The following is a 67168-nucleotide window of genomic DNA, read 5'->3' as shown; positions in this document are numbered from 1 at the left end:
CCACACGATGGTCATCCTTCTTGGTTTTCTTGTGTTTTGCAAAATGTATCTTGGGTATTCTAAGTTTCTGGGCTAATATCCACTTATTAGTGAGTGCATATCTAGTGACTTCTTTTGTGATTGGGTTATCTCACTAAGGAAGATTTTTTTATGCAGCAAAATCCTGGATTCTTTTTCCGTATGCAGTCTCTAAGTCTATGCCTTTTTATTTTGAGAAAGGAATCCATTGTGATTGAGAGATATTAGAGACCAATGATTGTTGATTACTGTTATTTTTGTTATTTATGGTGGAATTATGAGTGTTTCTCCTCTTTGGGGCTTGTTATGAAAAAATAATATTTTTTTGCTTTTTCTTGGGTGTAGTTTTCTTCCTTGTCTTGGATGTTTTCTTCTGTTATCTTCTTCTGTAGGGAAGGATTAGCAGAAAGATTCTGTTTAAATTTGGTTTTGTCTTAGAATATCTTGGTTTCTCCAACAATGGTAAATGTAAATTTTTTGGGTATAGTAGCCTGAGTTGGCATTTTGTTCTCATATTGTCTGTGTTACATCTGCCCAGGATTTTCTTGCTTTCAGAGTCTCTGTTGAGAAGTCTGGTGTAATTCTGATAGGTCTTCCTTCATATGTTACTTGACCCCCTTGCCTTACTGCTTTCAATATTCTTTCTTCGTTTCTTTGTTTTGTGCACTTGGTGTTTTAGTTATTATGTGATGAAAGAAATTCCTTTTCTAGTGCCATCTGTTTGGAGTTCTCTAGGATCCTTATATGTTCATGGGCATTTCTTTCTTTAGGCTAGGGAAGTTTTTTCCTATAATTTTGTTGAAGATATTTGCTGGCCCTTTGAGTTGGGAATCTTTATTCTCAGGTTTTGTCTTTTCATTATGTCCTGGTTTTCTTAAATGTTTTGAGATAGGAGCTTTTTGCTTTTTGTTTTTTTCCTTGACTGTTTTGTCGATGTCTTCTATGGTATGTCTACTGCTGAGATTCTTCCTTCCATCTCTTGTATTCAATTGGTGATGCTTGCATCTGTGACTCCTGTTCCCTTTTCTAGGTTTCCCATCTCGAGGGATGTCTCCCTTTGTGCATTCTTTAATGTTTCTATTTTCATTTTTAGATCCTGGATGGTTTTCTTCAATTCCTTCACCTGTTTAATTTTGTTCTCCTGTATTTCTTTAAGTGATTTTTTATTTCCTCTTTAAGGGCTTCTACCTGTTTACCTGTGTTCTCCTATATTTCTTTCTTTCTTCTTTCTTTCTTTCTTACTTTCTTTTTGTTATTGTTGGGTTTTTTGTTGTTGTTGTTGTTTTTGTTATTTGTTTTTCTCAAGACAGGGTTTCTCTGTATAGCTCTGGCTGTCCTTGAACTCACTTTTTAGACCAGGCTGGCCTCAAACTCAGAAATCTGCCTGACTCTGCCTCCCAAGTGCTGAGAATAAAGGCATGTGCCACCACCGTCCAGCCCGTATTTCTTTAATGGAGTTATTTTTGCCCTTTCTAAAATCCTCTATCATCCTTATGAAATGAGTGTTTAGATCTGATTCTTGCTTTATAGGTGTATTGGGGTATTCAAGACTTGCTGTGGTGGGAGGATTGGGTTCTGATGTTGCCAAGTCAAATTAGTTTCTGTTGCTTATGGTTTTATGTTTTCCTCTGGTCATCTTGTTATCTATGGTGTTATTTGGCCTCTCTGTCTCTGACTGGATCCTGTCCTTCATGTGAGTCTGTAATCCAGTGATCCTAGATGTGTCAGAATACCTGTGGAGTCGAGATGCAATGGGTAGAGCTGTGTGGTTTCAGTTCCAGTGCTGAGGCTCTGTTCCCAACACAGGTAGGAACCAGAAGGCACAACAGGTATCTTTTAATGATTTAAAGCTCACTAACAGATAACAATGTCTATGTGTAGCATGACATGCTTTGGAACTGGTTTTTGGGATCAATTTTGAAGAGTTTGGAGATGCTTCTTCAATTATATCTGAAATATTTGTACGGTGATTTGGGATAGATCTCAGAATAAATGAACTGATTCTTACTTAATGTAGACAGAAAATATTGTCCTCATGTGTTTTCTTAGGGAAACAATAACATTTATGATAAACCAGAAAGAATTTGTGTTATATTCTGACAATTTATTGATATTTTCTCAATTTATTAATAGTGAACTAATTAAATATACAGAGGAAATGTCACCCCAGCATTTCGTTGTAGCATGGACTGATGTCTGCTTGTGCTACAGTAAGTCTCCAACCTGAATAAGCCCATGTAATCTATTCCCCAGTTATGAGATCATTTTCTGCTTGAGGCTTGGCTTCTCCAGGCCGCATTGTTCTGCTCCCTCTCTTTTCTACCTCCTCATCTCTCAACATTTCATTCTTCCTCCTTATCTGAGACCTCCTGACTCACTTTCTCCTTCCCCTGCCCAATCAACAGCTCTCACCTTTTCCTGACAGGTCAGAATGGAGACAATGCTCAGTGAAATCACCTGAGTACATTATCTACTTCTCATTAGGGGCAGCCCCTCTTTCGGAAGCAGAAATAACGTCAAATTAGAAACAGCTCCAGGGCAACTCACAACATTCATTTTTCATATACAGTGTCAACTGTGAACACAAAAACGTGTTCAAAAAATTGAGGTCCATTTTTCAATTTTTGATCTTAGAGTTTTGTTTTGGAAATTTCTAATTCCCCTGTGCTAATGAATCCAAGGCTCTTTCAGACTTTCATTACATTCGATGTATCTTATTTTATGTTGAGGTTCTTGATCCAAATGGAATTGAGCTTTGTGCAAGTTGACAAATACACAATGGAATACTACTCAGCTATCAAGAACAAGGACATCCTGAGTTTTGCAGACAAATGGATTGAACTAGAAAATATCATCTGGAGTGAGGTAACACAGACCCCAAATGACATGCATTGTATGTACTCACTGTTATGTTGATATTAGCCAAAAAAGTACAGAATACCCAAGATACAGCCCACAGAACTCAAAAAGGCTAACAAGCCAATGGACCTGTGAAAAGATTCCCTAGTCCCAATTGGGAAGGAGAAGAAAGCAATCCCAGGAGGGGGAAGAGAGGGAAGGACCTGGGTGAGAAAGGGGACAGGAAGGAGAAGAGGAGAACATGGTTAGATATTGGATGGGGGGAAAGAACCGAAGCCCTGAGGGCCAGCAGAAAGAATGGAAACAGGCAACCTCAGAAGATAGGAGGTGAGAGGGGACCCTCCTGGACATATCAGATATCTGGGAGGTGAGAAACTCTCAAAGGGAGGGACCATAGATGAAATTTCCCTACAGTGGGGAGCAAAAACCTGTAGATCCCATCTCCAGCAGAAAGACAGGACATCAAGTGAGAGATGGGGTTGCCATCCCTCAGTCAAAAACTGAGCTATAATTGTTCCTGCCTGAAAGAAATGCAGGGGCAAAAATGGAAAAAAGCCTGAGGAAATCTTTTACTAACGCTATGGAGTGCACACAAAAAGGGACCTTTCATGGCTATCCTCTGAAAGACCCAACAAGCAACTGGAAGTGTCAGATACAGATATTGACACCTAATCAATGGACAGAAACTACTGACCACTGTGGTTGAATTAGGGAAAAGCTGAAAGAAGCTGAGGAGGAATACTACGCTGTAGGAGGACCAGCAGTCTCAATTAACCTGGCTACCCAAGACCTCTCAGACACTGTACCACCAACTAGGCAGCACAAACCAGCTGATAGGAGGCCTCCAAATCGCACATATATATATAGCAGAGGACTGCAGGGTCTTGGTTCAGTCAGAGAAGATACATCTAACCCTCAAGAAACTGGAGACCCCAGAGAATGGAGAGGTCTGGTTGGGTGGTAGGTTGGGGATGTGGGTAGGGATATGCTCATGGAGATGGTGTATGGGATGTGGCAGATTCAGAGGGTGGACTTGGAGGGGGATAAAATCCAGAGTGTAGAAAAATGAATAAAAATTAAAACAACAACAACAACAACAGCAGCAGCAACAACAACAAAAACGTCAGGCTAACATCCAGAATCAGAAAGCTAATATACAGAACATAAGATGATATGCCAATTATGCATTATCTTTTCTTTTTTCATTTTATTTTTGTTTGTTTCTTTTTTGTTTGTTATTCTTTTATTGGATATTTTCTATGTTTGCATTTCAAATGTTAGCTGCTTCTAAGTCTTCCATCTGGAAACCCCCTGTACCATTCTCTTCCCCCTGCCTGTATGGTGCTGCTCCCTACCCACCCTCCCACCCACTCCCACCTTCACACCCTGGCATTCCCCTATGAAACCCCACAGGACCAAGGGCAACTCCTTCCATTGACGACCAATAAGTCCACATACATAGCCAGAGCCATGGGTCCCACCATGTGTACTCTTTGGTTGACACTGTTGTTTATCCCATGAGGCTGCAAACCCCTTAAGCTCCTTTAGTCCCTTCTCCAACTCCTCTACCAGGGACCCAGATATATTCTTAAAAGCTAATTGCCTAGATGCAATTTTATGCCTACTACATTTTTTATATTACATTGAGAGAACTTCATTTTAAATCTGCTACACGTTACTTATGGGAGTTTGTTTCAGTAAGTAATTTATAATACTATAAACTTAATAAATTCCAAATGTATTTAAAAAACGCTATTTGTATGTAATATGCAATGCTGTCATATGCAAATGAGCACTATGTTTTTAATGGTTTGTAATGAATAGAACACTTATAAAGATGGGCAAATTACAACTGGAAACAAGCCTGATAAAATGCTTACAGGCTAGAGAGACAGATGGTAGAGTGAATAAAACAACTTGCTGGTTGTGTAGTAAAGTAGAATTCAGTTTCTAGTACCCCAGTAGGATATTTCACAACTGTTTGTGACACAAATTCCAGGGAATCTTAAATAAATCATGAGTACATACTTGCACTTATTATATATACATACCCTTAGACACACACACACACACACACACACACACACAAACATACACACACACACATACATAAACATACAACAAAGAAATGAAAATTTTCCAAAATTAATTTATTATCTTAAAATATTAACTTTACCAAATAAGTAAAATATATATCTAAATAAAAATGTTTGTGCTTAGCTAAGTTAAAGAACAGTAGTGATGGTGGGTTCTTTTGTGGACATCAAATGGGATAGGTTGAAGAATTTAAACTTTGGCTCAATAAACACAAGGTTGTCTTTAAATATATATTAACAAACTTACAATTGAATCTGTGAATTTCACTATCTTTTTGAAACACTCACCAGCATTCAGGATGCCATTTATTTAGAGTCATATATTTCCCAGCTTCCAGGAGCTACATAGGTCACATCAGTTCACTTCATGTTCTGCATGATTTTACCTGAGCCTAAAGATTGCTCCCAAAGAAAATCTGGAAGGTGTTTATTGCAGTCTCTGTAGTTTTATACTAACTTGCAATAGACAATTCTTGTCTTATTATTAAATGCTGTTGAAGAGAAGGAGGGGGAGGCCAGAGAAATTCAAGATCTTATCAAGCTTCTCCTTGTTTACTTATTCTTCTTCTTATACTACTCAATAAACATAGAAATCTTACTGGTTTTGAGTATGGGAAGGATTTTACATTTATTCACATCCTAACAGGAAACAAGTTAAATATATTTGTTTCCTGAGAATGAAACCTGAATGTTTTCTGATAATTGTGGAAAAATATGTGTGTCATTGTAATTTATAAAAATTAAATGGGTAAATGCAAACAATGATGAAGAACTATTAGTGGCTTATTTCTATTCAAACCTATAAATGAAATACAATGCAAATACAGTCATTTATACCATTCTAGATCTTAGAATTAAATAGTTTGACAATCAGAGGAGAGAGAGAGAGAGAGAGAGAGAGAGAGAGAGAGAGAGAGAGAGAGAAAGAGATCATAATTTTAGAAAAATCTCTTTTCTTCTCCTAGAATCTAACAATTTCCAATAACTAAAGGGATGAATCTTCACGTCCAATTCATATTCCTCGCTGAGTTTGATCTGGTTTAGGCTTGCACTGGTCTTTTGCATGCTGCTACAACTATTCTGAATTAATGTAGATAGCTTTACTATTGTACCATATATACAATTTTCTTATAGTTATTCTATGCCTCTGGTTCTTATATGCTTATTTTTACTGTTTTTTTTGTTTTGTTTTTGTTTTTGTTTTTGTTTTTAGCATTGAGAGGGGGTTGTAACATACATAACCCTTTAGGGTTGACCATTCTATAGTTGTTTATGGCCTGCACCTGGGTCAGTTGTCAGTCTCTGTATTAGTCGTTGTCTTCTGCATCATTGTCTTCTGCAAGTATGAGTTTCTCAGGTGAATATTCAGAGACACAGTGATCTGTAAGTATAATAACGAGTCATTAGTAATTTATTTAATGCTATGTTTATTTATCAGTATAACGATAGTACGATTTTTCTCCTTGCAGCATATATTCTGTTTAGTCATAATTTCTTTGCCTGACAATAGATCCAGGTATGGAATTCAGCTTGTGGATTAGAACTTAAATCCAATGAAAAAATGGTTTGTTAATCCTTTGGTGTCTATGCCACTATCACAGTATCAGGCTTGCAGAGTTCATATCTGGGTATACTTTATAATTTCTTTTCTCCTCTGGTAGCATACATAGCATCTTCTACAACTATGGAAGCTAGTTTAGTATGGATGAGGATTTCACAACTCAGTTGAAGAGATACCCCAGTCATTAAAGAGTAAGACTCACATTTAGTCAATTATTTTCTATTTATTTATATGGAAATGATTTTTATATTGTTTAAGCATATTTGCTAAATAATCAATACACCTATTTTTAATTTCATTTAGTGTTATTAGCATCATCTTGAGAAACAGATATTTCAGTCCATTTATATTTCATTACATTTCAAGGACGTTTTTTCATTTCAATTATATATATTTTTGTCTGTACGTGTGTGCATATGAGTGCATATGCAAAATGAAGCTGGAAAGGGTTTTGGATCCCTAGAAACAGAAGTTACAGATGGTTATGAGCCATTTATCAAGGGTACTGGAAGCCAAATTCCGGTCCTCTGGAAGAACAGCAAATACATTAATCATAGAAATGGCTATTTTTCCAGCCCTTTTCATGGACATAATTTAATTCTTTCAGGAAATATTTAGAGTTGTGATTCATTTTATGTTTACTAATTAACTTTGTTAAAATGTAGATAGTCTGATATCTGATAGCTATTATTTATGGAACTATTATTTTTCTTTTGATATCAGTTTATGAAAATTATAAAGATGGTGCAGAGGTAATATATTTTCAGAAAAAATCTTTAAATTCAAACACAATTTTATTAACAAATTTTATCAAACTTGAATACACCTTAAAATAAGTTGGGGGAAGTTTGAAAGTCCCAAAGCCCATAATACCTTAGTCTTGTTATGTCAGAATGATAGGAATGAAGCTCAGGATTCATGGCATTAATGACACCACATAGACACAATAACACCCGGAGTAACAAGCTTGTACAGTAAATTACCTGGAGTAACAAGCAGTTTGGAACCAAAACTGCAAGGATTTAAATAATTCTTCTCAACAAACGTAAATATGATATCACTATAATAAGTGAACAAAGTCTGAATGAGGGAAGCAACATATTTTTATCCTTGATTATTTTGTCAAACTAATTGCAACTTTACCAAAAGTTATATGATATTTGAAAAGAATAAAAAACGCTGAATTAAAAAATCTTGAAAAGTGCTGGAAAAATAGCTCACAGGTAAATAACACTTCTTGTTGTTGGTAGGACCTATATTCATTCCTCAATACCCACATATGACAGACAATATTCTATAATACAAGACTCAGGGGATACCATGCCCTTCCCAGCTCTGCAAGCACTAGGCAACACATGTTGCACATACCTAGACTTGAAAATATTTTAAAATCTTTTAAAATGTTTTACCATTAAAGAAAAAAATGTTTGTACCACAAAAACTAAAATGAAGTAGCAAACAAAGTTATGATTAAGGTATACATTCCATTCCAAAATTCAGAGGTGTTTAATAAAAATTTGGAAAAATTGTAACATTTAACAAAATCTTCTGCAGCTAAATATTGGCTTTATAAAAATGTGTATTATTTTGCCTCAAAACAGTTTCCCCTTAAGTTTTATATTGTTGCTTCCATTGCTTTCAATCATCCGTTCTTTCAAAAAACTCCTATGTAAACAACAAAACAGTGCTGCAGTTTGTATTTATATATTTCTTCACACATATGTGTGTATTTAACAATAATAAACAAAAGAAAGAGTATCAGTGTGAGCAGGGGCACATGGAAAGGGATAAAAGGAAGGTACCTGGAAGGAGCTGTAAAGAGGAAAGAGAAGGGGAGAGGAATTAAGTCTGTGCTATTAAAATGTTTTTTTTAAATTTAAACTTTTAGACAGAACACATTTAATCAAAAGACTCCCTTGGTTGTGTTTTATGGATATAAATTTCACAGTTCAGATTATTATTCTTTCCTGTCTTTCTTTACTGCTCAAGTTTCCCAGTTGAGAGTGTAATCTGAAATCCAGTCTTAAGGACTAAAGCTATCCTCTTCACAATTTTCTTGGTGCTGACTAAATATTACCTCTGCACAAGTTCACTGAAACATTTTCAATCTCTTCATTATTTTTCTCAGAAGATTTAGAACTATTTTGCTCAGAGTGATGTGTCGAAAGATCCATACTTGACGAACGTTCATAAGACTTTTGGCCATAACCTAGAAGAAAGCATTTTATTATTTGACACATTCACACACACACACACACACACACACACACACACACACACACACACACACACACACCATCTTATAGAAACATATTTATTCATAGCCTTCATATTAATGTTAAAAGAAAGGTCCTTTCCTACAAGAGTATACTCAAGAACCACAGTGCTAGAAACCCATTTGACTTAGGCAGAATTTGACATAGTTTAGAATATATAAATCTTGCAAGATGCAGATATTGTATCTAAATTGTTGGGTGTATATACAAAGGACTTTATTTTAATGAAGATATCATATTCCCTTGTAAGGCTATGAGACTATACAAGGACTTTCAGATCTCTTAAGATGGCTGTTCTTACCATCTCAACTTCTGAGTTTGGAAATGAGATCAGAATTTTCATCTTTATAGCTTTTCAAAGGCAAAAGTGACTGGAACAGTTCATTTTTCTAAATGAAAATGAAATATGTAATTTCTTTTTTAAATTTATTATCTCATAGAGTATATCCTGGCTGCAGTTTCTAATCCTCTCTCTCCTCCCATCCCCACTTTTACTTCCCTTCTCCTCCACATCCATTCATCCTCCATTTCCCTTTAGAAAAGAGCAAACCTCTCAGGGATAGCAATGAAACATGGAGTAATAAGATTTAATAAAACTAAGCAATAGATATGGGTCTATTTACATTCTTCTACATGCAGATATCCAGTTAGACCAGCACCATTTGTTGATGATTCTTTCCATTTTCCCCCCATTGTATAATGTTATTTTCTTTATCAAAAATCAGGTTTCCATAGTTGTATGAATTTATATTTGGGCCCTCAATTTTTTTTTTCACATTGATCAACTGTCTGCTTTTATGCCAACTGCATGCAATTTTTATTATTATAGCTCCATAATACAGACTTATATAGTAGATTGTGTTTCCACTACAAGTTTTTTTATTATACAAAATTGTTTTTAGTTATCAAGTGGTTTTGTCTATTGCTTTATTTTCCTTGAGAATTAAGTATTGTTCTTTCAAGGTCCACAAAGAATTGTGTTGGAGTTTTGATGGTAATTACAATGAATCTGTGGATTGCTTTTGGTGGGATGACTATTTTTACTGCTTTGATCATACTGATCCTTCAGCATGGGGGATCATTCCATCTTGTAATATCTTTTTAAAACTTCTTTCATCAAAGACTTGAAGTTTTTTCATATAAGTATTTTACTTTCTTGGATAGAGTTAACCCAAGATATTCTAAATTATATGTGACTATTGTGAAGAGTGCTGTTTTCATGGTTTTTTCTTGGTCCATTTGTTATTTGTATATTTATGTTTTTTAGTTAATCTTCTTTGTAGACATTTCTATGAAGGTATTTATCATATGTAGGAGTTCTCTGGTAGAATAAGGGAGGTGTAATTTATGTACACTAATATATCATCTGTGAATAACAAAACTTTGATTTTGTATATTTACTTTTCTAATTTATATCCCTTCTTTCAATTGTGCTATTGCTCTAGCTATAATTTCAAATACTATATTGAATAGGTATGGAGAAATTGAAGAGCCTTGGCTCCTTCCTGATTTTATTGGAATTGCTTTGATTTTCTCCCCATTTAATTTAATATTGGCTATAGGCTTGGTGTAAATTGTCTGTATTGCATTGAAGTATCCTACTTGTATCACTACTCTCTCTAATACTTAGCATCTACATCTCCAATTCAAGGGTACCCTCATTTATTTAAAAAAAATTACTGAAGTTTAAATTACACACTGACAATGGGAGGCTTTAGTACCCCAGTTCCAACAGGAACAGGTCATCCAGAAAAAACTAAACAGAGAAATACTGCACCTCACAGATGTTTTAAACTAAATATTCTAATATATATCTAAAGAGCATTCTAGCCAAACAAACAAACAAAAAGAATATTGTTGATGTTTGTTGCTTTTAAATTACTGTATCTATTTTGTATGTAGTCTACATTTTGCTCATAAGGTGAAATTAAGTTCAGGTTCTCAGACTCTATTTCCCAGGAGTAATTATTCATAGGTGACACTGAAAAATTCTCCTAAAAGGTCATAACACTAGGGTTATATTACTTATGCTCAGTTATCTCAATGTTACACTGCCCCCACCTCAGTTCACCACCCATCAATTCCCCTCTTAATTCACATCGGAACAATCAGCTTTAAAATTATCTGATAATACTTTGTCTAATTAGCCAAAATGTTGAACTGCCTCCACCCTTAACTTCTTAAGAACTTAAGAAAATGGGTTTTTTTCCCTCTATTTAAAAAAAAGCCTGTTCTAAGAACAGACTGGTAGCACAATATTGCTCTTGAGTCCTTTTCTCTGGTCTTTATCAATCAGTCTTGGGGTGTGCAATCAGTAAACTCTTCTTGCTTAACTGTGTTTGTATGATTTTTGTCTAGATTCCTGAACCCTAACTAATATACCTGTTTCTTATCACTTCATGGAATTTTCCCCCAAATTGGCAACATACTTGCTCACAAAGTATGCCTAAAATGATACAATAAATTTGAAATAGCCACCTGAATACTATTATGTTACCACAATTAAAGCTGGATATCATTAGAGAAACAACAGATAGTCTACTCACCCATGGGAATTCAGTAACTCACTACCGGTTAAAAACAGAAAGGAGGGCCGGGCGTGGTGGCACATGCCTTTAATCCCAGCACTAGGGAGGCAGAGGCAGGCGGATTTCTGAGTTCAAGGCCAGCCTGGTCTACAAAGTGAGTTCCAGGACAGCCAGGGCTATACAGAGAAACCCTGTCTCGAAAAACCAAAAAAAAAAAAAAAAAACCAGAAATGAGGAAAAATTTAAGGACTTTCAAGAATCCATGAAAATGAATATACAACATACCCAAACTTGTGGGACACAATGAAGGTGGTAATAAGAGAAAAGTTCATAGTAGTGAGGGTTTACATTTAAAAATAATAGGACAGATCTCATGCTAGCAACTTAACAGTAAAACTGAAAGCTATAAAATAAAAATGAAGATGGTAGGAAATAACCAAACTGACATCTGAAATCAATAAAGTAGAAGTAAAGAGAAAAATACAAAAACATCAATGAAACAATGAGTTGGTTATTTGAGAAAAATCAACAGGATAGATAAACCCTTATCTGAACCCTCACTTGGGCTCACTAGCTGGCAGCATCAAATTGGTATATCAACTTTCATTTAGTGCCTCTCCTCTTTCATTGAGTTATCTTTCTGCTCATGAGTTGCTCAAGCAAAACTGAGAAACAACAGTAATTTCATTGTCCCAATCCTGGGGCTGCAGAAGCAGCAAAGTCTCATAATTCAATCCCCTAAGTAGATTCATGAGAATGTGACGATCCCCTGAAGTAAGCATGTTCTGAACATCAAGTCATTCTTTCAAGGCAACAGGTTTATTTACATAATTACACAGATCCAGAACTGGGGAAATGATCAAGGTTGTCACAGTTTGACTTTGTGAAAATAATTTCTTTTTTTTCTTTCCTTTTTCTTTAACAAATATTTTCTTTATTTACATTTCAAATGTTATTCCTTTCCTAGTTTTACCTCCAAAGATACCCTATTCCCTTCTCCCTCTCCCTACTCCCCAACCCACCTAACACTATAAACTAACCAGTACCCCCAGAGCTCTCTGGGACTAAATCACCAATCAAAGAAAACAAATGGTGAAAACAGTTTCTTAAGCAGTGGAACTGACAATAACAAAAAGTACATCCTACTGAAATGTAACATCGTCTGATTAAGCCAATTTTTTTGCAAATATTTCTAGAAGCACATTATTTTTAAGAGATCCCTTTACATACACAGAAAAAGACCTCTGGTTTTGTGTTGTTATATTAATGTTTTCACCTTAGATAATTTATATTTTGAAACATCTTGAATACAAATGTGGAAATTGTATTAACTCCCTCAATTAGCCTTCTTACCAGGTGTACATGTTAGTTCTATTTAACTAGAGCTACCAGGTAACTTTTAACTCAAAGAGAAATTTAAATGTCTAATTTTATTTACAACATAACATAAGCAACAGAATATATAATGTGTAAAACTCTTTTCTTCAAATTTTTTCCTTTTAATATTGTGTGAAAACTATACTAATATGTTCAAGACATCTAATAGTTTTGAAATGTTAAAGCACTAATAAAACCCATGTAAATAACTGATTATTGTCAAACTAATTAGATATAAAATTTTATAAGATTTAATTGAATAAGCTTCTTACATTTATTTCTGAATAATACACAATTTATAGAAGATATTTATATATGTAATTATTGTATATTTATTAAAATAATCCTGAAAGTAATAAGAAATATATACATTATTGAATTAAATTTATTGTCTAAGACTTGAGAAACCTTTTATTGGATATATCATTTCTGAATATACATATTGAATCTAATAATACAATTAACAGTAATTGCATACTTAACATTGAAGTATCTCTTCTTATAAGCCAATTCCAAAAATTGATATTTTAAATTAGCATGCTAGATTACCTAACCAAAGACAGTCAAGGTTTTTTGAACATCTAATGAAACTATATTTTAAGAATATAGTTCTTAAATTACATTCGAGTCACCTGAAAATGTAAAATATATCATCCTTCCTTTGTGAAGACTTACAGTATATTCCTTTTAAAATTCCATACCAAGTCAATTTACCTAGGTCCTATATGTTACGGTTTATTCATTTGTGACTCCTGAAAAGAGGGAATTTACATAAAGTTACTTGACAAACCCATAAATATTTATTTATTTGTATCTATCAGAGCCTCAATAAATATCTTGCACATATCCATTGGGTATTAGTTTTTGTTTATCTTATTATACTTTATTTTTTTAAAGATTTATTTTATTTATTATATGTAAGTATACTGTAGCTGTCTTCAGACACTCCAGAAGAGGGAGTAAGATCTCATTAAGGATGGTTGTGAGCCACCATATGGTTGCTGGGATTTGAACTCTGCACCTTTGGAAGAACAGTTGGGTGCTCTGACCCGCTGAGCCATCTCACCAGCCCCCTTATTATACTTTATTTTATTATATTTTATTATTGTCCCTTAAAAGCTTTTTATTTTTTAAATGAGAAAAAACAGAGTGGATCTGGATGGGAGAGAATGTGGGCAGGAATTGAGAAGAGTAGAGGGAAGGTAACTTGCAATCAGGATATATTATGTGAGAAAAGAAAATTCTATTTTCAATTAAGGAAAAAGGAAAGATGGTATAAGGATGGGACTGGGTGTCCCAGCTCTAAATGGCACTGTACTTCCTTTTCTTTGACTAATGGAAAGGAAACAACAAAATAAATCAGTTTTTTGAATTCAATTTTTAAAAATCCTGAAAAAGAAATTAATATCAATAAAAAAGAAAGAATCTCAAATGTACTTTGTTACTTTTTAGAAAATATTTTGGAAGAAAATAGGTATTAAAATCTGTGTAGCCAATCTATGCCTGGGAGCAGCCATTTGTACACAGGTCCAGACAGAAGAGAGCTGCTATCCCAGGAGCGCTCTCACTCCTGGGCTCAGAGATGAGATGGCCACTTTATCTCCAATAACTGTCCAAAGCAGGACCAGACAGAAGTATACAGGGCACAGGAACAGTGGAGCAGCTCGGACAGGATTCTCCCAGTTGCCATCTGCACCCAGACCTAAGGTTGTTCCATAGATCTCTATACACATGTTCTGCCAGGAGAAAGCTAGTCTCCCCGGGATACTGACACAGTCTTACAGACCCACAGGAGTGACAAACTCCAGCCAGAGACAGGAAGACCAACTGACAACAGAGACAACCAGATGGTGAAAGGCAAGCACAGTAACTTTAACGACAGAAACCAAGGATACTTGACATCATCAGAACCCACTTTTCCTACCAGAACAAGTCCTGGATACCCCAACACACCAGAAAAATCAAGATTTGGATTTAAAATCACATCTCATGATACTGATAGAGGATTTTAAGAAGGACATAAATAACTCTCTTAAAGAAATACAGGAGAACACAGGTAAACAGGTAAAAACCCTTAAAGAGGAAACACAAAAATCCCTTAAAGAATTATAGGAAAACACAAGCAAACAGGGGACAGAGTTGAACAAAACCATCCAGGATATAAAAATGGAAGTAGGAACAGTACAGAATCACAAACGAAGACAAATCTAGAGATAGAAAACCTAGAAAAGATTTCAGGAGTCATAGATATAAGCATCATCAACAGAATACAAGAGATAGAATAGAGAATCTCAGGTGCAGAAGAAGCCATAGAAAACATTGACATAACAGTCAAAGAAAATGCAAAATGCTAAAAGCTCCTAATCCGAAAGATCCAGGAAATCCAGGACACAATGAGGAGAATAAACCTAAGGATAATGGGTATAAAAGAGAGCAAAGATTCCCAGCTAAAAGAGTCAGTAAATATCTTTAACAAAATTATAGAAGAAAACTTCCCTGAACTAAAGAAAGAGATGCCCATGAACATACAAGAATCCTAGAGAAAACCAATTAGATTAGACAAGAAAAGAAATATCTCCTGTCACATAATAATCAAAACACCAAAAGCAGAATAAAAGGAAGAATGTTAAACACAGTGAGTAAATGGTTATGTAACATATAAATTCAGACTCAGCAGAATTCTTGCCAGAGACTATAAAAACCAGAAGATCCTGAGCAGATGTCATGCAGACCCTAAGGGAACACAAATGCCACCCTAGGGAACTATATCCAGCGAAAGTCTCAATTGCCATAAATGCAGGAACCAAGATATTCCATGACAAAAACAAATTTACACAATATCTTTTCACAAATCCAGACCTTCAAAGGAAAATAAAGGGAAAACTCCAACACAAGGAGGGAAACTACACCCTAGAAAAAGCAAATAATAATAATAATAATAATAATAATAATAATAATAATAATAATAAATTTTCTTTTAACAAACCTAAAGGAAGATAGCCACATGTATATAATTCTGCCTATAACAACAAAACTACCAGGAAGTAACAATCACTTTTCCTTAATATCCTTAATATAAACGGACACAGTTTCCCAATTAAAAAAAATGCATAGACTAACAGACTGGATATGTAAAAAGGACCCAAGATTTTGTTGCATATAGGAAACCCTATGTAGTGACAAAGACAATCACTACCTCAGAGTAAAAGGCTGGAAAACAGTTCTTCAAGCAAATAGTCCCAAGAAAGAAGCTGGAATACACAAGTACTGAATAAAATGATAAGGAAGGACACTTCATACTCATAAAAGGAAAAATCTACCAAGAAGAACTCTAAAGTATGAACATATATGCTCCTAATGCAAGGGCACCCACATTCATAAAAGAAAATTTACTAAAGCTCAAAGCACACATTGCACCTCACACAATAATAGTGGTAGACTTCAGCACCCTACTCTCATAAATGGACAAATAGTGGAAACAGAAACTAAACAAAGACATAGTGAAACTAACATAAGTTATGAACCAAATAGATTTAACAGATAGAGAAAATTTTATCCTAAAACAAAAGAATATACTATCTTCTCAGCACCTCTTGGTACCTTCTCCAAAACTGACCATATAATCAGTCAAAAAACAGGCCCCAACAGATACAAGAAGTTTGAAATAATCTCATGCATCTATCACATCATCATGGACTAAGGCTGATCTTCAATAACAATATGAACAATAGAAAGCCCACATACACATGGAAGCTGAGAAACTCTCTACTCAATGAGAACTTTGTCAAGAAAGAAATAAAGAAAAAAATTAAAGACTTTTTGGAGTTTAATGAAAATGAAGCCATAACATACCCAAATATAAGGGACACAATAAAAGTAGTACTAAGAGGAAAGATCATAGCACTAAGTGCTCTGGTAAATAAACTGGAGATTACTTACACTAACAATTAATAGCACACCTGAGAGCTCTAGACAAAAAAGAAGAAAATTCACCCAAGAAGAGTAGAAGGCCGGAAATAGTCAAACTTGAGACCTGAGTCAATCAAATAGAAACAAAGAAAACAATACAAAGAATCAACCAAATCAGGATCTGGTTCTTTGGGAAAATAAAAAAGATAGATAAACCCTTAGCCAGACTTAGTAGAAGGCAAAAACACAGTATATAAATTATCAAAAATCAGAAATAAAAAGGGAGACATAACAGAAATGGAGGAAATAATAATAATAATAATAATAATAATAATAATAATAATAATAATAAAACATGTGATCCTATTACAAAATCCTATACTCAAAAAAAAAAAAAAACAACCTGGAAAATCTTAATGAAATGGATAATTTTATAGACAGATATCAGGTATCAAAGCTATATCAAGATCAGAAAAGTGATCTAAATAGTTCCATAACCGCTAAAGTAATAGAAGCAGCCATTAATAATCTCTCAACCAAATAAAAGGCCAGGTCCAGATGGAATAAGTGCAGAGTTCTATCAGACCATCAAAGAAGACCTAATACCAATACTCTTCAAAATAATCCACAAAATAGATAAAAAATGAATAATGCCCAATTCATTCTATGAAGCCACATTTACTCTGATCCCAAACCACATAAAGGGACAACAAAGAAAGGGAGCATCAGACCAACTTCCCATATGAATATCAATGCAAAAATACTTAATTTAATTCTCAATAACTGAATCCAAGAACACATAAAAACAATCATCCTTCATGATCACATAGGCTTCATCCCAGTGATGCAGGAATGGCTCAATATACAGAAATCCATGAAAGTAATCCACTCTAAAACAAACTCAATGAAAAAAAAAAAAACGCATGAATATTTTATTCTATGCTGAGAAAGCATTAAACAAAATCCATCACCTCTTCATGATAAAAGTCTTGGAAAGATCAGGAATTCAAGGCCCATACCTAAACATAGTAACAGTAATATACAGCATACCAGTAGCCAATATCCAACTAAATGGAGAGAAACTTGAAGCATTCCCAGTAAAATCAGGAACTAGACAAGACTGCCTATTCTATCCCTACATATTCAATATAGTACTCAATGTCCTAGCCAAAGCAATTAGACAACAAAAGTAGGTGAAAGGAATACAAATTGTAAAGAAAGAAGTCAAAATATCACTATTTGCAGATGATATGACAGTATAATTAAGTGACCCCAAAATATTCCACCAGGGAACTTCTAGACCTGATAAACAACTTCAGCAAAGTGGATGGAAATAAAATTAACTCAAGCAAATCTGTGACCTTCTTCTATTCAAAGGATAAACAGGATGAGAAAGAAATTAGGGAAACAACACCCTTCACAATAGTCACAAATAATATAAAATACCTTGGTTTGACTCTAACTAAGCAAAGGAAAGATCTATAGGACAAGAACTTCAAGTCTCTGAAGAAAGAATCTGAAGAAGGTATCAGAAAATGGAAAGATCTCCCATGCTCATGGGTTGGTAAGATTAATACAGTAAAAATGTTCATCTTAGCTGGGTGTGGTGGCACACACCTTTAATCCCAGCACTTGGGAGGCAGAGGCAGGCAGATTTCTGAGTTCGAGCCCAGCCTGATCTACAGAGTGAGTTCCAGGACAGCCAGGACTGCACAGAGAAACCCTGTCTCAAAAAACCTAAATAAATAAATAAATAAATAAATAAATAAATAAATAAATAAATAAAAGCACATCTTACCAAAAGCAATCTACAGATTCAATACAATCTCAATCAAAATTCCAACTCAATTCTTCATAGGGTTAAAAAGAAATTTGCATATATACAATCTCAATCAAAATTCCAACTCAATTCTTCATAGGGTTAAATAGAAATTTGCATATTCATCTGGAATAACAAAAAAAAAAAAAAAAAAAAAAAAAAAAAACAAAAACAGCATAGCAAAAACTGTTCTGAACAATAAAAGAACTACTGTTGGAATCACCAGCCTTGATCTCAGGCTGTACTACAGAACAACTGTGATTAAAAACTGCATGGTATTGGTACAGTGACTGGTAGGTAGATCAATGGAACATAAGTGAAGGCCCAAACTGAACCCAAACACCTAGGGTCACTTTGTCTTTGACAAAGGAGCTAGGAAAAAAAGATGGCATTTTCAACAAATGAGCTGGTTCAACTGGCAGTTAGTTTGTGGAAGAATACAAATCCTTATATTCTTATCTCCTTGCACAAAGATCAAGTCTAAGTGGATTAAGGACCTCCACATAAAAGAAGATGTACTGAAACTAATAGAATAGAAAGTGGGTAAGTGCCTTGAGTACATGGGCACAGGGGTAATTTTCCTGAACAAAATACCAATAGCTTATGCTCTAAGATCAACAATAGACAAGTGGGACCTCACAAAATTGTAAACCTTTTGTAAGGCAAAGGAAACTGTCAATAGAACAAAATAGCAACCAAAAAATTGGGATAAGAACTCTACCAACCTTATATCCAATAGAGGGCTAATATTCAATATATACAAAGAATTTTGACTCCTGAGAACCAAATAACCCTATTATAAAGGGGCACAGAGCAAAACAAAGTATTCTGAACTAAGGAAATGTTCAGCATCCTTTATCATCAGGGAAATGCAAATCAAAACAACCACCTCACACCAGTCAAAATGTCTAAGATCAAAAACTCAGTTAACAACAGAAGCTGGAGAAAATGTGAAGGAAGAAGAACACTATTGCTCCTCTATTGCTGATGGGATTGCAAGCCTGTACAAACACTCTGGAAATCATTTTGGTGGTTCCTCAGAAAATTGCACATAGTACTCTCTGAGAACCCAGCAATACTACTCCTGGGCATATACACAGAAATTGCTCCAAAATTTAGTAAGGACACAAGTAGCAGTATGTTCAGAGCAGCCTTATTTATAACAGCCAGAAGCTGGAAAGAACACAGATATGGAAGAAGAAACAATAAAGAAAATCCAAAGGGAGACAATTCTGGAGACAGAAGCCCTAGGAAGGAAATCAGGAGCCACAGATGTGTGCATCAGCAACAGAATACAGGAAATGGAAGAGAGAATCTCAGGTACAGAAGATTCCATAGAGAACATGGACACAACAATCAAAGAAAATGCAAAATGGAAAAAGATCCTAACTCAAAACATCCAGGAAAATTAGGACACAACGAGAAGACCAAACCTTCGGAAAATAGGTGTAGATGAGAAGGAAGATTTTCAACTTAAAGGGCCAGCAAATATCTTCAACAAAATTATAGAAGAAAATGTCCCATGCCTAAAGAAAGAGATGCCCATGAACATACAAGAAGCCTACAGAACTCCAAATAGACTGGACCAGAAAAGAAATTCCTCCGACACATAATAATCAGAACAACAAATGCACTAAATAAAGACAGAATATTAAAAGCAGTAAGGGAAAATGGTCAAATAACATATAAAGGCAGGCCTATTAGAATTAGACCAGACTTCTGACCAGAGACTATGAAATCCTGAAGATCCTGGACAGAGTTATACAGACCCTAAGGGAACACAAATGCCAGCCCAGGCTACTATACCCAGCAAAACTCTCAATTACCATAGATGGAGAAACCAAAGTATTCCATGACAAAACCAAATTCACACAATATTTTTCCACGAATCCAGCCCTTCAAAGGATAATAAATGGAAAACANCAACACAAATATGGAAATTACATCCTAGAAAAAGCAAGAAAGTAATCCTTCAACAAAACTAAGAAGACAGCTACAAGAACAGAATCCCATCTTTAACAACAAAAATGACAGGAAGCAACATTTACTTTTCTTTGATTTCTCTCAACATCAGTGGACTCAATTCCTAGTAAAAAGACATAGACTAATAGACTGGCTACACAAAGAGGACCCAATATTTTGCTGCTTACATGAAACTCACCTCAGGGACAAAGACAGACACTACCACAGAGTAAAAGGCTGGAAAACAATTCTCCGTGCAAACGGTCCGAAGAAACAAGCTGGAGTAGCCATTCTAATAAAGAATAAAATTGACTTTCAACCCTAAGTTATTAAAAAAGACAAGGAGTGATACTTCATACTCATCAAAGGTAAAATCTTCCAAGATGAACTCTCAATTCTAAATATCTATGTTCCAAATGCTAGTGCAGGGACATTCATTAAAGAAACTTTAGTAAAGCTCAAAGCACACATTGTACCTCACACAATAATAGTGGGAGATTTCAACACCCCACTTTCATCAATGGACAGATCTTGGAAACAGAAACTAAACGGGGACACAGTGAAACTAACAGAAGTTATGAACCAAACAGATTTAACTGATATCTACAGAACATTTTATCCTAAAACAAAAGGATATACCTTCGTTTTAGCACCTCATGGTACCTTCTCCAAAATTGACCATGTAATTGGTCACAAAACAGGCCTCAACAGATACAAAAATATTGAAATTGTCCCATGCATTCTATCAGACCACCATGGACTAAGGCTGATCTTCAATAACAACATAAATAATACAAAGCCAACATTCACATGGAAACTGAACAACACTTTCCTCAATGATACTCTGGTCAAGGAAGAAATAAAGAAATTAAAGACTTTTTAGAGTTTAATGAAAATGAAGCCACAACATACCCAAACTTATGGGACACAATGAAAGCATTCCTGAGAGGAAAACTCACAGCTCTGAGTGCCTCCAAAAAGAAACTAGATAGAGCATACACTAGCAGCTTGTGAACACACCTAAAAGCTCTAGAACAAAAGGAAGCAAATTCACCCAAGAGGAGTAGAAGGCAGGAAATAATCGAACTCAGGGGTGAAATCAACCAAGTGGAAACAAAAAGAACTATTCAAAGAATCAACCAAACCAGGAGCTGGTTCTTTGTGAAAATCAACAAGATAGATAAACCTTTAGCCAGACTCAGTAGAGGTCACAAGGACACCGCCCTAATTAACAAAATCAGAAGTGAAAATGGAGATGTTACAACAGATCCTGAGGAAATCCAAAACACCATCAGATCCTTCTACAAAAGGCTATACTCAACAAAACTGGAAAACCTGGATGACATAAGTCACTTTCGTAAAACATCATTCTTTAAGATTCCAGAATTAAAGATGCAAACTTAGACTTTCTCAAGGGGCAAAATTCACCACTGTCTATCTAGAAATGTGGAGGAGGGGCCTGCTAGGGCTCCCTGTGGTTGAGGATAGCACCTCAGAAAGTACTTAAAAGAAAAGCAGCAGTGAAACCCATATGGAAGCCTTCAGTCAAGGTGAATCTTCTGATTTCAACTAACCCACTAAAGACAGTTCCCCACAGGCAAGCCTATATGCTAACTTAATGCACACTTATAAATATAAAGGGACTGTATAAATCCTAAAATTCCTCTTATCTGTTTATGGAAGATAAAAAAAGATAGCAATGATCCACGCCTTTATTTCCTTCTAGTTTCACCAAGTGATGATTAATTACATATTAATAGATTCATAAAGATTCAGGTAGAGAAAAGGAGACCTGGAGTTCTTTGGAGTACCTTGGAGTTCCCATCCCCCTTCACTTACGGTTCAGGGTCCAAAGTAGAATCAAAATGAGTCCAGTGAAAAATATCATTATTACAATCAAGGCTATGCAAATGTCCCACAGCCATTTACTATAAAATGGGTATATATCATCCAAAATAGAAGCTGGGGGAGAAAGAAATAAATATTAGGCATATTTTAAAATAAGTAAAATATAGCCAAGGATTTGTGCAGTTTGGTCTAAGCCATACATGAAAATGATAAGAACTTGTTACTTTTTATCATTTATATACCAGTAGCTAAAATTATCCTTTTCTCTATTTTTAATCTCTTGTTCCAGATCTGCCAAACCCACATATTGCAGAAAGAGCACCGAGGAAATACATGGGTCTTATGAGCGCACACGTATACACAAACTCACACAGAATACATGCAAACACACCAAGAACAGCCTATGTGACATTGGATGTTTATCTATCACTGGAGGGCAGTCAACATATTAGAGGCCACAGATTTAAAGAAAATTGACTCTCCTTTACCCAGCAGTTATCAAGTGCCAATACCTCTAACAGGTAGTGATGCAACTTCATGCCCAATCTGCCTCTCCATGCTGGAATTTTGAGTGGCCCAAGTCTCCACAGTTATATGCATACTGTCTCAATTGCTATGAGTTCATATGTATAACTGCCCTGCTGTACACAGAAAACACAGATGCCTTGCAGTCATCTACCACCTATAACTCTTACAACCTTTCTTTCTCTTCTTCTGTACTGACTCATGAGACTTGGGAGGAAGTGTGCTATAAATGTCATGCTTAGGAATTATCATTCAGACATACTTTATGCTCTGCACCTTGATATCTGTGCTGTTATGTACTGAATATAGAAGTTTCTCTTATGAGAGATGACTGATGAATAATCTGGGTTCATACTATACTTGGTAGGTGTGTAAGTACACACTGCATCTTACCTAATATCTGAAGTCCACTTCTTTTTTATTATATTGGATATCCTATTTAATGTTTCCACTGGCTTATGATTTTTATTTCAATTAGTAAAATTGAATCTATATAGAAATTCTACTTTGGCTTTTAAGATATTCTTAAATTTTAATTATATTTTTATTGTATGTTAGTATTAAGTCCATTTTTAATACACACAAGAAGTTCAGACCATGGATGCTAAACTTGAAATCTAAGCCTATTTCACAATTGTCCCTTAATATAGAATGGGAAAGTCCATCAGTTGTCTTTGGCTTCAAAGTTTTATGTCAGTTAATAACTGTAATCTTGATAAGGGAGAATAATTTCTAAATAATTTTCCTTTTGAAAACATATATTCATTTTTTTATTTTATGTACATGAGTGTTAGCAGCCAGAAGAGGTTTGTAGAACCACTAAAACTGTAGATATAGTGAGTTGTGAACTTCCATATAGATGCTGGAACAGAATCCAGACCCTCTGACAGAGCAGCAAGTGATTTAACTACTGAACCCTCTTCCCAGTCCCTAAATTCTATTCTTTATAGTATTCCAGTATATGTACAATTTTACTTACTAAAATATTTCACAGATCATGTCTGTTTTTGATACTTTGGGCCTCACAGAGAATGTTGATACTTCTGTTAGAATCCTGCTTAAGAGGGATTTTACAATTAGAATTAGCCCATTTAATTATGATATGGACTTTAAAAGCAGGATATCACGCTCCCAACAAAAATATGAAAATGGAGGGAAAGGGGAAGATGGGGGAGAAAGTACTCATATACACTAATATTTTCTCTTACTCAAAATATTGTTTTTGATTTCTTGGTGGGCAAAATAACTTTAAAATTACATAGCTGTTATTAGTGTTACATTGATAGAAAGATTTATTGTAATTAGAAAGACTGGTTTAGGATATTTTGTTTATTTCATAGTGCTAAAAGTCAATTATATTTTCCATATCCTTATACAGTGTTGCTAATTTTCAATTTCCTTTTAGTTCATTTATTTGAGATTTGAGGCTTATTTTAATGATTTGCAATAAAATAGATGGCATTAGTTTCATTGTCAGCCATTCTGAATTACATGTTAAACTAGAAAGGAAAATCTCTGTATCTAACATCTGATAAATTTTATCTTTTGGGCGAGTGCAAATTCCTTATGATAATTACTAGATCTGTTGACTTCCTTTGATGGTTGCTTTTTAATAAAATAATTCCTAATATCCATAATGAAATGAAATATATTTCTAAATCCTCAGATAATATCCTATACATGGTATATTTTGCAGTATGACAACACTTTAAATTGGCTATACATATATAACTAAGAAGATCAAATATCAGCTTTTAGTAGTCTTAGAAAATGAAAATGAAAATGAAAAATCAAATGAAAAAAATGTTCCTGACTTTTTTTTTCTTTCAAGACAAGGTTTCTCTTTATAGCCCTGGCTGTTCTGGAACTCACTTTGTAGACCAGGCTGGTCTCGAACTCAGAAATCTGCCTGCCTCTGCCTTGCGAGTGCTGGGATTAAAGGCATGCACCACCACACTGGGCTCTGTACCTGACTTTTTCCTCATTAATTTTCAAAAGGAATCTCTAAACTAAGGGGATTTTAATGTTTATAAATTATTGGTTTCATGTAAATAATAGGTGACATCAGAAAATTGTGCTACTTGGCTAAATAGTCCAAGATGAGAAGGCACTAGAAAGAGCAAAGGGAAAATACCAGATTCCATTCTAGTTCCACTTACTTCTGCTCCTGAACTTCAAGTAGAGAGGGAGGAAGCCAATATACAAAAGTAACAGAAGACACTCACAGATAAGCTCATAGCCAGTTCCCATTTTATTATTCAAATCTGAAAGAAAATTAGTAAAAATATTTAGGAAGCTAAGTGTTTGGGAATGCTTTGGAACAGCAAGAGAAATGTTGAATACAGGCATTGTATTGAAGTTCCTGGTGCTATATCAACTTGTTTGTTTAAGTTATGTCATGGCAAAAGCCTCATAAGCAAAATGTTTAGGGTTAGAGTTAGGAACTTTTAGAGAAGATAGGACTTAAAATTTGGTGAAATAAGACTGTTGCCATTTAGACTGAAGACAGAACAGACTTAAAAACTGACTTGGAAACAAAGATGTGAGCAGTTATAATGACCTTTATTCACCCAGTTATTAGTCCTCTGAAAAAATTCTGAGACCTTGAGGGAAATATCAACTATAGCTGTACTGTATCCCTGAATGGTACAAGGAGGAAGGGGAAAATAGTACCATAACCTGAGGATCTCTGAAAATTCTGGGACCACCTTTGATAAAGAGTTAAAATACACCAAAAATTTTTATGCATACTATCTGAATACTGTGCGTCAAGAAGAAATGGTTTCAGACCTCTTTACCTTTCTTTAGTTTATTCATTAGTTTTCTGAAATAAAGAGGTTTTCCTTTGAAACAACAAAAATCAAGTATTCCTCTAAGAACATTAAGAAAAAGTATAATGATTAAATATATTACAGGAGATGAAAATTTGTTTGACATCAATGACATATATTCCGGTTTGAACAGGACATCTGAAAGAAAGAAAAAATGGGACCTGGTGTTATGAATTGGATATACATTTCCTAGAAAAGATTCACATTACAGGCTAAGTCTCCAGATCTAACCACTGAGAAATATGTGAGACAGTAAAGCTCTGATTTTTTTCAGTGGATTAACTATTGATGAACTTATAATTTCGTAGTGTTTTTGGAAAATGGCAAATATCTTAGGAAATGAAGTTGGTTGGATAAAGCAAGTAACTGGGGGCATGGTTCTAAAGGATATATCTTGCTCCTGTCCCACTTTCAATTGCACTTTCCTGGACATCTTTATAGTAGGTTATTACATGAAACTGGGATTATCTAGGCACCTGAAAAGAATGAAGACCAAAGACTCAGAGAGTCTAGGGACTCCTACCGCAATGCCTGGAAGATGGAAGTTTGGGGTAGCTGTGAAGATGAGGCAAGACAATCACTTTTATCTTTTAAGTAGTCTGATATTCTAGAGGCATTTTCCCTTAATCTGATTATTAAACTATTGAAAAAATGCACTCCCCCCCAAAAATGAGGATATCCCTCCCCAGAATATCATATTCAGAAAAGGAAAAGGTTTCAGTTCAAGGGAAAGCTTATCTCTCCCAAATAGATATTTTACACAGATCTAGCACCTCTTCAGACTACCTTGTAGGATGAAAATGAATCCCACACAATGATGGGCCAAGTGTAGTAGTAGGGTAATACAGCTTTGCCAGGACATCTGATATTACACATCCTTGGCTACATACTTAAATTTTAATCTTAGTTCATGTTCCTGAAAGTGTACTTTCTTTATCTTTCTTTTCTTTATCCCTCTTCCCAGAGTAGCCACCTAGACTTAGTCTCTTTTTTCTGCTTTTCTCTATTAGCTATTTTAAATGATTCTTTGGCACAGTCTATATCTCTCAATTTTAATATCAGGTTTTTGCCTTTGACCATCTGAGTTCCAAGAATTGAACTAAGGTTAAAAGGATTTCTATTCTAACTGCTTAGCCATCTTGGAAACCCTTAATAATAAGGTAAAATATTATAGCTATTCCTTCATCCAATTCTGTCCTATTCTGGGACTAATAACTTAAATCTTGGTTTTTCCTCTGAGTCCATTTCTGTTAATTAAGAGCCCTCATCTACATCTATATATAGTACAATGTAGAGAGAATATCTTATGTATTGTTAGGATGCATTACCTGTTAATTAAAAAGCCTATGACTTATTGTTTAGACAGGAAATAGAAGGTATAACTAACATCCAGGAGGCAGAAAGAATTCTTGATAGTCCCAGTTGAGGCAAGATTTTCCTGGGAAGATGTGAGGAGATGGACTCATGGTACCTGAGCACAGGTAACTAACTAGCCATGTAGCAGAATTTAGGTTAAAATAATTGGGTTATTGTAGCTATGATCTAGTCATAGTAAAGCCATGTAGCCAAGGTATTTGCAGATAATTTTGAGTCTGAACACTATTTCCAGAAGCATGGGGCTGGCACCCAAATTACAGCAAGGAGAACCTAAGCTTACAACCTATAAAGGCATACATTAAAAAGGGAAGTCAGGCTAGCCAGGAGCAAAAGTCTAGTAGCTGGGAAGATTTCCTAGCTAAGGATCAGGTTGTGCAAGAGATAACATGGAACAAAACTTTTTAAAGAATCTCCTACTAAATTTAAAAGCAGAACACAGAAGTTCTCCCAAGGGTAGTGTACAGTTGCTGATGAGGAACTTGTCTTCCACTTATACTCAGGCCAAATGCAGTGATGGAACAGCAGATAGCAAAACTGGGAGAGACTTCCTGGAGAACACAGCTGCAGGATAAGCCACTTCAGGTTCTCCTAAGCTTGTCTCAACCTTTCGGTCTTAGCCTATCCTATGAGAATTAATGATTAATAATGTGTGGAAATGCAGTCCTATGTTGGATGCTTTGGCCAAAGTCAGGTGAAAAGTCTCAAGTCCTCTTTCTGTAAACAAAGGGACAGGGACATATCCAGGCATAGCAGTCTCTGAATTAAAACACATCAGACACAAGAGACAGAGGCAGGCAGATCTCTATGAACTCTAGACCAGCCATTCTGCACAATGAAATCAGGGTGAAAGTCTGCTAATAGATACAGTCACTTAGAAAAGACAGTCTAAAATTAAAAATTACACATTTTTTTCTTAAAGAACTACATAGGGTTTTGCTTATTAATGAGTAGGAATGTTCTTAGTAATTTAAAAAATATATATGTAGCAATCATAAATTCATATAAAGAAAAGTGGGATGTAGATATATTTATCCACGTAAGGTATATTTGTAATTTCCAATTGAAAGATAATGCTTTTTTCTGTTGCCAAAACTTATTTTGCCCTAGGAAAGATAGATAATGCTAGTCAATGTAAAGACCCAGTGTCTGGGTTGGAGCAGGGTTGTTTACATTTATTTTTTCAGGAGAAGAAAGCATCCAATTAATGAATCCAGAGACCACTGTACAAGAGAAACAATCTAAAGAATAATTCTATTAAGCTTAATAAATGTTAATTATCATCTTGGCATTACAGAACACAAATGCCTTTTGTCACTGTAGATAAATAAGTAAAATAAGCATATATGTCATAGAAACAATATGATTGTGTTTTAAATTTAAAAAGACAAGGGATTAATGCCAATTGTGGTCTAAATGCAATATGCCATCATAATATATAGCTGGATACACTGGAAGACAATGGTCTAATTAATAGTGGCATGGATTGGAGACTTGCTACCCACAGTAAAATAGTATGTCACACTACTCTGAATGTTAGTCAATCTCCTTTGAAAGTGGGGCTTACATGGGAGAACTGATAATGGTTCAGCCTATTGTATGGCACATGGCCCAAGCCAAAACCTCTGAGAAAATTCAGTGTTGCTTTTGAATATGGTTATACACTAGATGGAACAGAATTTAAATAAAGTTGAATACGGAAAGGGGTATCAAATACAGAGAAAATATGGTAAGATAAATAAACACACATAGTAATCTCCAAAGAAGGGAGAGGAAAATAAAATTGATATAAATATTTTCAAGGGTATATAGATACTAAATAAATAAATCTTTGCCATTGATCTCAGTACTTTGGAAACAAAGGTAGGGACAGAACAATTTCTAGGGTAGACTAATCTACAGAGCAAATCCAAGTCAGCCCAAGCTACATAGAGAAACTTTGTCTCAATTAATAATAATAATAATAATAATTGTTTTAATTGTTTTAAATTATTAAAATGAAGAGAGTTATAGGTTCAATTGCTATAGTGAAATGGTATATCCTCTTTAAGAGAAGTCAGAATAGCGCAGCCTTAAATAAAGAATGGACTGCTTAATTGAATCAGTCTACACTTTTAATAACTTCAGACTACTGGACAAAGGATATATATATATATATATATATATATATATATATATATATATATAATTTTTTTTACTTGTGTCAATGAGGAAGAAGAAACAGCTTTGGATTCCTTCCAAAGTAATAAATATCAGATCTGATAGAGGGATATCCTCTAAAGATCTTCACTGCAGACAGGAAAAAGGAAATCAAGATGATTAAACAGGACACATAACACTATTTGGTGATCCCTCTACATGTTAACAGTCTTGAAACTGGCTGTGATATAAAAATGTCTCTAGCTAGAACTTTAGCTAAATAGACCCACTAGATCTTGTTGGCTTCAGAGTCCTTCACAATAGCTAAAAATAATGTAAATATCTTTCAATAACTCTACCCAAGCACACAAAAGACCTTCATAGCAAGAAAAGCAAGCCTTCGATGAAAAAAATTGAATAACATATCATAATTTGTAAAGATCTCCCACACTTTTGGATCAATAGGTAGGATTAGTATAGTAAAAAATGACCATATTACCAAAAGCAGTCTACATATTTAATTTGGTTCCCATCAAAATCCCAACATATTTCCCTACAGACCTGGAAACAACAGTACTCAAGTTTATATGGAAAAACAAAACCCCAGGATTTCTACAACAATCCTGTACAACTAAAACACACACACACACACACACACACACACACACACACACACACACACACACACCTCTGGAGGTATGGAATCCCTGATTTCAACCTGTACCACAGAGCAATAGTCATAAAAACCACATGGAATTGGCATAACAACAGACATTATGTTCAATGGAATTGAATCAAAGACCCAGAAATGAACCCATCCACCTCCATACCTATGTTCACTTGATTTTTGACAAAGAAGCTAAAAGTGTACAATGGAAATAGGAAAATATCTCCAACAAATGGTATTGTGCTAGCTGGATATCTGCTTATAGAATAATGCAAATAGATCTATCTTTTATCACCCTAGACAAAACTCAAGTTCAAGCAGATCAAAGACCTCAATATAAAAGCAGATACACTGAACCTGATAGAAGAGAAAATGGAGAATATTTTTGAATGCATTGGCACAGGAGAAAACTTCCTGAAATGATACTAATCAACAATTAATAAATGGGACCACATAAAATTGAAAACCTTCTGTAAGGCAAAGGACACTGTCAAAAGAACAAAATAGCAGCCCACAGAATGGGAAATGATATTACACAATCCTCCATTCAACATGGGGCTAATATTCAAAATATATAAAGAAGTTAAAAAAATTAGACATCAATAAACCAAATAATCCAATTAAAATAGGGTACAAATCTAAAGAGATTCTTGAAAGAGGAATCTCTAATGGCCAAGAAACACTTAAATATTCAATATCCTTAGTCATTTGGGAAAATGTAAATCAAAACCATCATGAGATTCCATCTTACAAAATCAGAACATAAAACTCACCTGAAACCTTATACTGGCAAGAATGTAAAACAAGGGGAACATTCCTCAATTGTTGGGAGTGCAAAATTGTACTGTCACATTGGAAATCAATTTAGCTGTTTACAAATCTACCTCAAGACCTGGCTTTATAACTACTGGACATATTCCCAAAGGACACTCCATTCTACCACAAGAACACTACCTCAACTATATCCGTAGCAGCTTTATTCATAATTGCCAGAATCTGGAAACAACTTAGATGTCACCCAACTGAAGAATAGATAAAGGTGGATAAACATGGTACATTTATATAATGAAGTATTACTCAGTTACAAAAAACAATGACATCACACAATTTGCAGGCAAATGGATGGACTTAGAAAAGATCATCCCGGGTAAGGTTATCCCAGACCCAGAAACCAAACATGGCATGAATTCACTTATAAGATGATATTAGCTGTAATGTACAGGTTAGCCATAATATAAACTACAGAGCTAAAGATATTATGTAACAAAGAGGGCTCAAGGTGGGATGCATGAATCTTACTGAGAAGGTTAAGTAAAAGGGATATTGTGGGTGAATGAGGAGAGGGGAGTAAATGGGGTGTAAGTGGATATTGAAACAGGAGGGATCTGGTAGGTGGAAGATAGTAGAAAAGAGTACTGAAATTGGGAAGGAGTATCTCTGGGACAAACTAGAAACCTAGTGCAAACCAAACTCCTGGGAACCTATTAGAGTTCCTCTAGCTAAGACTTCTGTCAATAGGAAATATGGATCCTGAAATGGCTATCTCCTATAACTAGACAAGACATCCAGTGGAGATATCAGGACACCAATTCAGTCACAAAATCTTCAACGTACAATTTGTACTGCCTACAAGATGTGCAGAAGTAAAGATAAAGCAGAAAATAAGGAATTGGCCATCCAATTGCTAGCTAGTCCAGCTTGAAACCCATGTGATGAGAGGTAAGCAATCCAATATAATTAATGATTTTCTGTTTTACTTGCAGACAGTAACCTAGCACAACCAGCATTAGAGAGGGTTCATTCACCAACTCATGAAAATAGATCCACAGATGTGTGATGTGCATTCAAACATTAGGCAGAGCTTTGGAAAGAGGGAGGAATGATTATTGGAGCCAGAGGGGTCAAGCACACCACAAGAGAACCTACAGAATCAACTATCTTGGGCTAGTATGGACCCACATAATCTGAACCAACTACTAGGGAGCATCCATGTAATAAAAATAGGCCCATTGAATATATAACAGTTGTGTAACTTGGTTTTCATATGGAACTCCTAATGGTGGGAGCAGGAGCTATCTCTGACTCTGCTTCTTGGCCCTTACAGAGCTGCCACTTCTGGCCTCAATATGAATAGATGAGCCTAGTCTTACTGAAACTTGATATGATGAGGCAGGTTGATATCCATGGGAGGCGTCCCATTTTCTGAAGAGAAAGGGAGGAGTGTATTGGAGGGGTTCTAGAGTGGAAGGTCTTGGAAGAGAGGAGAGAGGGGAAACTGTCATTGGGACATAAAGTAAATTAGGTAACTAAATTAAAAATGTTAAGAGGAATGCCTTATTTCCAGTCATGACTTTAGATAGTTTATTCTAAATTTGCCTTGTTCATTTGTTTCTGGGAAACTGAAGAGTCAAACACTAGGGAAGGTAAAACAGGATGTATCAGACTGCTTATTCAGAGCTTGTGTATATTGCTCTGAAATATAGAGAACAGCAAAATGGAATTTTGTTTTTTTGATACTGGCCAGTCATGCAAGAAGGTTGACTATCACATCAAATTCCCCACTTCCTCAATACCCATTGAATTTAAGGCTTATGTGAAATCTTTGCATACAGTATGATAAGGATCACCAGTCTATCACAGGCTGCCAGGCTTTTTTGTGATTGAAACTATTTTTCCAACTCCTTCTATTAACTGCTTCAGTACTAGAGGCTGTTTCCTGCTTCTCTCTATGTGTAATTGTCCTACTTCTATGCCTTTAAGTTGCCCTGTTATAACTTCCATGCTTCCTTCTATTTTTGTATTTAGAATTTGAACGACCCTTCCTTCCTTCCTTCCTTCCTTCCTTCCTTCCTTCCTTCCTTCCTTCCTTCCTTCCTTCGTTTCTTTCTTTCTTTCTTTCTTTCTTTCTTTCTTTCTTTCTTTCTTTCTTTCTTTCTTTCTTTCTTTCTTTCTTTCTTTCTTTTTTCTTTTTGTCTTTTTTGAGACATGGTTTCTCTATATAGTCTTGGCTGTCCTGGAACTCACTCTGTACACCAGCCTGGCCTCGAACTCAGAAATCTGCTATGTCTGCCTCCCAAGTGCTGGAATTAAAGGCATGTGTCACCACCACCTGTCTGACCTTTCCTTTCTTAACTTGACTCCTTTTATCCACAAAGCCCATACAGAAAAAAATCTATTCTTCTTTTTACCCCAGAAGTCATATATGCTATTTTCCAGATGAGACAAAACAATCATTTTAAAGGAAAAATAATATTCAAGGTTCCAACTCTAGAAATAGTTTATGTGGAAGTTACATAACTATTGATTCCTTAACCTAAAACACAGATTGAGAGCTTATTGTCCCATCATTTCAATATCTTCTTTAAGAATTGTTTTCTATGTATGTGTACAAGTGTGGAGGTGATTGTCTGTGAGTTTATATGAACAAAAACATGCAGGAGCATTTGGACTCCAGAAGAGAGCTTTGGATGCCTCAGAGCTGGAGTAACAGATGGCTGTGAGCTATCTAGTATCAGTGCTGGGAACAAAACTGATCATCAAAGAAAACAAGTGTTCTTAACTTCTGAGCCTTCTCTCCAGTCAGAATGCCTTTCTTTAAAATATTTTCCATATCATCCAGCATTTTTCTGATTTTTAGCAACTCAAATCATGAAGCTTTATAGCAATTTGTAGGATGTAACATAACTTCACATTTATTATTTTAGTCAATTCTCTCCTTCATTTGTCTCCTGACTGAAATAATTGATCTTTGATAAAACCAAGTCATAAAAGCTTACCTGGTAGGACAATACTTCTCTTTTTCTCCTGATCAGTAGTTTCACTGTAAATGTAGCAAGTAATAGGACCTTGGGTTCTGTTCTTCAGAAGAATTCTGCTCTTCAAATACAACAATCCAGTTCTATTCTGAGACTCAAATTTGGTTGAGTGTGGTATTATATTACCCTTGCTGTCTCTCCATGCCATCTCAGCAGGTGGGATAAAATTTCCTGAAGTACACTCCAACAGCACCCCGTCTGTATCGGAAACCTGAATGTTAATCTGTATATCCAAGCTCATAGCTAGAAAGAGGAGAAAGATGGCATTGTGATTCAGTGTGAATTCAAGAGTTGAGAAGTTTGTGAAAGTGTTCATTCCCAATGGACTGCTACCTGTGTCCCATTGGGTATGAGGACAGTCACAATTAGGGCAAAAGCAATATTCCAAGTCAAACCCAGGCTGGGAAGACACAAAAATATAATCAGAGAAAAACAATAAATCAGACTTCATATAATTTAGTAATTTATGCAAAGCAGAATATGAGTAAAAAAGAGAAAGTCACAGACTAGAAGCTATTCATATTATATCTGAGAAAGGAATTGTGTTCAAAATAGATGACAGACACTACAAATCACATTTATTTTCTAAAATGTGAAAACACTAGAAGGTATATTTAATTTAAAGAGATATATTGATACCATTAAGAATATCCAAAGATGTTCAACATCATCCCCTACCAGGCAAATGCAAAATAAAACCTCATTGAAACATACTTGACCTCCATTACAATGTTGAAGAAGCAGAACTGACATTGTCATAGATTAAGAGAGAGAGAATTCTTCATATGAGAAAGCATCAGTATTTGCTAATATATATATTAGTATTTACTAATATAAATGTATTATATATATATATATATATATATTTATACACACATACAAACAAGCACACACACACACACACACACATATATATATATATATATATATATATATATATATATATATATTCACAACCCAGAAATTTTTAGCAGATGTTTATACATTTTAAAACTATTAGTGGCAGTAATAGTCATAATAGCTCCCAAACTCAAAGTAATAAAAATAATTCAAACATATTCAAATAATAAATCTGAAAAATGTCCAGAAGAGTAAACAAACTCATTTCATATAATAAGTGAATAATGGTGATTAATGTTGCCCATTATTGTGATTGTTATTAATGGAATAATACAATCATATTTGTGATTAATCTATGGTAATGGATGTTAGAATTTTGGTCACTTTAGCAATAAGAGAATGACATTGACTAGGAAAGATTAAAACAACATTTTGAGTTGCTGAAAATATGCAGTATCTAGAGCTGAAAAATAAATTAATGAATGTTTCTCTAAGCAAAAATTCACTAAGTTGTACACTTTATGTATTTTACTGTGTGTTATATATATCTCAATTAAAAAACAAAAACAACAATTTAAAGACAGAACCAAATTTCAATCTCTGCACTGTGTATTTTGGCATTTATATCACCATATCTTGAGTGTAGTCACTAAAGCAAGTTCTTTTGAAGGTTAGACAAATATGGAAGTAGCAAATACAGTTTTTAAAACAAGTTAGTTTATTAACACATACATTTAAAGTTCTTGTTTCCAAAACTCTACATGATATAGTAATGAAAAATTATATGAAAACTGAAACAACTTCCCTGCTGGGGACAAAAATCAAACAGTGGATAAATTATAAAGTTACTGCCCAAAATTAATTAAAACTCCAAGAAAATAACCAGGTGAAGGATCAAAACATGGAAACAATTAGGTACAGAGAGATGCCCAGTGTATTGCTTCTGTAACATTTTCGTGGAAAGGAACTAATTATTTTCATTCCTTTGAATAATTTAAGATAATGTTTGATAATCAGAATTATCAGCCCAAGTGGGTGAAGATGAAAGTAGATCAACCCCATCTCATATTTTGGTTAATACAATTGCAGATAAAAGGAACTAGTGCGCAGTTTGGAGGCCTGTAAGAGCTCAGAGAGCGCTTCACTAAGGGAGTTTAGGACCTGCCAGTGCAGAAACCTCACTACAGAAAGTGCTTCTTTTGAGGTCCACACCAAATTACAGGGAAGTATTCTAAGTATAGACAAAGGTGTCAATACTTTCTAAAAAGCTCAACCAAGTAAATAAAATATAATTAAGTTACTAGGGATTTTTGTAGAAGTGCATGTGGCCTGATAGATCAATACTAAAATTTTTATATATACAATCTTAGAAATGTGAAATTTCATATGTAATAATTCAAAATACAATCACTGAATTAGCAAATAATTTGAAATAATAATAAATCTTTCATTTTAATTAAAATGGTATATTTTAACACTTCTTTCATTATTATGTAATGTGTAGAGCATAATAGTCCAGTATATTTATATAATAGAAGACAGGTAAATTGATGTTGAGTGATCACATGATGGAATTCTCCACAACCAAAAAAACAATAGCAAAATATTCATATAAAATTATTTAAAACTCATATTTTAAAAGAAATTTGTAAAACATGCAAAGAATATATTTGGATTTATCAAAAAGTATACTGCCTTTATCATTAAGTGAATTACACATGGGACCCTAACCCATAATGCTGAACTATTGTGGATTTTCAGGCAGAGATAATCATTGTCTCCTGTTTTATAAGTCCGTCATGCACCAGCAGATATTCTGAAACATGTGACCACACAGGTGGTCTGGGTTAAAAAGCAACGGGTTACATAACAAAGGAAACGGCATAAATGTGAGATGGGGACACACCAGGAGGAGATGGAATGACAAAGGTGAAAGGGGAATAAGAGTATGGGAGGTAAGTATGCAAAATGCCTTGTAAGCATATATGAAATTGTCCAAGGACAAAATTCATCAATAAAAGTGGAAGAATGTCTCTACCTTGGGTGAGTACTGTTATCTGCAAGACAAGGAAGGTCATGAAGAATATAGGTAAACAGGAAGAGGAAGGCTCCATCACACCTGAAAATTTAAAATGAAAATGTGGCATCAAAATCATGGAAGTAAGAACAATGAAAACATGGAGAAAAGCAACAAGAAGCCATTCTGAAATCATACCTTTTGGGAAAATTTCCCTTGCAATGAAAAGTATTATTGACTAGTGCCATTCCCCTGAAGTGATCTCTTCTAGAGTCCTGTCTTTCACTGCACTTGGCTCTGTGCTTTCAAGAGATTAACTTTATTGAAGAACCCATTATTCATCCATTAAGAAGAATGAAATTATGTCATTTTCAGCAAAACAAACAGAACCAGAGGACATTATATTTAGTAAAACAAGTCAGACACAGAAAATATAGTTTCATTAGCATTGTGGAACCAAATAATATAAACCTAGACAATTACTTCAGAAAAAAATCAACCTGAATAATTCCTTCAGAAGATCAGAGAAAGAGAGTTACCACTTCACACTATACATATATACAAATAGTGTAAATAAAAAATATTAATGTGAATGATTAAGAATCCTAGATTGTTTTATGATTCATTTAATGAAATTAAAACATGAACAAATTTATTAAATAAATAAAATAGCAAAATGAAATTTTCAGTACAGTTTTATTGTTGTATAAATTTTATTTTTCTATATTGGTGATATATATGAATATGTATATATGTTTATATATATAAATGGTATTGATATTCAATGCAATTTTTGATAAATTCTGACATCTTGAAGTCATTTCTATAGCCCAATTATTAACATATAAGCTACATATTAAGATATATATTAAGATATATAAGCTACATATTAAGATATATATTACCACCTTGTGTAGGTGATAAGAACATTTAAAATCTACTGTCTTAGAAATTGTCAAATACCTTATACACTATTAAGTATAGTGACCATGCTATGTAAAACTTATTCATCTTGTCTATCTGAAACTTTGTTCTTGTACTTTGCCTAGTATTGACCATACCATACACCTACCACTTAGGAAGCACTATTTTACATTCTGCCTATATGAGTTAAAATTTTATATATTATGTGTATAAGGAAGATCTTGTCAGCCATATTCATGTGTGTCATCACAAATGATGAGATTCTCTTCTTTTGAAAGGCTGAAATTTACTTCAGTATTTAATATATTTATTATATATATGCATATATATATATATATATATATATATTTATAAATGTATATGGTATGTCTGTGCGTGCCATTTAACTGGCATCAATGGATGTATGAGTTGTGTTGTTTCCATTTCTTCAGTGTATTGATTTTACTTCCTGTAGATCATATAATTTCTTGATTTTCAAACACACACATAACAATAAAAGAAAAAAAAATCTTGACAGAACAAAATGACCCTCAAGTCAAGGATAAAGAATAGCATACTGTGCAGAGCATATGGCCAATCAAATGAGCGATGATTATGATGGACCTCTTAGAAAATGCTTTAAAATTTCCCACTTTAAAGTTTAATTGTTCCCCAAAGAAAGGAGAAGATGGAAATGAAGGAGAAAACCAATGTAGAAAGAACAATGTCTGAATACATTGGGGATCTGAGATCCAGTGTACTGTGTCCCTGTTATTGAAACAAACACTATCAGATATACAATAAATATATCACCATCAATAGGGTTTTCTGTGAGAACTCTGGGGAATGAACATGTCTAGTAGCTTTATTTCCCACTCTGCATATATATCTTGTCTCATGAGAAACCTGAAGGTGGCACCCTACCCATATGTAGGATTGTTTATTCAAACTTGTCTGTAATACTTGAGTTCCAGCAATAATGCTCAAGCAAGCATGAGTTGTAGATCAACTTGTCTCTCCATGAAAATAAAACATGAAGTAACATTGTTATTTGTTATATGTTCTGGGTCATTTTAAGTGGTTATGATGAAGAAATCTCCACAAGGTATCATAATAATATGACACAGGGAAATGTTGTGGACTATGGTCCAAGTCTTTCATAGTGGAAACTAAAGGTCCTTCCTTATATTGGTAAAGTTTTTAAAACTTGTATTAAAATTTTCTTATAAACATTATTTATTTATTTATTTATTTATTTTTGACTTTTTGAGACAGGGTTTCTCTGTACAGCCCTGGCTGTCCTGGAACCCACTTGATAGACCAGGCTGGCCTTGAACACAGAAGTCCACCTGCCTCTNCCTCCTGAATACTGGGATTAAAGGTGTGCGCCAGCACTGCCTGGCTATAAACATCATTTTTAACAAGAAAAATTGCTTGAAGGTTTTCTCTTTAATTCTGAAGAACTAAATATTTTACCTAGTACAATGAGAAAATAAAGGCACTACTGGCATGAACTGTGATCCATAATTGTTCCTGTCTCGAAGAACTACAGTGATGGAAATAGAGAGGATCCTGAGGAAAACAAGGTCCAGCAACAGGCCCAAAGTGGGATCCAGATCACAGGGAGGTTCTAAGCCCTGACACTATTACTGACGTTTTGGGGTGCTCACAAAAAGGACCTATCAAGACAACCCCCTAAAAAGCCTAGCAAGCAGCTGAAAGAGTTACATTCAGGTATTTGCACCCAACCAATGGACAGAGGTTGAATTAGGGAAATGATGGAAGAAGCTGAGGAGGAAGGCAATCCTGTAGGAGGACCAGCAGTCTTAGTTAACTTAGACCCCGAGATCTCTCAAACACTGGACCATCAAGCAGTCAGCATACACCAGCTGATATAAAGCCCTGGGTCTGGTTTCAGTCAGAAAAGAGGCAACTATCCCTCAAGGGACTGGAGGCCCCAGGGAATTTAGAGGGCTCGTTGGGTAGAAATTGGGTGTTGGAGACAGAGGGCCAGGGAGGAGATATGGGATGTGGAACAGTTGGAGGGTTAAACAGTGTTGGGGGTCAGGGACTAAAATGTGGAGTGTAAAAATCTAAAGAAGTAAATAAAAGACAAAAAATTTAAAAGTTGAAAAAAAAGGAAATTGAATAAATATAAATAATATGATAATGAGTATGATTTGTAATGAAATGAGCAAACTGCTTAATATAAATTGGCATAAAATAGTATTTTTCCAGCTTCAATATGATTAGAAACGCATTAGATCTTTTCAGAGATTAAAGATATTTTACATCTGAATAGCTGAGTAAATATATAATATTCATAGATAGTATGATATTTATGATTCAATTCACAGATACATATCACCTTCATTTAAATTATATATTCAATAAAATTATTACATAATTATATCAAATTATTTTAAACTTTATTTTTATTTTAGGTGTATGAGGGGTTTGCCTGCACTTATATCTGCATATATCCATAGGGCTGCAGTGCCTTCAGAGACCAAAAGGAATGTTATGTTCACTGGGACCGAAGTGACAGTTTGTGAGCTGCCCATGTGGGTGCTGGGAATTGAATCCGAGTCCTCTGGAAGAGCACCAAGTGCTCTTAATCATTAAGCCATCTCTACACTCCTTTCTGTCAGAATATTAATGTCATTAGAGCAGCTTAACCTCAAAATTATTTGAAAGAGAAGTATATTTTGACACATGCAACACAGATGATATTTTGGTATATTCTTCTAGAAAGAAAGATGGTATGTTAGAGGGAAACTATAGTCCAACCAAATAATCACTTAGAAACCAACCAACAGTGACTAATAAGAGGAGGAAAAAGAGCAGCAGGAGGATGAAGAAGAGCAGCAGAATTAGGAGGAACAGGAGAAGGAGGAAGAGAGGGAGGAAGATGAGGAGGAAGAGGAGGAGGGGAGAACTACCTCTACCTCTAATTCCCCACCTAATAAAGAAAAAATAGAATCTTATCAGGAAGTTGCTAATGGAAAACACCATATTAACTATTCAAATAAATTGAAAGTGATAAAAAGAAAAACTCAACAGATCGCTAACTTTTGTACTGTGGGAGACTTTGGGGCTCTATATCCCCCTGTTGGGAACTAAAAAGGGGGGGCCCAGGGGATGCCCTGGGGAAGGGGAAGACCCACACCCCGCCAGAGTTTTACCTATTCTCTGGTCTGTCAGGCATGGGAGGGCTGCTGTCTATCTTCCACTCATCCCCAGGTGGGCATTTCTCTGACCCACTCTTCAGGGGGTGTCTAGGGGCAGCCCTACCTGGGATTTCCAGAGCTACTTTGCTAAAGGCACTGGAGTTATGGGAGAGAGGGATGAGGGAAGAGGTTTCCAACACCTGTGAGAGTGAGCGCAGCCTTGATGAGCAGAGACTATAGTTTTAGAGCTTTATTATAGAAAGGTAGGAGAAAGAGAGAAGGTAGAAAGAGAGAGAGAGGGAGGTAGAGAAAGTGAGAGATAAGGCTAGACAGAAAGAGAGTAAGAGGGAGAGAGGAGAGGAGAGAAGAGAGGAGAGGAGAGAAGACAAAGAGATGAGAGAGGGTGTGAGAGTGAGGGGTAAAAGGGAGACAAGTAAGAGAGTGAGAAGTAAGAGAGACAAGTAAGAGAGCAAGCAGGAGCTGAACAGCCCTATTTTGATCTTTACTGTTGCTAGGTAACTGGGGAGGAGTTTAGCCTGAAGGTCAGAAGCTTGGGCCATTGCCTACATGACTTCTAGCTGTGCTTCTCTTGTGGGGGTTGTGGGGAGCGGTAACTTATGCAGAAGCCAGAGTTCCAGGAACATAAGGGAACACCTACCATGTCATATAGGTGAATTATCACTATTTTCAGGGTTCAGACCTCAGCTCAACTGGAGACCAGCTTCTCTGTACATAGCCCAATTCCCCAAATCCCCCATCCAGTTATCTAGTTATTAAATGCCAGATTCTGATTAATCACTTCTTAAGAATATTGTGTGAAAGGAAGAGAGACAGACAGCAGAGATGAAGTGACCCCAATCATACTTTATTGTCATATTAAAGAATCTTGTGTTAACTGAATTGATGATAATGTGTGAAGCTATTGTTAATGTTAGATCCAAGAGTTTTCAGATATCAACATGGAGTAATGAATGTGAAAGTAGAGGAAGAGTCACAGACAGAAAGGTTAAGACTTGCTCCAAAGATAGTGTTCTTATTCTTTGTAATGTGATTAGCTGCCTAAAGGAAGGTAGATAATAGAGATGCACATGATGTATAAAAGTAAAAAAGTATCTTTACAGTTACTTCAAGAATGTGGTAGAAATATTACTATACACAACACCTTATATATTATGAATAAATCATATAGTTTTAAGGTAGAAATTGACAATTAATATTAAATATTTTAAATATTTAGATCCCTATTAAAATAAATACATGGGGCCAGTGGCCAGTGAGATGGCTTACTGTGTGAGATTCAATCAAGGCTAATAACCCAAATTCAATCATAGGAATCCACCTGGTAGAAGGAGAAGACTGACTCTCTCAAGTTTATCCCTGACCTCTACTGATACACCATGGCATGAACATTTTGTATGTGAAAGCACACACACACACACACACACACACACACACACACACACACACACAAATAAATAAATAAATAAACAAACAGAAAAAGTATACAGTGAATACACTATTAAAATGAAATAGAATACTAAGATACTTAGCATAAAATCAAGCACAGAGTAAAACACCAAGACAAAAGATATAAACTAAGCCTGGTGTGGTGAGGCATATCTGTGATTTCAGCACTCAAAAGACTGGTGGAAAAGTCTAGAGATTTTCATCACAGTCAGAGACAAATTTTAAGCCACAGACTAGCCTGAGCTGCATAGTTTAACCCTGTCAATAAGAGAGATGAAAACTAAAACTTCATTGAGATTTCACCTCACATCTGTCCGAATGCCAGTCAATTAGAAAATAAGTATCAACAAATGCTGGTTAGGGCATGGTAGTAACAATGCTGTTCACTACTGGTGGGGATGTAAAACATTCTGACCACTATAGAATAAATATGAAGGCTTTTCATAAACCTAAAAGTAGCTCTATCATATGACCCAACTATACCATTCATATGTATTTTCTGGTGTGACTCCACCTCAATATAACACAAAGGTAACTATACATTAACACTTATTATAATATTATTCATTATGCCTAAGTTGAGGAAATGGCCTACAGTGTCCAACAGCAGAGTACTTGATAAACAAATGGTGTGTTGTACATATAGAATAAGATTTTTTTCAGCTACAAACAAGTACAAAAACGGAGAAGAGCCTGAAGAAAGTGAGGTTCAGTGAAAGGCCCAAATTGGGTTCCAAATCAGGGGAAGGCCACATGGCTTGACACTATTACTGATGCTATGGTGTGATTGCAAATAGGACCTATCATGACTGCCCTCTGAAAGATCCAAGAAGCAGCTGTCCATTGGTTGAATTAGGGAAAAACTGGAAGAAGCTGTGGAGGAGGGCAACCCTGAAGGAAGCCTATCAATCTCAACTAACCTGTACCCACGGGATCTTTCAGACACTGAACCACCAAACAGGCAGCATACACCAACTGAAATGAAGCTCCCAACACATATATAGCAGAAAACTGCAGGGTCTGGACTCAGTCAGAGAAGATGCACCTAACCATTGAGAGACTTGGAACCCCAGGGAATTGGGAGGTCTGGTGGAGTGTGGGTGGAGTGTGGACATCTTCTTGGAGATGTGGGGGAGGGGGGAGGTGTGAGATGTGGAAATGTCAGAAGGTGAACAGGGAGGGGGATAACTTCTGGACTGTAAAAAAAAAAGTTAAAGAATTTTTTGTTTAAAGAAAAAGAAAAGAAAACTGCTCTTGTTGAATAATATGCAGTAGAAGCCAACGCAGTAGAAAAGTCGTGATTAAAAAATAATTTACAATCTATACCCTACAATAAGCAACCATCACATTGTAAGCAAAATATTAGATTACTTACCCAAATGTGATTTAATCAATGCAAATTGTCAGCATGACCTTGCCCCCTCCATGTTCTCAGAAATAATACTGTGGAAGCCAATGTTGCTGTGTGAAAAGAAAGGGCAGAGCTAAGCTAGCAACCAGGTCATTCACACTGTATAATTCAAATTAGTAAGCCTGAGCCAAGGCAAGGCAAGTCAGCACAAGAAACAGAAAGTCATTATGAAAGTCAGTCCTGCAGCTCTGTTCCTGAATGAAGGAAAACCCCTCATTTAACATTGCACAAAACCAATTTTTTTCTTTCTCTTTCAGCTTTATTGAAGTGTAGATAGTAAACTAAAACTGTTTATTTAAGGTATGCAAATACAAGATAGTATTTTGAGATATAAAACCTGAATTGCCACAATCAAGCTAATTTGCATATTCCTAACCTCATACATGATCTTTTTGTGGTAGATACTCATGAAAACGACCTAGTAGGCACAAATTTATATAGCCACCTTGCACAAAACTTAGTCATCTTGCACAGCTAACATGTTGAATATAGTTACCACCTTATTTTTTCCTTTCCCTAGTTTATTGCAAATATGGCAGATACTGATGTTCTATTCTCTAATTTTTATATATTTGAGTGAATTACTTTGCTTATGGAGTGAAATTAAGTATCCATCTTTTTACTGGTGGTCATATCACATCAGGTACACTAGATGCCAGCTAAAGAACTATAAGATTTAATTTTCCCCCCTGTGTTTTGTTGTTCTTCAGTCCCATGACGCTTTGTTATTCTGGTATTTCTCTAAGAATGAGAATGTTTATTTTGTGCTGTATGTGCACAATCACAGCTAAAAATATCTTTGAGCCTGAGAAAAAGACTTTGAACTCAGAATTTTTTAAAGAATATTATTACTGGTAAGACTTGGAGTCTCTAGAAATGGACTAAATGTGTACTGCATTATGGGGTGATCTTGAATCTTTGGGAGCCAGGGTTTGAATATACAATACCTCTCACATAATCATATGCTGAACACATGATCAGAAAGTGAGAGCTCTATCTTCGAAGTCTCTGGAAATTTTAGTATCTGAAGGAAATATAACACAGGAGCTTCTTAGCCACATTCCTTCCTGTTCTACACACAATTGCCCAGAAACAGAGACCTGAAACCACAGTCAGACTCCTCAGAAACCGTAAAAGAAAAGAAACATTTTTATTCTTTAGTATGTACAGTTAAGTATTTTAGTCATATCAATAAAATATAACTAGGAATAATTAAAGGCAATATGTGCAGAATACTTCCTAACATTACAAATTAAAATCAAGTCATTATCTTGAATGATTCAAAGATAACTTGACAAAATTCAGCCATCTATTACTGAGTAAGAATACTATCAGAAATATTATACAAGGAACTTATCATGAAAATGCCATATGCAAAGTTATTGTTTTGTTTGTCACAAAAGATAAGGTTACTTCTGCGATAGGAAATTTATAGACCCAGCTATAACTCCTAAGATATATTTATCCTTTAGTTTCCATATGGTATTAGACCTAGGGCTCTCAGGTCTTCACATAGACAACCAAGTTCCCTTTATAAAATAATGTATTATTCCAGACTAACTTATTAAACATTTCTCAGTATTTTAACTTATTGTTAGATGAGTTGCAGTAGCAAAGACAATGTAAATCTATGCAATAGTTGCTATACTTCATTATAAGAATGAATATATTTTTAATTAATTAATAATTTGCAATTATGAAAGTGTAGTATACATTTATTATGGAAAAGTAGTATGCATTTTATACTTTATATATAATAAATACGTATTACACATAAAAATATGCAGTGTATGAATTATTTGTATATGTACCATAAAACATATATGTAATATAAGACATATGAGAAAGGATATTAGATATGTAATATATAATATATGAATATATAAAATATGTAAGATATGATAATACAGATATGTTATATAACAAATATATATGATATGAGATATATAATTTATAATATAAAATATGTAACATAGAATATGTAAACTGTGATATGTGATATATTACATATTATATATATATATAATATATGATATATGATGTATGACATAAAACACAAGACATGATGTGCAATACGAAATATGTACTGTGTAATGTGTAATATTCAATATCTATATTTCAATATCCATACATAAAACATATGACATATAATACATTATCTATGTTATATTATATATATAATATATACTATATGGTATATAATATAATATATATTATATTATAAATATATCACACAAATATATGTGATATAAAATTTACAAGATATAATATTGTATCACATACAATATGATATATACTGTGTGATATTTGGTGTGTGATGTTTGAAATATGATATATAAGTTATAAGATGTACAAATATTATGATATCTGATATATTTCATAATATTCATTTCATGATATATAGTATTAAATATATAATATATAAAATATAATCTATAATAGATAATACATGCTATGTTATTTATATTATATATGATGTGTGATTTGTGATGAGAGGTATATGTTATGTGATCTGTGATATATGATATATGATAAAATATTATATATAATAAAAGGTGTAATGTAGAATATATTATATAATATAACAGGTAAAATTCATAATATATAATATATGCTCTACCATGTATAATGTACATGTAACATATAATATATTTGTAGTATGTAATATATAATGTATAATATATAACATATATTTTACAATCTATATTATGTAATATGTAACATATGATGTGTAATGTGTACTCTGTAGTATGTAATCTATAATATTTAGAGGTTGAAGAAAATATGTGTTTTAAGAATAGATAGTAGTTAAAAGAAAATGTTTAATTCATATATTATATAGCACATATACTATATAACATAGAATGATATGTCAATACAATAATTCTATAAATAATTAATTTGAAATGCTGTTCTCAATATGTTAGCTTCCCTTAAGTGTAGCTTGTCATGAAAAATTAGAAGATTGGCTCCATTCTAATATGTCCTGCCACATTCTGTTTTCTACAGACAAGAAATAATATTGGTACAAGTTTAGTGCAGGCACCACAGTTTTATAATAATTTTCAGTTAAATGCTGTTTTCACCCACAGATGCACAAGAATAAAGCTCATGGGTTTAAAGAGCTGCCTTTATTTATGGGGTTAACACTGCCTTTGTAGTTTATATAAAGAGGACATATTTAGAGTATAAGCAGTCTCTGACTCCCCATCCATTATTGTGAAAAGGAGTGGAGAGATTATGAGTGTTATAAATTAGATTCAGGGTGAGGATTCAATTTCTCATCAACCATTGAGAATTGGTACTGTATCAGCAGATACTCACAGGACTAATGCTTAGATAGTATCTCAGTTAATAATGCAGGCACACCCAAAGTGAGAGCTTACTCATTTATCCATTTGTAGTGTGGTCAAATATCTTGTGCATGCTTCTCAGGAACCTCCCTGACTAACAGGTGTCAATGTGCTGCAGGGTCCTCAATGGAGGAGCTAGAGAAAGGAATGAAGGAGCTGAACTGGATTGCAGCTCCATATGATGAACAACAATATCAACCAACCAGATCCCCTAGAGCTCCCAGCGACTAAACCACCTCCCAAAGAGTACACATGGAAGGACCCATGGCTCTATACACATATATAGCATAGGATAGCCTTGTCAGACATCAATGGGAGGAGAGGCCCTTGATTCTGTAAAGGCTCAATATCCCAGTATAGGGGAATGCCAGGACAGGGAAGTAAGAGTGAGTGGGTTGGTGAGCAGGCAGAGGAGGGATGGGACAGGGGATTTTCAGAGTGGAAACTAGGAAAGGGAATAATGTAGGGGGTTGCCCCAGTGTGAGGTGTTTCTTCTTTCCTGTTGGTTCTTCTTGAGGCAGCTGAGGGGGAAGAGCATAGGTGGAGGGTATGACTTTGTCTTACAAGATTCTGGGGTAAGACTTTGCCTTACGAGAAATTTAAGGTTGCTGTATAATAAAAAAGTTTACTTATCTAAGTCTAAATTACTATGCTATTGTAGCTGACCTGCCTTCAGTGACCCTCTGAAGCCAGAAACTGCAGTCTCTGACACAAGCACCTCATCCTATAACAGTAGGAGATTAAGTAAAGGATTAGTTGTTGGACCCCATTCCCTATTTTCCAGATGCCTCTTGCTTGTCAGTCTAAGGAGAAGTTTAGAGCAATAAACTTCTATTGAACCAGGAGAAGAGAATAACACTCACAGAAGGAAAAATTTTACATAATCAAATATGCATAATCTCACATAAATTCATATTTAGCTTCATTCATGCTCATTTATTCATTTTCATTCAAACCCAGCTGGAACCAGCTTCCATGCATTCTCACAATTACATACTTATACACACACACACACACACACACACACACACACACACACACACATACACGTATACATTCTCACAATTACATACATACACACTTATCCATACTTACATATGCATGTGGAACAAAAGATCAAGCATAGATACAGAAAGAACTCACTCATTATGGATGAAAAATGTGCTCCAAACTTTAATACATAGAGAAAAAAGACTTCTACCTTTTTAATGCTAAATGAAATAACCCATGTTTGTAAGAAAAAAAGCTTTGTTTCTTTTAATTAGACTAAACCTCTCTTGTTCTTACCATGGGACCTGTTCTGTCCCATAGTAAGGAGAAGCCTGCCTGCTTCTTCTGCTCTGTGACATCTTTTTTCTTTCCCTCTGCATTCTGCAAGTTGCTCTCTTAGCATTTTATGTTACCTATAATTTCTAAGTTACTCCATTCTGCATTCTCCTTCCTATCTAAAATGTGATTTATCTAAAAACTTGTCCTTAGCTCAGTTCCACTCTCAGCTCAGCTCTTCTCACCTCCGTTCCTCTCACACCAGTCCCTCAGTTCTGACTCTTCTCTTTGTCCTCAGCTCTTAAACATCCTTCAGAATATTTGATCCCATGTTAAAATGTTCATCAAAAGCTCACACAGAAAATCAAATCATAAATTGAAATAAAAGTTTACAACAGAAAATGTTTACATGCATATCCATTAGGAGTGATTAGCTAAACATTCATCACTTGTCTCAGCTCAACCAGTTCACTGAAGGTTTGAAACCATAAGTAAGTTATAAGTGAAGTTTGGTAAAGATAAACCCAGTCAATGTTTTATCTTCTGTCCTAGCACCTATCATAAATCATTAGTTACCATTTTATGATCTTTGGTTAATTGTTCTACAATCTCTTGGAATGTGATCTGAGTAGGAGAAAGTCTGGTTATCATCTAAGAGCAACTAACTGGTGACACTTGAGAAACTGGCAGAGTTCTCATTGTAGCTTTGACTATCAGAAAAGAACCTAATAGCAGTCACATTAATAAAAGAGCTTAATAATCACAGATGTAAATTTAGGAATTCTTATAGGATCATCATTAAGACTTAAGTCATCTATTTGTCTATATAGCATCACTACAAGATAGTACATCTTCGTGGATCTTCATAGATCTTCTCCAGAGGTGAGTGTTCCTACTTAGTGATTGTTATATATGTTTAATAATAACAGGAAAAGCATATTAATAGCAGGAGTCCTTCCTAAAATTAGTCCCTCACAACCTTGCTTAATGAGGGCTTACCTGTTACAGATTATATAATAATCTGTGTCAGACCACTTCAGGATGATCACCTGCTAGTTATTAGCTTGTCCCATGATGGCTAATGACAGGATAGCATTTGAAATGTAAATACAGAAAATATCTAATTTAAAAAAAGACAAAAAAGTAAATTTCATCACCCCCCCCCAAAAAAAAATTCTATGTGCTGGAGATGGCTGAGGTAGTAGAATCTTATGGGTTGCTGCATGGTAGAAGAAAATTAGGTCATTCAGCAAACTGCCTATAGGAAGGTTTGATTACCGTGGAAGTGAGTTGTGAAAAGCAAACTGGCCTCATCCCAATCTCAGTACTCGATCATTCACAAATCCTCCCTTTATGGTGATGACATGCCCCATACATAGAGCCCTTGCCAGAAGAGAACAGATAGCAATACAGATTTCTGATTTATAATTACCAGCTTCCAAAGCTGTGAATTAAATAAGCCCCTCTGAAATATCTAGATACATACATATATTCTGCTATATCAACAGAAAATAGACTAGGAATAACAGGAAAAGCACAGTGGTATATCAAGAGGTCTGTAGTATTGGGGGAAACTTTCCTTTTAGCAACAAAAGGGATTTTCTTAAGTAACACATTTATTTCTCTACCTGAAACATATGAAGTAGTTACTGGTAAGTATGGTTTTAAGAAGAGTATACCACTCTTAAAATAATAACTTGGAAACTATTGCTGTATCAATGGATGGCCAAAAAGGAGATCACATAAACATTTTGGGGTTTGGGTGTGTCTTTCAATCATTAAAGTTTCATATAATTAAACAGTAAATGTATGGCATAGAACCATAGGGATCACCAAGAAATATTGTGGACTTATTTTCAGTCATCTAACAGTGCTACACACTCTATATGCATTGGTTCTGATTTTGATTTTTGGGTATATTACACTGTCCTAACAGCATAAGCTAAGGCCAGACACTATTATAGAAGAACAGGAGGATCAGGGGTGTTTGTAGATAACAAAAGCAACAATTATAAAAATAATGTTTTGCTAGCTGAGGAGCTTCAATAACAAAGAAAGATAAAGTTTTTCTTAGTCTGATTTCTGAGAAAACATATGAGTTTCAAAGTGCTGACCCTATTTCCTGACTTGTTCCAGTGCAGGGAAGGAAAGTCTTAGCACTTACTGGTGCCTACAGAGTTGGTGATTTCCAACTGTGTCAATTCACTTTAAGAGAGTGTGTCAGAGAAAAGTTCCCAGAGAAATTAAATCATCTTTGTGGCCCAAGGTACCTGAGGAATAATTAGAACAAAGGAAAAGCCCAGCTCAGAGAAAATAGAATTTCATTCTAAAGGTAGGTACTTACACTGAAAAGAATGTACATAGGACCTAGGAAAGAATTAGGGCCAGATTTAGATTGTTACTGGGAGGTAAACAGAAGAGATCATTGATAATAATTCTCTTATGTTTTAGATCTTAAACGTCACCCCAAGGACAAATATGTTAAACATTTGATCACTAATCTGTGATGCTGTTGAGAAGTGGTGAAACCTGTAAGGCTGGTGTCAAATTGATGAAAATTAGTTATTGAAATCATGCCCTTAGAGAGGAAAGAGTGATAACAGCTCACTTTTATCTCCCTTCTTCTCTCCCTGAAGGTCTCCCCCAGTCCTCTCTTCTTTTCCTTTCTTTATCCCTTTCATCCTATCTTCTTCCCAATGGCCATAAAGTCATGGGTTTTACTCTGTATTATATAGCCTATTCACAAATCCCACTCACCATCCTGTACCTCAACACAAGAACTAAATCAATGGAATTAACCAATCACAAACTAAAACCTCTGAAACTTTGAACCAAAATAAATCTTACATTCCTGTTAGTTGATTTTCTCAAGTCTTGAATTCTTTTATAAACAGAAAGCTATCCCATGCCTTAATGGCATGTTTAAATATTTAACCTGATTCTTTCCATTTGCACCCCTACCTCATCCTGCCATTCTTCATGGACTGGTCACTGCCTACTTCTAATTCGTCCTGATGAGACCTGGAAGGCAGGAAGGGAAAGTGACTGGATAAAATATAGGGAAGTCTGTATTATTCATCCAGATTAACTTTGCTTCTCCAGAGAAGAAGCACTAAGCATGATTCCCAGTAAGTTTCTTGTACTTTCTAAATATCAATTTACTCTTTAATTTGCTGAAAATATTTAAAATATCACAGACTCTCTTGTTATCACCACAACAGTTCACCAAATATGCTATCCCAGGAAGTGCTAAAAAAAAATCAATGAAACAATGGATGCATGATGAGTTACTAAACAGGTGGAGCTATAGCACAAAATTCCAGAGAGTCCCTTCATCCCAGAGACTGAGATACTTCATAGAATCTGCCAGAGTTTCTAAGATCTCAGTAACTGACAGAAATGTATATCCTGTCATGATTCTGTTTCATGAAATGATAGACTGTGTGTTAATTACTTTTCATATTTCTGAAGCAAAACTTTACAACAGGCAACTTCAGGAGGGAAAAGAATATTACTTTACCTCATGGTTGGATACAATCCATCATGGTTGGAAGACATGGCAGTGGGAGTGAGTATGTATCTGGTTCTCCTCACCTTCACACACTTTGGAAGAGGATGAGGCAGAGATGAGGTGGGCAAACTTACTTCCTCCAAATGCAGCTGCCACCAGCTGAGAACTAAGGCAAGAGCCTAGGTGGGAATGGTTTACACAATACTGATGAAGCTTACATTCATCAATTTTCAAATATTGGTGTAATCTCAAATGAAAGAAGAAATATATATTTTGATTTTTTAAAAAAAAATAATACTTCAGTAAATAAAGGTTACCCAAAGAGAACATGCTCATTGATCACTTGGATGGATGATCCCCAATAAGACATGGTGCTAAAGATAAGTATTATTGTTGATAGAAAGGAAAATTCTGTTCTATAGGATTCAAGTGAGTATCCTCACTTATGAAGACTTGAGAGCATGGAACCAACTATATGCAGAATATATGTTCAGTCATCAACTGAGAGACCAGACAGAGATGAGCCTCAAAATGAGAATTATATTCAGGACAAATTAGAATCACACAGGATTGTAATCATGGTCGCAGGAGGCATTAAAACTAATGACATCTGGACAGCAAATTGGCTCCATAAGTAAAGGTGGCTGCCACCAAACCTAAAAACCTGAGTTCAATCCCAGGGAACCACAGTCTGGAAGAATAAATACAACTTCTGCAGGTTTTCCTCTTGCCTCCATAGGCATGGTCATATATGTACAAATATATATGCTTACACACAAGTAAATAATTTAGTAAATGTAAAAATTCAAAAATTTTACCAATAAGGAAGTAAATTATTTTTAGAAAAAAATAGATTAACTCTACAGAAAAGTAGATGTCATTGCCAGTCTTCCCTTTTACTGATGTAGCTTTATTGCTAAAGTCAGAGAACTAATCAGCAAGTCCATAAAATAATCTTAAACTAGGAAAAATAATCCCCAAGAAGGAGTAATCATGTGCAAATTAAAATGGTAAAGTTCCTCACATCATACTTAAATACTTAAATTTGCAAGATATGATGTCACACTGGAGTTATGAAGTAAGGCGGACAGATAGTGCACTCTTTTCAAGCACTAGGAAGTATCTGCTTTCGATCTCAACTGTTCTTTGATCCCCTTCACATGGCTGAAATGCCATCAGCCAAAAGCAGTATCTCAAGAGATAGCAAGTATGGGGACTGTAGTAACGGGTTAGTGGTTAAACACACTAGCTACTCTTGGAGAGAAGCAAAGGTCAATTCTAAGCCCCTCAGTTTACAGCCACTCCTAACTCCAGCTCCAGGGTATTTAGTACACACCACACCACACACACACACACACACACACACACACACACACACACACAAACAGTAGTTTTAAGTAAGTTAAAGAGATATCAGGTATGATGGGGAAAGTTTATACTTTGATACTTTGAATTGAAATCTAAACTATGAACCAAAAGTTTCAAGATAATTTTTTCTCCAGGAACCTGTTTTTTTGTTTGTTTGTTTTTTGTTGGTTTTTTTTTTTTTTTTTTTTTTTTTTTAGCACAAAGCAGGGTGCATGAGATCATCTCCCATAGTAAACTTAGAGCACTATTAATTTGGGAGCTCTTGAAATCTTTTAAATTAGAAACTTGGAACATAAAATAAACATCAAATTTATAACAGCTCTCAGTATGAGAGGTGAGCATTACAAAATGGCACATGAAACTGAACACTGATATGTTTATCTGTGGTGTAGATGTTACCTCGTCCACATTGTCCTTCATGGATGTTCTGAATCCTATCTCTATTTGAAGATGTATAAAAACCTTCAAATTTCTCTGCAGGCTACAAAAAGCAGAACAAGGATACCAACACAACTACAAAACCCTTGACCTACCATCTATTCTATCTGCAAGATGTGCTAATGGTGATGGAGGTGCAGAACTTCAGGGCTTAGCCAAAAAATGTCTGGTTTAACTTAGGGCTATGCCACAAGAGGGAACCCATGGTCTACCTACACTGCCTGGATGTCCAGGAAACAGAGACAGAATAGTCTAGAGACCCAGGGAAAAACCACACAAGATTGGCCAAAATAAAATAAAATAATTGATGATGATGATAACAACAACAATGGGAATGATGATGACAAAGATGATGATAAAATGATTCCTAATGTTGAGAAAATTAACAAAATAGATAAACCCTTAGCCAGACTAACTAGAGGGCACAGAGACAGTATCCTAATTAACAAAATCAGAGATTAAAAAGGAGGCATAACAATGGATGTAAGTATTCTCCAGTTTCTTTACCAGAGCACTTAGTGCTATGATCTTTCCACTTAGTACAACTTTTATTGTGTCCCTTATGTTTGGGTGTTTTATAAAGGGGACATTCAGGATAGCATTTGAAATGTAAATGAAGAAGATATCTAATAAAATGATTAAAAAAAAAAGAAGTAAGCCACTTCTTCCATAGAAGGATACGTGGATATAATTAGCCACATTGTCCATGGAGAATTTCCACTTGGGGAAAATGGGGATTAGAAGGTTATTACTTTTAACCCCAGTGAAAAAGAAAAGAAAAAAAGCAAAAAGAAAGCTTTATACTCAGTGGTTCTCAACCTATGGGTTACCACCCATTTGAAGGTTGATTGGCCCTTTCACAGGGTTCACCTAAGACCACTAGAAAACATAGATATTTACATTACAATTCATAAGAGAAGCAGAATTACAGTTGTGAGGAATCAGTGGACAGAATTTTATGGTTGGGGGATCAGCACAACATGAGGAACTGTATTAAAGGATCATAGCATTAGGAAGGTTGAGAACCCTGATACAGATTGATGCTTGCATTTTCTGCATAGTATTTGACAAGGAGGAAGATAGGAGGGTGCTGGGGAAAGACCAAGTACTTAACCTCGCCCAAGCTTCTTTCAAAGGTTTTAACTGTAGATATTCAGAGAAACCTTATTGAATCTATTGAATTTCTTTTCTTTTTCTTTTTCTTTTTTGTTTTTTTGGTTTTTGTTTTGTTTTGTTTTGTTTTTGTTTTTTTTTGAGACAGGGTTTCTCTGTTTAGCCCTGGCTGTCCTGGAAATCACTTTGTAGACAAGGCTGGCCTTGAACTCAGAAATCTGCCTGTCTCTGTCCTCCAAGTGCTGGGATTAAAGGCATGTGCCACCACTGCCCTGCGAATTTCTTTTCAAGTCTATATTTTTTCCTTTTTCTTTTTTTTGTGAAAGTGTTCCAGTCTACTTCATGCCCAGCAACAGTCAGAATTTGCTTAACCTAGAAGATACATAAGAATACTTTTACTTATAAAAAAAAAGTCTAGATGGGAAAGATCAGTGTATCCTTTTTTGAAATTCATTTTTTGAAACACCATGGCATTTAAGTGTTCCAGTTTAAGGACTGAGAAAACCTGACATGAGACTCATATTCCATAAAGGGAATCTACCCTGTCTTCTACCCATGGGAGGACCACCATCTGGATCAGTCCAGATCTGCACATAGGAAGCCCTGGTGTCAGGTAAGTGATACTGTAGTGCCCCGGCCTGCGGGACACTTTACTTCATGGTCCTTGAGGGGATCACAAACCTAGAGAGAAATGGGAATAAAGAAAGAGGCGAAGACCATGCATGTTTGTCATAGTCTCTTTTACTAAGGGGAGATGCTCCAGTTAAATACAATTTGGAGAGGGGTGATCAAAGGTATACAGTGAGAGAAATAATTGGGAAGAGTTATTTGCAAGTCTAATACATTTAGTGATTCATCTAGGGTCCTTGGCTCCAATGCCCTGGGACATAGGGCGGCTTATCTAAGAGCATTTCTCAGAGTCCTGATCCTCCTAACAGTTCAATGTGACAGCTCTGGGCAGCTCTGGAATGTGAGAAGACTCCCTCAGTCCTTGATGTCTGTTTAGGTCTTGCTGGTTCCCAGGAGTGGCCTTGCAGAGGGAGAGGGGGAAGGGCTCTTGACAAAGAACTATGTGGCTCTTAGCTGCATACTGTGAAAACACCTGGGCTTCGGGATGCCCTGGGTATAAGATGCCTGGGCTTTCTCAACCTGGTCTCTGACATTGTAGGATTCAGTCTTTCTGACATGCTGACAGCTGTGGTGTCCACAGTTTTTACTGATTGAATGCCATTAGAGATATTTTTGAGGATTAGAGGATGCACTTTCAGTCTCACAGACGACGCTCTGCAGAAAGGAGAAACAGAACAGCATGCTATTGGATAACTAAGACAGCTTCTCCGTGAAGAGCTTGTACCTTAAATAGTCCTATGTAGTTGGTAATATATTTTAATTCATTTACATTTTATCAAAATTTAATTAGAAGCTGAAAGGTCTACCTTTGGTGTGTGAAATATTTTTTGTTACGTCACAATAACCCTTAAGCAGGCCTGTAACTGTAAGATAAAGTGGCTTCTCTAGCAGGTGCTAGCTCAGGGTTTGGTACACAACCTGACTAAAGAAGTCTTATCATTTTAAAAATTACTTTTTAAACTGGTAACATTTTCTTCCACTCATACTCTGGTTCAATTTTAAAGTAGTCTACAGCTGAGGGTTACAGGTCTCCCTCACAGGTGAAGCTATTGAGGCAGAGGCAGGTAGAATTCTGAATTCAAGGCCAGCCTGGTCTACAAAGTGAGTGCCAGGACAACCAGAGCTACACAGAGAAACCCTGTCTTGAAAAACAAAAAAAAAAAAAAAAAAAAAAAAACAAAAAAAAAATAAGAAAAGAAAAGAAAGAAAAATTGTGAAATATATAAAGGTTTTTAAGTTATAAAAAAATTTCAGACGTACCTTAACTTTTTATGGTATTTCTAATGAGACAAAACACATAAGAGAATAAGAGAAGTGTATAAATTTCTAGGTACATACAACCTACAAAAATTAAACCATCATGAAACAAACAAACAAAAAAAATTAACAGGCAACTATGAGCAATAAACTACAGAAATTTACTTTTATTTTTAAATTTCAGCTTAAATATTTCAGGACAAGATGAATTCCTAATGAATTTTGCCATTCCTTTAAGGAAGAATATAGGGAGCTGGTGTGCCAAGCCCTATGGTCCCTGTTTACAAGAACCTGAGCTGCTGAGCCTGTGTGGACTATCACTGGCCTCCCTGGCTGAACTCTGATCGGATCCAGGAGAGGGGGAGGGGATCAGGACTGAAAACAGGATGCACCTCGGGCTGGGAAGGAGCTGGGGGGGGGGGCTGGGACAAACAGGATTTACCCCCAGAGGGAGGGGGGAGGATTCTGGGGGAGAAGGCTGTAAACAGTTCAGGTGGGTGAGAGTTGAAGAAAGAGTTGCAGAGTGGAGTTGGGATTTAGTGGGAACCGGGAGAGGGTTAGAAAAAGCTGCTTGTGAGAGGGAAAAGATTAAAAGCTGTTTGGGGGAGATAAAGAAGTCTGTTTGAAACCTGCTTGGCATTTGTGTTGTTCTTCCCCATCTCTGCTGGTCAGAGTTTGGGGGTCCATGACAGAAGAACTAACATCCATGTTTCTCAAATAATTTTATGAAATATTACTGAAAAGAGGGGGTTGTCATCCCACAGTCAAATTTTTGTTCAAATAATTGTTCATGTCTGAAAGAACTAGTGATGGAAATGTAGAGGAGCCTGAGGAAAAGAAGGTCCAGTGACAGGGCCAAAGTGGGATCCAGCTCAAGTGGAAGTCCCAAGGCCTGAAACTATTACTGAGACTATGGAACACTCACAAAAAGGGACCTAGCATAACTGCCCTCTGAAAGACCCAACAAGTATCTGAAAGAGTCAGATGCAGATATTTGCATACAATCAATGGACAGAAATTGCTGAACCCTGTGGTTGAATGAGGGATCAAACTGGAAGAAGCTGAAGAGGAGGGGTCATCCTGATGAAGAACCAGCAGTCTCAATTAACCTGGATGCCCTGAAACCTATCAAACACTGGACCACCAACCAGGCAGCATACACCAGCTGATCTGAGGCCCCCCAATAGACATACAACAGAGGACTGCTGGGTCTGAGTTCAGTCAGAGAAGATATACTCAAGAGACTAGAGGCCCCAGGGTGTTTAGAGATCTGGTGGTGTGTGCGGTGGGAACTTCCTCATGGGAACAAATTAAAAAATATATAAAAAAAATTAAATATATTAAAAGAATATTATCAAATACCTTTTAATGAAGCTAGTAGTATCTTGATATCAAAACCAGAAAAAAGACACAGTGAAAAAGCAATAATTAATCAATCTACCTGATTTAGATAGAAGCATTCCCAATAAAATACTCAAAAATTGTTATCAAAAAGATAAATAAAACATCAAAAAGATCATGTACCATGATAAACTGGGCTTCATTCTAGAGATGCAAGTATAGTTTAACTCATATTAAACAACAAATGTAATCCACTACACAAATGGATTTATGGACAATGTCATAATTATCCCAATTAATGCATAAAGGCCTTTGATAAAAGTCAGCATCCCTTCATGATAAAACCCATAAGATGCTTATAGGGAAATTGTTGTTACATAACTAATGCTATAATGAGAAAACAGTACCCAAAATTTGGCTAAATGAGATAAAAGAAAAACACTCAAAGAAATCCCAATAAATCAAGAACAAGAAATCCCTGTTCACTTTTTCTACTGTTATTCAATGTGATTTTTAAAGTCCTAACTAGAGTAATAAGGAAAGAAATGGAAATAAAAGTAACTATGAATAGAAAAGGAAAAGTTAGAGTACTTTATTTACAGATACGATTTTATATATAACAGACATGAGACTACACAAAGAAAATATTCGATCTGAGAAACACATTCAGAAAACTGAAAGAACAAAAGTAAAATACAAAATTAGTTGCACTTTGTTCTAGTAAATCATATATATGTATATGTATATGTATATATATATATATATATATATATATATATTATATAATCATAGAAACATATATATCATGGAAATATAGTAAGTCCTACAAACAACTCCATTCACAACTGTCTCAAAAAATACCCTGAAAAAATAACTATGAAAGTAAAAACCAATGATCCTCTGTACTTCACTGAAATCTGTGGTAAGGTCTCTTTTTCAATATATAATTTTATTAATATGGGTAGATATTCTCTCTCTTTCACTTGATTAGTTTGGCTTTCAAGGAGCCAACTTTTCTATGATTTATTTCTTCTCAGGTCTTGATGTGATCATGGGAGTTCTGCTCAGCTCTTATGTGAGACCTAAACTGTCCTGAAAAGGCTGTTAAGCCTAAAGATACCAAGGAAACACCTGCTGCATTTGGCTTCCCTGGAGGATAAAATTGTGTCCAATTGCCATGGGGAGGCAGTCACAAGACTACCTGGTCCTGTTCCTCCAAAGGCATGTGCATGATGAAAAGCTCCCAAACCTTGGATAATATCCAGTTCTGTCATATTCTGGTTGGGTGCATTCCAGGGTTCAGGTTATTCCAATATACCCACTAAGGGAAATAACAAGCCCTCCCTGCTCATCCAAGAAATGACATCTATTTATCTGACCACATACTTGCCAAATGAGGAGGGAGAGCCACTCTATGTCTGCAGAAAATTTACAAAAGTTTTTGTTCTCCTCATAGCCAGAGATAAGAAATGAGATACTCCTCAATTTAGATATAGAATCTTTTACTGATGGAAGTTAGAGTCAACAACAGGGGATATAATCCTTCATCTAAAGCTGCAGTATATTGAGAAAAGGGATAGATTGCCTGCACAAAAATTTAAAACAGAACACAAAGCCAATAGCTTCTAGAAGCTGCTGGAGACCCAGGGCTGTAGCAATAGTACAGTGCCAGGCTCACACAGAGTCCAAGATCAAGTCCATGATACCAGTCCCACAAGTCACCACCCATTAACCCCCTCTCTGAACTCCCCTCATTTATGCCTAAAAACATGAAAAAGAAAAAGAAAAACTGACTAAGGGATTATTGAAAATCAGGTGGTTGGATGTAAATTTTAATCGATATAAGAATGGCTATTCCAGCTTGTTTCTTGGGACCATATGCTTCGAAAGTTTTTCCAGCATTTTACTCTGAGGTAGTGGCTGCCTTTATCACTAAGGTGTATTTCTTGTTTGCAGCAAAATGCTGTGTCCTATTTACATATCCAATCTGTTAGTCTATGTCTTTTTACTGAGGAATTGAGTCCATTGAAATTAAGAGATATTAAGGAATAATGACTGTTGCTTCCTGGTTTTTTTTTTTTTAATTAGAGGTGGAAATATGTTTGTGTCTGTGTGACTATCTTATTTCAGCTTTGTTGAAAGAAGATTATTTTCTTGCTTTTTCTAGGGTGTAGATTCACTCCTCAAATAAGGAAGAGGGTGGGAGAGACTTGGGAGGTAGCAAGGAGGAGGAAGGGGGAAAAGGGACAGTATCAGGCATGAGAGGAAAGGAGGATGATATACAGAGAGTCAGGAGTTTGAACAGAGTTGTGTAGCAATGGGGGATGGGGAACAGAGGTAGTCACCACCAAGTCCAAGATGCTAGAAAAGCAAGAGGCTATCAAGACTCAATAGGGGTGAGATTAGCTAAAATGTCCAACAAAGGGGAGAAAGAACCTGTAGAGACAATATCCAGAGGTTAGGCAAGGCCCCCTGTTGAGGGATTGGGCCACCCACTCATCTCCAAATTTTTAACCCAGAAGAGATCCTGTCTAAAGGAAATATAGGGACAATGTGTGGAGCAGAGACTGAAGGAAAGGCCATGCAGAGACAGCCCCACTTGTGGATCCATCTCATATACAGACACCAAATCCAGACACTATTGCAGATGCCAAGAAATGCTTGCTAACAAGAGCCTGTTATAGCTCTCTCCTGAGTGGCTCTGCCAGAGCCTGACAAATATAGAGGTCCCATGAAGGGTCCCGTGGTTCCAGCTGATTACATAGCAGAGGATGACATTGTCTGGCATCCATAGGAGGAAAATCCCTTGGGTCTACGAAGGCTAAATTCCCCAGTGTAGCAGAATTCCAGGGTGGTGAGGTGGGAGTGAATGTGTGGGAGGGGGAGTATCCTTATAGAAGCAGGGGGAGGGCAATAGGAGAGGAGGGCTTCTGAAGGAGAAACTGGGAAAAGGGATAACATTTGAAATACAAATATATAAAATATCCAAGAAAAAAAAAGGAAAAAAAAAGAAAATCAGGTGGACTGGCTTCTTAATAATTTTAGAAATGACAGTTCCTAGCCTAGTATAAAGAGCTTAGGAAGCAACCCATCTGGGGAACTCTGCCCTATAAAAATTGTTGCAAAGATATTTGGTTGGACAAGGCTTCCAACACTGACCCAAAAAGCTACCAAAGCTTGTCTGTAATGGAACAATCACAAGCAGGGACCAAAAGCCCAACTTATATTTTTCAAAATCTACTTTAATATGTATACTTAAATGCCTTAACCTCCCTTCAAGCTCACCACCCACCGAAGGTAGTGGAAAGGAAAGGTTAATAGGGTTTAGGAGGATATGGACACATTTAAACATAGTTCTTTGGGGCAAATCCAATCTAATTTTTTTCAAGATACCAGCAGTTCAGTTCATACAAATCAGTAACTACAAACACCACTCATGACTCAGCAATGGCACTTTAATCCAGAAGAAACTGCAAGGCTCTGTCAATCAGTCTGAGTCTACAGAAGCAAGAAACTGGCGGAACACCACCAGAACTGCTTTGGTGCATTTCTCTCTGTGAAATCATGACAAACAATGACCAGCCAAGAAGGCATCATGAACTAATGCCACAGCTTTATCTGTGAAGAACAGCATCAGCAAAGCCAGTGAAGACCATCAAAGACTGGCAAAGTAAACCAATGACACACAGCATCATCCACTGTTGGCTCATATTTATAATTTTCCCAAACATCACATGTTCTCTCAAGCATCCACTCTAGCAAAACATCACATGCCCATTTTCCAGGCAGCTTTCAGAAAAACACCACATGTCTGTTCTCCATAAAGTATCTTCTAACATTTCTGCTTTGATAAAAACATCTCTCATAAGACAGTTTCTAGTGCTGGGAAGAGGTGGTACACAACTTTAATCCCAGCACTTGGGATGCAGAGGCAGGCGGATTTCTGAGTTCGAGGCCACCCTGGTCTACAGAGTGAGTGCCGCGATAGCCAGGGCTACATATAATAACACTGTTTCCAAAAACAGACAAACAAACAAATAAACAACAAAAAAGACAGTTTCTAGCAAAACATCACATGACACAAGTGAAGTGGCAAAGAAACCAAAAATTTCTGCTTCATTCCACACTGACCAAAAAGAGGAGTACTGCATATCTGAATATGTATAAGTATAATTTACTGAAGTGCAGCCCTGCTGAATGAGTACCTGCCACGCCTAATTCAGTGGTGGCTCACAACAGGCCTAAAAACATGAAAGAGTCCTGAGGAAAAGAGTCTCAAAGAGATTCAGCCTCCTGGAGTCCTGACATTTCCAATAATCTATATACATGAACCCTATCCGCATGCTAGTATGATGTATGCTCTCTTTCAATATTATTAATGCCTTTAAAGATTGAATTTATACCATAGGTGGAGTTTCCACTAGTGTTCCAAAGTCCTAAAAATTCCTTAAAGCCAGGAGCTCAGAATTCAGTGAAAAGGTTATTTTCATATGCAAGTATTTACCAAGACCTAGAAAATAGAGAGGTTGTGGTATTGCATTATTCATGAGAAGGTCTGCTAGTGCAGAACCCCTTGGTGCTAGCTTTCACAAGGCTCAAAGGAGTAGCAAAAATTGTGACTAAGGTATGAAATCCTTACCTGTCTTTAGCTGACCCTAGGCAGAACTGCTTTCTCTTAACTGTAAACATTACCTGGCTCCTGTAAGTCCCTTTGAAGTCATTCCTCTGTTTTGTGTCAAGTAACTTCAATGTACTTTGCCTACTCTGACACCTACCCCTTTGTTCTCTGTACTTTATAACACTGGTGTTCACTTTATGAGAATGCATTCAGTTCTACACCCTCTGTCCTGTGAACTGTCTGTCACTCATTTGCCAAATCCTCACTCACCTGCAGCCAAGAGACCCAGTTCCATGCAGATCAGGGACACAAAGTGAGGCCTGTCTGTGGCAAGTACCCTCTGCTGAGAGGGTACCAATACTTGCTACTTATGGTGTGTACCTTTCAGGCTGGACAGAAGCTTTTTCTACGTGTACAGAGATTTAAATTGGAACTTGCATACACCCACAATCTTTATGCCTTGTTGAAAAGTGAATAGGGTTTTTAAGATGGCACTAACTAGTGCCAGGAATGGGTTGCATGTAATTAAGTTTTTAGCCCTGGGTGCCCATGGAAACCCCCAAGAAACCCAGGTTATTGCTATGGTTATTGATTTTTCTACACAGACTGATGATAGCGCTGTATTGCTGAAGACAACTCATTGAATGTGGATAAGTAGATCCAGTGCCTAAGTAGATCTACCACCATACTAACTAGTGTTCATGGTACTCAAATAGACTCTAAGCACTACCAAAGTAACAAGATAAATATCAGATATAAACTCTATAGTCTATAATGGTGACCTGATAGTATAATATACTAGTGCAATATTGATGCAAATAATCTGGATTAACCAACCACTATCTGATTGGATTTATGTTCCACTCTAAGATGGGACCCATGACTGACATTGTTCCAGTGCCCAAAACCTTGAGACTAGATAAGCCATGGACTTGTGGGAAAATGAAATACTATTCTGCTAAAGGAACATAACAATATAATGACTCCTAATGTCATTCTGCTACACCCATAGATTAGAGTCTTCGTCAGCCATCAACAGAGAAGTTTCTCACTGCAGTAAGAGGGAACAAATACAGAAACCCACAACAGAAAAATGTGCAGAGAGTGTGAGACATTGGAACACTCAGTCTTAAATAGGATGTCTCTTTCAAATCCCTCCCCTTTGTCCTCAGGGAACTTCATTGAATAGGAGACATAAATATTGCAAGAGCCAGTGGGGATGGGAGATACCAGGGAAACAAGGCTGTCTAGGCACAACAGGACAGCCACATGTATGAATTCACAGAGACTATGGCACAGGGTCTGCACAGACCAAGCAGCACACATTTTCAGATGGTGTATGACTGTCTAACTCCACTGCTCCAAAAGGATTCCAGGATCTCAGAGTGTATAAACATACAAACCCAGCAGTTCTTTAAAGACTGGACTGATATTTCTCAATCCTCACCACTCCTTCATCTCTTAAACTTGAAGATATCAAACCATGGATAAAGTGTTTGCGCATGCGTGAGCACACGTGCACATGCGCGCGTGCGTGCGCGCGCACACAAACACACATACACACAAACAAACACACAATGAATACATAAATAAAGTAAATGAATAAATAAATAAATAAATAAATAAAACTTTTAAAAGAAACTTCTATATTTTAGGATTAAAAGGCATTTTGTGCATAAAAGTAGGCATGCCAATCCATGAATACCTATACGTTACCTCATCTCCCTCTTTTCCCTCTCATTTTTCTCACAGTTTATGATGTATAGAGTCTCAAATCTTTCTTTAAAAATTTCTGAGGTGTTGATTATTGCTATCTGATATTCCCTCAAGATTAAAAATGTTAATAAACACCCCCTTTCTACCTGGCCCTGTCTGACATGGCAGACTACTAGCTAGTCTGCTTCCCTGAAGACACCACAGCCTGAATCATCCTAGGAGTTCCTCTGCACACAGGCAACTGGGCAACCAATGACATTACAGTCTGAAGACCTACCTGGAGCTCCACGGCATGCAAAGCAACTGATCCAACAGACTGAAAGCCTCCCTGAAATTCTGAACACAGGGAAAAAAATCATAGTCTATAGGGCCCTACAGAGACTTGCTTCACACAAGACAACAGCTTGGCTGCCCCTCAGAAGACCCAACAGTCTGAAAGCCTCATAGGATATCTTTTGCAGCCAAGGCAACAGATCAGCAGCTCCTCTGCTCCTCTGAAGAACTTATATTTGAACACCCAACAGGAGATCTGCTACAGCCAGGTTCACACATGTACCAGGAGACCTGAAGCAACCCAGGGAAAAAAAAGGCAGGTTTCAGAAAAAATGACCCAGACTAGCAAACACCAGGGATAACCAGATGGTGAGAGGCAAGCACAAGACCATAAGCCATAGAAGTCAATATATGTGGGCATCATCAGAACCCAATTCTCCTACCACAGCAATCGCTAAATACACCAACACACATGAAAGTCAGGAAGCTGATGTGAAATACTATCTCATGGAAATAATAGAGGAAGATAAAGAAAGGAGGATACAAGGAAACCTCACTGAAGGAAATTCAGTAAAACATGGGTAAATAATTAGGAGACCTTAAAGAGTAAACAAATGAATCCCTTACAGAAATACAGGAAAATATAATCAAAGAGGTGAAGAAATTGAATAAAGCAGTCCAATACCTAAAAGTGGAAGTAGAAGTAATAAAGAAAACAGAAATGGAGGCAAACCTGAAAATAGAAAACCTAGGAAAGAGGTCAGGAATTATAGATATAAGCATCACCAACAGAATACAAGAGATAGAAGAAAAAATGTCAGGGGTAGAAGATACCATAGAAGAGACTGACACAACTGTCAAAGAAAATTCAAAACATGAAGAACTCCTAACCCAAAACATTCTGGAAATTCAGGACACAATGAAAAGACCAAATCTAAGAATAACTAGAATAGAAGATAATAAAGGTTCCCAGCTCAAAGGATCTGAAACCATGTTAAACAAAATCATAGAAGTAAATTTCTCAAACCTAAAAGATGAAATAGATTTTAATAAATATACAAGAAGCCTACAGAACACCAAATAACTGGTACCACAAAATAAAATACTCTGTTCACATAATGGTCAAAAGATTAAATTCACAGAACAAAGAAAAATATTAAAAGCTGCAAATGAAAAGGGTCACATAATATATAAAGGGAGGCCTAACAAACACAATTACAGTAGACTTCTCAACAGTGACACTAAAAGTCAGAAGAACCTGGTCAGAGGTGTTGCAGACTAGAAGAGAACAAAAATGCTAGACCATGCTACTATACACACAAAAACTCTCAATCAACATAGATGGAGAAACCAAAATATTGCAAGACAAAACGAAATTCAAACAGTATCTATCTACAAATCCAGCAATACAGAGAAATCTAGATGGTAAAGTCCAACGCAAGGAGAGTACCTACAGCAAAGAAAAGACAAGATATTAAGCATCTCACAACAAAGCCAAAGGAGAGAACCACATGCACATAATGCCATCTACAAAACAAAAACAAAACCAAAAACAGGGACTAACAATCAAATATCTCTCAATACTAATAGACTCAAAACACCTATAAGAAGACATAAGCTAACAGACTGGATAAGCAAAGAGGATCCAGCATTTTGATGCATTCAAGAAACACACCTCAATAAAAAAGATAGACACTACATCAGAGTAAAATGTTGGAAAATAGTCTACCAAGCAAATGGTCCCAAGAAAGAAGCTGGAGTTACCATTCTAATATCCAATGAAATCGAACTTCAAACAAAAGTTATCAAAAAAGATATTCATATTCATCAAAGGGAAAATCCAAGAGAATATCTCAATTCTGAAAATCTATACCCTAAATACAAGGGCACTGACATTCATAAAAGAAACATTGATAATGCTCAAAACACACATTGAAACACACACAATAGTAGTGGGGGTCTTCAACACCCCATTCTCACTAACAGAAAACAGAAACTAAAGAGAGACACATTAAAACTAATAGAGGTTGCTTGCTCCTGTGCACTGCTGGGGAGAGGGCACCTGCAGAAGCGACACAGCTTCTGGGAAAGATCCCATTTGTGGCTCCAGTCACCCAGCACCTTTTCCACCTTAGGAGGGGTGTCTGCCCAGGAGGAGTCTCAAGGCCTGAGCTGGCAGGAGAGCCTTCTTTGCTCCTGTTCACTTAGGCTTCAGTCTGCACTAGCAAGTGTGGACCGCAGGAACTACACAGCTTCGGGACAGACAGAAGCAACCTAACTTCTGGGACAGACCCTGTTTCGAGCTCCAGAAATTTGGGCATCTTCCTCGCCAGAGGAAAGGTGGGCACCGGTGAGGGCTCTGACTGCCAGAGCAGGTGAGAGAGTCATATTGTGTCCAGGGTTCCTCAGTGGCTAGTCTATGCAGGTGAGTGAATAAACTGCAGAGGTAACACATCTCCTGGGACAGGCCCTGTTTTGGGACTACATCTTCAACAAGGAGGCAGATCTGAATGCCAGGCCTCTGTGCACCTTCTCTGCTAGAGGAGAGATTCCCTGCATAGAATAATCTGACCACTGAGACTCAGGAGAGAGCTAGACTCCCAGAATTGCTGACAGAGGCTAACAGAATCACAGGAGGAACAAGCTCCAACCAGAAACAACTATAACAACTAACTCCAGATATCACAGATGGCAAAAGGCAAACGTAGGAATATTACTAACAGAAAAAAAGACCACTCACCATCATCAGAACCTAGCACTCCCACCTCAGTCAGTCCTGAATACCCCAACACACATGAAAAGCAAGAATCAGATTTAAAAGCATACCTCATGATGCTGGTAGAGGACTTAAAGAAGGGCATTATTAAAGAAA

At 35.9% G+C, this 67168-nt stretch overlaps 1 pseudogene across 1 annotated transcript; it reads right to left on the bottom strand.

Moving 5' to 3' along the window:
- Positions 1 to 8518: 8518 nt before the first annotated feature.
- Positions 8519 to 43443, bottom strand: LOC110315125 (annotated as a pseudogene). Its single transcript, XR_002380198.1, has 7 exons — positions 43377 to 43443; positions 36483 to 36563; positions 33566 to 33847; positions 25577 to 25747; positions 24938 to 25042; positions 22245 to 22367; positions 8519 to 8743 (listed from the first exon to the last, which is right to left on the bottom strand). The product of XR_002380198.1 is annotated as a selection and upkeep of intraepithelial T-cells protein 10-like (transcript).
- Positions 43444 to 67168: the final 23725 nt, after the last annotated feature.

The sequence above is a fragment of the Mus pahari genome, unplaced genomic scaffold (genome assembly GCF_900095145.1).
Source record: "Mus pahari unplaced genomic scaffold, PAHARI_EIJ_v1.1 scaffold_6640_1, whole genome shotgun sequence".
In the NCBI taxonomy this organism is placed as follows: domain Eukaryota; kingdom Metazoa; phylum Chordata; class Mammalia; order Rodentia; family Muridae; genus Mus; species Mus pahari.
The sequence above is the reverse complement of the archived record's forward strand: the minus strand, read 5'-3'. Positions and strand labels throughout refer to the sequence as shown.